Source organism: Callospermophilus lateralis, chromosome 20, assembly GCF_048772815.1.
Source record: "Callospermophilus lateralis isolate mCalLat2 chromosome 20, mCalLat2.hap1, whole genome shotgun sequence".
NCBI lineage: Eukaryota > Metazoa > Chordata > Mammalia > Rodentia > Sciuridae > Callospermophilus > Callospermophilus lateralis.
In genome coordinates this window covers 1650617-1711564 of record NC_135324.1, presented here as the reverse complement: position 1 = coordinate 1711564, position 60948 = coordinate 1650617, and the positions used below count along the sequence as shown (strand labels likewise).

The 60948-nt window shown below is 51.7% G+C and overlaps 2 protein-coding genes across 2 annotated transcripts in view; one reads left to right on the top strand and one right to left on the bottom strand.

Moving 5' to 3' along the window:
• Positions 1-1095: 1095 nt before the first annotated feature.
• Positions 1096-32489, bottom strand: Rab7a (RAB7A, member RAS oncogene family). The gene is made up of 6 exons (XM_077106234.1): positions 32259-32489; positions 9903-9963; positions 6960-7086; positions 3998-4216; positions 3338-3466; positions 1096-2519 (listed from the first exon to the last, which is right to left on the bottom strand). The coding sequence occupies exons 2-6, from the start codon at positions 9953-9955 to the stop codon at positions 2424-2426; spliced, it is 624 nt and encodes a 207-aa protein (XP_076962349.1). The 5' UTR covers positions 9956-9963; positions 32259-32489; the 3' UTR covers positions 1096-2423.
• A 22957-nt stretch (positions 32490-55446) lies between these two features.
• The window catches only part of Rpn1 (ribophorin I), an 11032-nt gene continuing 5530 nt past the window's right edge, over positions 55447-60948 (top strand). Inside the window, exons 1-4 of the mRNA XM_077106199.1 lie at positions 55447-55783; positions 58639-58703; positions 58965-59271; positions 60666-60875. Coding sequence (XP_076962314.1) covers positions 55526-55783; positions 58639-58703; positions 58965-59271; positions 60666-60875 — 840 coding nt within the window. The 5' untranslated portion in view covers positions 55447-55525. The remainder of the gene's footprint in view (positions 55784-58638; positions 58704-58964; positions 59272-60665; positions 60876-60948) is intronic.

Below are 60948 nucleotides of genomic sequence, written 5' to 3'. Positions count from 1 at the left end.
AGTTGCCCAGGCTGACCACCAGGGGGCGCTACGCTCCCTTTAATTTTCTGTCGCAGACCCAGAGCAAACCCTGGGGAGGCCCACGTGCTTCCTTTTAAAAAGTGTTTTGGGGGCACCGGGGATTGAACCCAGGGGTGCTTAATCCCTGAGCCCCATCCCCAGCCCTATTTTGGATTTTGTTTACAGACAGCGTCTCCCTGAGTTGCTCAGGGCCTCACTGATGCTGAGGCTGGTGCGATCCTCCTGCCTCAGCCTCCTGTGCAGGTGGGATGACAGTTGTGTGCCACTGCAACCTGCTCCGCATGCTTTTACCCCCAGCCCTTCCTGGCTCAAGTCAACAGAATGTCACATTTCTCAACAAACAGCGTGTCATCTGCAGAGAAATGCAGGCCTGAGTGTTGGTGAGGTCACAAGTTATCCTGAAACTTCTAGGACTCGGGAAGATTCGATGATAATTGGGAGCCAAGTTCCCCAACCACAAAACCCGTAAGAACAAGTACTGATTAGAACCCGACAGTGGGGGCCAGAGCGACCCAGAGTTCCCGGATGTTTCACTTGTCCTAACAGCAAAACCTCCCTTCCAGGTGACAAGACGGTGGGGACTTGGAAGTCTGACGCAGTCCTGCTGTCAGTCAGAAGTCTAGAAGTGGAACTGGATGGAACTCTCTGGAACCTTCCCTGGGATCCTCCTCCCCCAGTTAAGCAGGAGGGCGAGGAGGGACAAGCCACTCTCCTTAGAGGAACCACTGTGTCCCCTGAAAGTGTCCCTTTTCCTATCCACCCCACCCTGAACCTTTTTCTGGTACCAGGGATTGAACCCAGGATGCTGAACCCCTGAGCCCCGTCCCCAGCCCTTTCTGTATTTTATTTAGAGACAGGGTCTTGCTGAGTGGCTGAGGCTGGCCTCCAACCTGTGATCCTCCTGCCTCAGCCTCCCAAGCTGCTGGGACAACAGGTCTGCGCCACTGCGCCCAGGACCTGAGTGGGCACAGGAGGCCTGTCTGTCCCCAAGCACCAGCATGTGCCCAGCTGTGGACGCGGTCTCCACGGGGCCAGGATCTGGAGAGAGGAAAGAAGACAGGGCAGAGGCAGCCGTCGTTTGTTCTTGGTAAGTTTATTGGCATCAGGTTCATCTCTTTACAGAAGAACTCGGCCCACACCTAAGATGTCGACCTCTGGAGGGGAGAGGCTCTCTGGTAAAGCAGGCTACGACGACGCGGGGCAGGTCCTGGGAAGGGGCTGAACTGCCAGGTTCCAACCAAGGGACCAAGGGGCTGGGTGGGCTCATAGAGGGCGCCCGTGAAGGGAGACGGAGGGGAAAAGAAAGAAGAGAAGAAGATCTGCCAGTCTAAGGAGACCACAAGCCTGAAAGGAGTGCCTTCTAGAACAAAGGTAGAATCGCTAGGAGGGCAGATCTGGGGGGTTCTGCTTCCTTCTTACAAGCCAGATGCTGATCTACGGGGGGGGGGGGGGGGAGACACAGAGCGAGGGGTCTCAAGTGTGGAGCGGAAGAGCAAAAGAAAAATAATAATAATAAAAAAGAGAAGGAAAGCGACACTTGTCGTTTGCAATAACAGCCGTTTATCCATTGCACACTGCGGGAGGCGAATCAACCTTTCGGGGTGGGGGGGGGGATTTCGACACAGAAGGATCTAGACCAGTTTTCCCTCTGGAGAGATGAAAAGCTTATCTTTTTTTTTTTGGCTCGAGTCTTTGAGAAGAAAAGGCGTCCATCATCATTGTCGTGGTCACTGTACACAACACTGTCGCTAAGCGGGGGTTCCCGGATTCTGAGCCTCTAGCGCTCTGCCATCCAGATGGGAGAGGGGGGGTCCGACCCTCGGCCTTCGGGGACCTGGACACGTCATCCGAGCTGGGGTTCCACTGATTCCGCGCTTGTGTCTAACCGGTCGCATATATTAATGTCACTCTGGGGTCCTCCCTAGGAAGCCTTACATAATAAGTGGACACTGTAGAAAGAGCTGATTAGTTCAAGGAACAGAGGCCAATGGGGCGTATAAAAGGTGGCCTGGCCGGGGGGAGGGGCCAGGGGACGCGGTGGCACCAGCCTACCCGGGAGCCTGTGGGGGTGGGGGTGGGGGGACCACACGACCTTTAAAAAAATCAGGTGACTCATGGGACACAGACCAACTGTGAACAGTCCTCTCTCCAGTGGGCGAAACAGGAGGAGCTTCCAAGGCGGCTTGGCCAGGGCGGAGTGGCAGCTGGCCTGTCCTGCTGCCGCAAGGGCTCACGGGAGGCCGCTGGGCCCCCCCCAGGAGCCGCACAGAGGTGGGCTGGTGTGTGTGTGTGTGTGTGTGTGTGTTGGGGTGACGGGGTGGGCTCTGGTGGCAGCGGGGGGAGAGGGCCCTGCTGTTCTGGGGTGAAGGCCTGTGTGTCCTGTGCTGGCGCCCGCCGCCCCCTCAGCAGCTGCAGGTCTCGGCCGAGGGCTTGGCCCGGTCGTTCTTGTCCAGCTTGATGGGCTCGGGGAATTCGTTGTACAGCTCCACCTCCGTCTCCTGGGCAGGGGGAGAGCGCTGATGACGCAGGGGCTCGGGGAGCCGCAAGGAGGCGGGTTCTGGGGTCCCCTCAGGGCACCAGGTGGCAGCAGCACACAGCATACAGAGACCAGGCCACTTTGGCCAGAAGGCTCCCTGCCCTCTCAGTCCCCAAACCCCCCACTTCAATCCCCAACTTTCCAGATGCGGTGGCACATGCCTATCATTCTTGCTACTTGGGAGGCTGAGGCAGGAGGATCGCAAGTTGGAGGCCAGCCTCAGCCACTTAGCAAAGGTGAGACTGTGGCAGCTCAGCGAGACCCTGTCTGTAAATGTAATATAGAAAAAAGGGCTGGGACGGGGCCCAGTGGGTAAGTGCCCCTGGGTTCAATCCCTGGACCCTAAATAAATAAATAAACAAATGAATAAAAAGGGGGTGAGGGGCTCAGAGGGTCCAGTGGCCACAGACCACCCGAAGACTGGCACAGTGAACAGAGCCACAGAGGGCACTTGACCCCTGAGCCCCGTCCCCAGCCCTTTTTAGACTTTATTTAGAGACAGGGTCTCGCCGAGTTGCTTAGGGCTTTGATAAACTGCTGAGGCTGGCCTCCAACTGGGATCCTCCTGCCTCAGCCTCCACAGCTTCTGGGATGACAGGTGGGCACCACTGTTCCAGGTCTTTGGCAGGTTTTAGATGATTCACAAAACAGTGGAATCCGGTGGCTTAAGCGGAACACGTCAATTTCACCTCCCCAGGCGCACACGCGGGGTCCCTGGCTATCCCCAAGAGAGACTGCCGGGAGGCCGGCTGGGCCAGCGCCGGGGCGGGGGCGCCCTACCTGCTTCAGCGCGTTCCTTGCGATCGTCTGGAAGGCCTGCTCGACGTTGATGGCCTCCTTGGCACTGGTCTCGAAGTAGGGGATGTTGTTCTTGCTGTAGCACCAGGCCTGGGCGCGCTTCGTGGCCACCTGCGGGACAGCAGCCACCTGACACAGCGCTCGGCCCCCGCCCGGGAAGGAGGGCGGCCCCTCCACCTCAGCCACTCGCTGTGCCCGTGGGTAGCTGGTGACCTGGGTCCACTCAAGTCACTCGTGAGAGGAGCAAGAAGCCAGCCCGGGGGAGAGGAGGGGGGACGAGGGGCTTCTCCTAGGCCCTCCCGAGCCGCCTGTCCTGACGTGGTGTCCCCTGGGCCACCGAATCCTGCCGTTCCGCCCCCCGTGAACAGTGAGGGGGTCAGGACCACATCTTAGATGAAGCCAGCTACGGGATTCTGATTCAGGGTCGGTCGTCCCCAGCGGCTCTGGAGGCTGAGGCAGGAGGACCGCAAGGTGGAGGCCAGCCTCGACCACTTAGTGAGGCGCCGAGCAACTCAGAGAGACCCTGTGTCTGAACCCTCCGCCAGCACCTGCCAAAACCCTCTGGCCTCAGCCAAGGACCTCCCAGACCCTCGCGGTCCCCAGGGAGCCTCGGTGGGGACACCCGCCGTCCCCAGCACTCACTTGTCTGTTTTCGAGGTCGATCTTGTTCCCCAGCACGACGAAGGGGAAGTTCTCGGGGTCCCGGGGGCTGGCCTGGATGAGGAACTCGTCTCTCCAGCTGTCGAGGGTTTTGAAGGTGTTGGGGGCGGTCACGTCAAAGACCAGGACGCAGCAGTCGGCGCCCCTGTAGAAGGCCACGCCGAGGGACTGGAACCGCTCCTGCCCGGCCGTGTCCCAGATCTGCAGAGAGCGTGGGGGCTGAGCGCCAAGAACAAGCGCCGGGGGACAGGGACCGATGGGGGCCACCCACCACCATCCGCGAACTCGGGGTTCAGGAAGCAGAATTCCACACCGCGGTGTCCAAAATGACCCTGAAAACTGTGTCTACCAAGGAGGGGACACTGAGTCTGATGCTTGGGGACTCTGTTGGTCACACACATGGATACGACGGGTGTCAAATGCAAGGCGTAGGCTTCAGACCTGGTAGTCTGGGGGTGACAGATCAATAAACTCACTGAATTGTACATTTCTACCTGCATTTTTTTTTCCTGAGGGTACTTGGGATCGAACACACGGTCACTTAACCCCCGAGCACAGTCCCCAGCTCTTTTTATATTTTATTTAGAGACAGGGTCTCACTGAATTGCTGAGGCTGGCCTCCACCTGGAGATCCTCCTGCCTCAGCCTCCTGAGCTGCTGGGACTACTCTGCATTCAATATCAGACCCACAGGTTCACCTCCCCACACACTGTGACAAAAGCCATTTCTTTTTGCGGTGCTGGGCACGGGACCCAGGACTCTGCACGTGTGAAGCACACAGCCTACACCTGCAGCCCTGATGTGACAAATAGTAGCATTTTATTAAAAGAAAAAAAAAAATGGCATTTCTTCCTCCCAAGTAAATACCTTAGGCAAATAGAGTTACCCTACTGTCTTGGTGCTACCTGTGTCCCATCCCCATCTGTCAAGGTCAGTGGCTACACAGCACCTCCACTGCCTCTGCATGCTACCTGTTCCTCGTGCACCTGGAGGTGAGTCTCCCGGCCACATACAGAGGCCTGGAACTGCTGGACTGTGGGGTAAGGGCACCTTCCACCCTACAGCCTGGGACAGCACTGGTTCGTCCCCACCATCAATTGATGATGTCCTCCCTCCATGCTGCCCAAAATCGTTAGCTGTTTAAATGTGCCATTCTGAGCCGAGGTTGGTGGCGCACGCCTGCCATCTAGTAACTCTGGAGTCTGAGGCAGGAGGATGGAAAGTGGGAGGCCAGCCTCAGCAACCATCAGGCCAGTTAAGGTTTTCTTCTGGGAGTTGACATCTTTGCCCGCTTATTCCAAAAGCCTGCCATCTGGAGACCAGCACCCCGTCACGATGCGGTCCTGACGCGCGGGTTCTGCTGGGTGGCACTCATGGTTGAGGCTGGCCTCCAACTCCTGATCCTCCTGCCCCAGCCTCCCGAGCTGCCGGGGTGACAGGTGTGCGCTCTGCTGGTCGTCCACAACTTTTCCATTTTGCTTTTTGTTGATTTCAGCAACATGGTTTTTCTTCTTGAAGCTCCGAGTCTCCCATATCCCCATTTCTCCTCCTTCCTGTAAGAACCTGCCTGGGCTGCACCCGTTCCCAGTTCCTCATGCGGCCATGAGCCATCTCCTCTTCCAGAATGCGCTCCTCTTTGGCTGGTACCAGAGGTGACAAGGGTTCAGGTTAAACCCTAGACACGGATTTCTGTTCCCTGTAGATCCACACACCCAGGCACTGGGACAAGACTCCCCACCAAGAGGACGAAGCCTTGAACTCACGCTCCCCACCCCCCAGTGCTGTCCCCACGTCCTCCTGGGCCTGGACACACCCCCAGCGACCCCACAGCGCACTGCCACGTGTCCTGGCCCTGCGTGACCGAGGCAGCTCTGTCCTGTCTCATTGCCCAGCAGGAGCCGAGGCCCTGGACTGGCTTGGGTTTCATGTTCGCGTCAGTGATCTGGAAATTTCCTTTTTATCCCAAATTTGGCTTCTTTAGCATTTAGTTACATTTTGAAGCTCTCGTGTCTGTGTAGGCGGGTGTCGGGGGTGAGAGCCACCCAGCTCTGTCCCAGGAGTGGGACAATGAAGTGTCACCGACATCCACAGGTTGAGGCCTGCACATGTGAGGACTTCTTGTTTTTTTGTGTGTGTGTGTGACGCTGGGCACGGAACCCATGGCCTTGTGCATGCGAGGCAGACGTTCTGCCCCTGAGCTGCACCTCTAGTCCAAAATACTCATTTTTTTTTCGTACCAAGGATTGGACCCAGGGGTGCTGAGCCATTGAGCCCCGTCCCCAGCCCTTTTTAATTTTTATTTAGAGACAGGGTCTCACTAAGTTGCTTAGCGCCTCGTAAGTGGCCGAGGCTGGCCTCCACCTTGCGATCCTCCTGCCTCAGCCTCCCAAGCTGCTGGGATGACAGGTGTGCACCACTGAGCCTGGCAGAAACCCAAAGATTTCTGACCTAAGCTTATTAAGGATGTGGAGAGACCAGTTAGAGCCGGGCATGGAGGTCAGTGTTTGTACTGGCAGCAGCTACTTAAGCACCCTGGGTTCAATCCCTGGGACCAGAAAAGAGCTGAGTTGGAGACATGCTGGAACACAGGCAGGGCCCAGGAAGGCAGCCAGTGCAAAGACTCAGAACAAACAAAAATTCACCCAGTTAAATGTGAATTTCAAAACAACTACGAGGGATTTCATGGTGTCTTATTTTGCAGTGTGAAATTCACACTGAGGGCCGGAGGGCAGCTCCCTGAGACAGGGCAAGGTCCCCAGGTTCAGGCCTGGGCCTGTCCCCACACTCCCAGAAAACTGAATTTAAACTGCCACCTGGCATTTTCTCCAGGGACGCGAGCTGTGGCCCATTATCCACGGGGTGTGGCCAACAGGGGCGGTGCCCGGCCTGGCCTGAAGACACGCAGGGAGCAGGGCGGGGTTGACCAGGCTGGGGAGTGGCTCACCTGCATGGTGACTAGTCTGTCGTCCACCATCACCTCCTTGGTCAGGAAGTCGGCCCCTATCGTGGCTTTGTACTGGTTACTGAATTTCTTGTTCACATACTGGTTCATGAGTGACGTCTTCCCAACGCTGAGGGAGAAAAAGCACAAGTCTCAGTCACACAGGAGGGACAGGGACTGACGGTGGCACCTGTAGCTTCTTTTTTTTTGGTAACAGGGATTGAACCCAGGGGTGCTTAACCCCTGAGCCCCGTCCCCAGCCCTTTTTATTTATATTTTATTTAGAGACAGGGTCTGGCTGAGTGGCTCAGGGCCTCCCTAATCTGCTGAGGCTGGCCTCTAACTTGCGATCCTCCTGCCTCAGCCTCCCAAACTGAGATAACAGGCATGGGCCACCGATGTTTGCAACTTCACAAGGAGCCTGCCTGTTTTGAAGGACACTAAGGAACCAAGGCCCCTGTCCGCAAACATCCCTTCATGACACACTGGAAAATGTAGATTTCTGCTGGGCTAAAGATCCAGGGTGGGGTTGGCGGTGGGGCTCAGTGGCAGAGCTGCCTGGCATGCATGAAGCCCGGGTGCCACCCCCAGCTCAGCAACAGACATAAACAAACAAAAGCCGGACACAGATGTGCACCAGATGCTGAAAAGCTGCTGGTAAGTTTCGGTTCAGGCGACTCTGGCGACAGAACCTGGTATTATTCCTTTCCCTCCCAGAAGAACCTCAGTAAATATGCTCCTTCTAAAATAAGTTCCAGGAGTAAGATCCCTCCACGATTCTAAAAATACCACAGTAGTCTCGGGTGCTTCTCTATTTAGTGGTTGTTATTTGGCTTAATGAAGTCATACCAGGAGGCAGCCGCTGGCTTTGAACAGACACCTAATGACACACGCCAAGTTTAAAATCTGAGGCAGACATTATTGATTTGGGGGTGGTGGGGTAGAAGGGATTGATCTCCGTGGCACCCAGCCCCTGAGCCCCATCCTCACACCTTTTTCTATTTGATTTAGAGACAGGGTCTCACTGAGTTGCTTAGCACCTCGCCTTTGCTGAGGCTGGCCTCCACCTTGCGATCCTCCTGCCTCAGCCTCCCGGGCTGCTGGGATGACAGGTGTGCACCACTGTCCCTGGCCCAAGGCCGAGATTATTACCGATAATCAGACCAGACCAGAATCTACCTCAAAGCAAGGTTCTGCAAGGATTTTTTTCAGCAGGAGACCATGTGTGATTGTTTTGGTGACCAGGTTAGAGCAGGCTCAAGATAACAGAAAAGCCTTCTTCATGACCCATAGTATCACCGTGCTTTCCCACAAAGGGACAAGTTCGTGCTTGTGTGCAGGGGACCCGAAAGCATACCTGGCCCCAGGCCGTGCTCTCTGACCCAGACCACCTGCACCAGACCTTCCAGGGGAGGGGGGGGCGCTGCGAGGAAACAAGGCCCGGATCCTTTCCAGTGAAGTCTAGGAAGCACAGGCCCAGAGCAGAGTCCTGACAGCACAGGGCTTGCAGGAGCTGGGACCAAGAGCCCACCCCGCTGGTCTGGGGCTAGACAAATAGGAGCTTGTTCAAGACCCTTCCAGAAATTCCAGTAAGCCAGCCAAGAGCAAAAACCACCCACCCTGGCCTTTGTTTTTGTTTTGGTCCTAGGGATTGAACCCAGGGGCACTCGACCCCTGAGCCCCGTCCCCAGCACTATTTTTTATTTTATTTAGAGACAGGGTCCTGCTGAGTTGCTTAGGGCCTCACTAAGTTGCTGAGGCTGGCTTTGAACTCGAGATCCTCCTGCCTCAGCCTTCCAAGTCACTGGGATGACAGGCGGGTGCCACTGCATGTGGCTAATTTTCAGTGTTAGTTTTGAAAACAGGCGGGCCTCCAAGCCATCATGGGTCACTTCAGACACCAGGTGTGGAAGGCCTCCCAGAGCATTTAATGAGCCCCTAGAGTTGGCTCCTCGTTGGGTGGGAAATCTGGACGCAGACCCTGGCCTTGCAGTCCCAGGCCAGCATCAAGGCAATGTCGCCCAGGCCTGCAGAAGCCGCATCTGGTGGGCAGATGCCAGCAGCACGGAATCTCCCTGAGCAGGACTCTCTAGTCTGGCCGCTGGGAGCAGAGGGCAATCCGCGAAGCTGGCCATTATTAGTTCAGTTCAAAAAGCATCCTTGTCTCTTAAAAGTCATGTGAGCCACCAGGGAATACACGTTCCATAATAAGGGATCATTCAAATGTCTTCAGGACCCTAAGCAGCAGGGAGGGAAAGGCCCAGAGTAGAAGAGGGTGATGTCAGCCAGCCCAGGGGCGTGGTCTGGGGAAGGCGTGGTCTGGGGAAGGCGTGGTCTGGGGAAGGCGTGGTCTGGGGAAGGCGTGGTCTGGGGAAGGCGTGGTCTGGGGAAGGCGTGGTCTGGGGAAGGCGTGGTCTGGGGAAGGCGTGGTCTGGGGAAGGCGTGGTCTGGGGAAGGCGTGGTCTGGGGAAGGCGTGGTCTGGGGAAGGCGTGGTCTGGGGAGGGCGTGGTCTGGGGAGGGCGTGGTCTGGGGAGGGCGTGGTCTGGGGAGGGCGTGGTCTGGGGAGGGCGTGGTCTGGGGAGGGCGTGGTCTGGGAGGGCGTGGTCTGGGAGGGCGTGGTCTGGGGAGGGCGTGGTCTGGGGAGGGCGTGGTCTGGGGAGGGCGTGGTCTGGGGAGGGCGTGGTCTGGGGAGGGCGTGGTCTGGGGAGGGCGTGGTCTGGGGAGGGCGTGGTCTGGGGAGGGCGTGGTCTGGGGAGGGCGTGGTCTGGGGAGGGCGTGGTCTGGGGAGGGCGTGGTCTGGGGAGGGCGTGGTCTGGGGAGGGCGTGGTCTGGGGAGGGCGTGGTCTGGGGAGGGCGTGGTCTGGGGAGGGCGTGGTCTGGGGAGGGCGTGGGGTAAGCGGGGCTCCCAGCCAACAGGGCAGATGGGAATCCTGGGGAACACTCACCCCGAGTCTCCCAGGATGATCACCTTGAGCAGCACTTTCTTCCTCGAGGTCATGCTTCACACTGCGGGAGGAAAGGAGAAGGAACCATGAGCAGAAGGAGCAGGAGGAGAAGCGAGCCCGGCGCAGCCCTAGGGGCCCTGCTAGGAGCGGCGCCCGTCATGAGAATCCTGGACCCAAGAGCCGGGCTGGGGGGACAGGGTGTCCTCAACCCCCCAGGTGGCAGAGCTCAGCCCTCGGTCACTCACACCTCTGCTGAAGGGCCACTTCCTCAGACAGGCGACCCCTGCGACTCAATGGCCCAGGGCTCCCCACTTCTCCGACCTGCGGTCTGGACTCAGGGGCGCTTAACCTATGAGCCACTTTTTCTATTTTATTTAGAGTCACGGTGTCGCAGTTGCTCAGGGCCTCGCTAAGTGGCTGAGGCTGGCCTCCAACTCGCGATCCTCCTGCCTCAGCCTCTGGAGCAGCTGGGACTATAGGAAGACAGTGGGTGCTGTGCCCAACTTAGAAGTGTGGGCTTCAAAGGTACCAACTTGAACTTGAACCAGCTCCAAACACTGAGAAATGTCTCTCTCCAGTGATATTGTGTGTGTGTGTGTGTTTTAAACTGGGAATTGAAACCAAGGGCACTTTACCACAGAGCTAGATCCCCAGCCCTTTTTATTTTTTGAGACAAACTATCCAGCCTGGCCTCCAACTATTGATCCTCCTGCCTCGGCCTCCCAAGTAGCTAGGATTATAGGCACTGCCACCCCATCTGGCCTGCTATGTTATCCAAGACTGTGCTCTGTACCTGACCATGAAACAAATCCAAATCACTCTGCCTTCCAAACCAGCAGACGTCAGGTAGGTAAGCAATATTGCTCATCAGGTTTTGGGAAAGGTCTTGGAGAGGCATCTGAAGTCACATACTACCATGACTCAGGTCAAGAAGTTGAACAGCGGGTCTGGATATGGACTGACCCTATTATTTTGGGGGTGGGGACCGGGAACTGAACCCAGGAGCACTGAGCCACACTTTATTTCACTTAAGAGATAGGGTCTCGCAGAGTTGCTGAGGCTGGCCTCGAACTTGCGATCCTCCTGCCTCAGCCTCCTGCCCTAGAGGAGCTTAAATTGGAATGAGCAATCGGTCAACAAACAACAGCTTCTAGATAATTCAATTCCAGTGACTAAGTGGGCACAGCTACCGGGCTGTGAAGAAGCAGAAGGCTGGGGACCTCTTTACAGAGACGACTATAAAATGCCAAAGTGAAATCAAAAGCGACCTCAACAGGACCTACAAGCCAGGAGGGGAAGGAAGTTGGGCAGGCTGCAGAACACAGCTTTGCTTGATGAGCAAAGGGAACAGAAATACAAACAGCCGGGCGCAACGGTGCACGCCCTGTCATTCCAGAGGCTTGGGAGGCTGAGGCAGGAGGATCGCAAGGTGGAGGCTGGCCTCACCAACTTAGTGAGGCTCTAAGTGACTCAGCCAGACCCTGTCTCTAAATAAAATACTTTAAAAAGAAGGAACGGTCCTGGGGACTGTCAACAATCCTTGGCTGTGACATCTTACTTGCTGTAAATCCCTTACAAGCTTCAGAGAAAGCGTGGTGGGAATTGTCAGGGAACTGGAAGAAGAGAGGGGGGGACTGTGGGGGGTGTCCACAGAGCAGCTGTGGACCAGGGGCTGGGCGGAGGAGTTCCCTGGAGCCTGGCCAAGGAGACAGCTGGGAAGCAGCGCAGGCCCTAGGGCGTGGGGCCACCCAAGCCAGGGCCTAGGCGGGTGCAGGAGAGCAGCCACCTGGCAGGGGACAGTCTGGCTTTGCAAGTTTCCTTCAGAAGATGCTGCTATCCAGTGCCAAATGCCTGGTCCAGGTGAGCTTCCTGCTCCTCTGACTGTCCCCACAGCGCCATGACCTCAGGCAGGCCTGGCTCACCTGGGAGTCCCCATGTCCAGGCACCCGGAGGCCGGTCTTCCTGGACACCACTCCCCATGTGATGGAGACCAGATGGGCTTTTTGTGGTGTAGATACCCACTCTCAGGTGGCTGCCCTGTTGAGGGTGGTCCTCCAGGCCCACCTGAGGTGGAGGGACAGATTCTCTTATTCAAATAAAGATTCTTAAGTTGGGCGTGGGCGCATGCGCATTATCCCAGCAGCTCGGGAGGCTGAGGCAGGAGGGTCGCCCGCGGGTCTCTGGACAGTGTCTGTCTGTTTGGCAGACCTGGGCGCTGAGCCTCGGGCTTTGCACTTGTCGCGCAAACTGGGGGGGCTCTGTCCCCAGCCCGTTCTATTTTAATTTGAGACAGCAACTCACCCAGTGGCCCAGGGTAGCCCCAAATTGGCCATCCTCCTGCCTCAGCTTTCTCAGTAGCTGGGATTACAGGTGTGAGTCACTGTGCCCAGGGGACAACGTGGTTTAAATCTAGTCCTATTTCAAAATATTGTTAGGACCTTGGGCAAACTGGATGCCATCAAAATCAAGAACTTCTGCTCTTTTTGGGGGGATGGGTGGGTGGAGGTACTGGGAATTGAGCCCAGGGGTACTCCACCACTCCATCCCTGTTTCAATATTTGATTTAGAGACAGGGTCTCGCTGAGCTGCTCGGGGACTTGCAAACTTGCTGAGGCTGGCCTCCACCTTGTGATCCTCCTGCCCCAGCCTCCCAGGCTGCTGGGACCACAGGCAGGGGCCACAGCACCCAGCTTTTATGGGCCATTTCAGTTCTTGAAAGCTGGTTAAGCAAGATGCCATTGGTGTGTGTCCCGCCCATTCCTAGATGCAGCATGCACCTAAGGGAAACCAAGATGCAGGTCTGGGCAGAGACCTGTAATAGCAAGAAAAGAGAATTGATCCAAATGTCCGAAACAGGAAAATGGAGATAAAACTGAGACAGGTGTCTGGTGCAATCCCACTCGACTAGGACAAAGAGGCACCACTGGTACAAGCCAGGGTCTCCCTAAATTCTCCAAGGTGACCACAAAGTTCTGAGCCTCCTGTTTCAACCTCCCCAACAGCTGGGGTCACAGGCGGGGGCCACCACACCTTGAAAGACCCCAGCCCAGAAACCCCAGGCCCCATCGTGAAACCATCAGGGCGTGTTGCTAACCCACTAAACACCGGAGAGGTCTATCTGTTAATCAGTTAAGGGTAGTCTATTGTGAAAGGACAGGATGGTTGGAAAAAGAACAAAAAAAACAGGTCCCAGGGCATTCTTAGGCAAATAGGAACTGATAACATAAAGTGAAGAACAACTTTGCCCTTTAGGTAATCTATATGCTGGGTTCAAAATAACCAATAAGAAACCTGTTGCTTACCGCGCGCGCGAAACCTGCCCCATTATCCTATAAAAGACCTGTACCCCAAAGCCCGGGGTGCCAGTTCACCAAAGCTCCGGCTGAGGTTTTGCTGAGCACCCGCAGGCGTCTGTGTCTGAATAAACCTCTTGCGTTTGAAGCCAGTGCCTCGTGCGTCTTTCTTGGACAGGGAATCGGTGGGTCTTTCAACCTGGCCAGGAAGCTGGGCTTCTCCACCTCTGCTGCTCAGTGACGCTGTGCTTCAATGGAATAACACCCCAGCCCTTGCTCACCGCCTGTGCATCTCACATGCACTCACCCTTCCTAACCCAGGTCACCCCGAGTATATGACATCTCCTAAAAATGAAGACCCCCCTTTTTTTGGTATCAGGGATTGAACTCAGGGGCCCTTGACTCCTGAGCCCCGTCCACAGCCCTATTTTGTGTTTTATCGAGAGACAGGGTCTCGCTGAGCTGCTCAGGGCCTGGCTAAGTGGCTGAGGCTGGCCTCCAACTTGCGATCCTCCTGCCTCAGCCTCCCGAGCTGCTGGGATGACAGGTGTGCGCCACTGCGCCCGGCTCCCCTGAGGTTTTACTTGGTCCCAGTCCTAATCCTCTGGGCTGCTGTGATGACCCCTCAGGCTGGGCAGGTGTCACACAGACACTGGCTGCTCACAGTTCCGGAGGCACAGAAGTCAAAGATCAAGGTGCTAATGAGTGTGGCACATGGTGAGTGTCACCCCTCATGGATGGATGGTGCCTTCTAGGTGTCCCCATGTGGCAGAAGGGGTAGAGTGGCTTCCTTTGATTCTTCCCTGAGGGCACAAATTCCACTTCTGACCCCATTTTCCAGAAGACCCCACCATAATACTGACCACGTGTCCTAGCACACATGGCGGGAGGGACAGGGCCACATGGGCCATGTTCGACCCCTCTGGCTTCCTGATTTAAAAATCACCTCCCAAGAACATCTGGAAATCAAAAGCCAAGAGCTGCCCGTGATTTCCTAGGAGATCCAAAATGACTCCGCACCGGGAGAACAAAAATTTGGATGAACAAGACTATTTCATTAAAGATGGTACTCAGTAGGCGCACTGGTGCACGCCTGTCATCCCAGCTGCTCCGGAGGCTGAGGCAGGAGGATCACAAATTGGAGGCCAGCCTCAGCCACTCAGCGAGGCCCTGTCTTTAAATAGGCCGTGACGACCTTAATAACCATGGTTGACCCTATCACTCACTGTCATTAACTGTGGAACAGACATTGTAAGGCACCTTTGAAGTACTGTCACAAACATACACACTACCGGGCACATACCTACTGTATACATACGTACATATACACTATGATGCACCCTGTCATCCCACCTGCTTGGGAGGCTGAGGCAGGAGGATCACAAGTCGAAGGCCAGCCTCAGAAACTTAGTGAGATTCTGTCTCAAAATTTAAAAAGGGGGCTGTGGATGGGGCTGGGTGTGTGTGTGTGTCACATGCACGAAGACCTGGGCCCAATCTCTAGTACAGAAAGAAACTACTGTCCCCAGCCCTGCAGACACTCCCCCCACTACTCCCCCAAAAAACCCCACCAAATCAACTAACCACTTTTAAAACTAGGCCAGTGTTCTGCATCTCTCAGCCCCACATCCTCTTTCCTGACACGGGGTCTAAGGGCCAATGCTGGCTGCCCTTGAACTTAATGATCCTCGTGCCTCAGCCTCCAGAGTAGCTGGCATTGAAGGCTGTGCCCAGTCTTCAGGGAGAGACTGAACTCAGGGAGAATTTTTTTTTGGGGGGGTCGAACTCACGGACACTCAATCCTTGAGCCCCGTCCCCAGCTCTATTTTGTATTTTATTTAGAGACAGGGTCTCCCTGAGTTGCTCAGAACCTTACTAAGTGGCTGAGGCCGGCCTCCAACTTTCGATCCTCCTGCCTCAGCCTCCAGAGCCTCTGGGATGACAGGTGCGCACCACTGCGACAGGCCCAAAAATCCTTTTTTGGTCTCAATGCCGCCAGGAGTTTAGAATTTATTAGCATAAAGTTATAAAAAGCACCCTACACGATGATCTATGTGACGCGCTGCGGTAGACCTTATATAACTTGCAGGGGGAAGACATCCAAGCCACCCTTCTCACAATACAATTTTGCTGCACTGAATACCACAAAAGTTTATTTTTATTTTACAACAGATTTAAAAAAAGAAGCTCACTTTAAGGTAACTGGCAAGATGGGGTGAGACCTGCAGCCAGGCCCAGGGGAAAGAAAGAGCCAAGAGAAAGGCTCCCTCCGTCCTGTAGGCAGACGAGCTCAATGCTGGGGGAAGGCCGTCCCAGGTGGGTGGCAAGGCCACGTGACAACATGAGGCCCAGTGCCTCTCCGGGGTGCTGAGGACCCCCTGATCCATTCAGTACACTGAGTTCTGTGCATTAGGGTCCTGTTCCTGTAATTCAGCTACCCCCCCTTTTTTTGGCCCTGGGGATTGAACCCAGGGGCCCTCGACCCCTGAGCCCCGTCCCCAGCCCTATTTTGTATTTTATTTAGAGACAGGGTCTCCCTGAGTTGCTCAGGGCCTCACTAAGTGGCTGAGGCTGGCCTCCACCTTGCGATCCTCCTGCCTCAGCCTCCAGAGCTGCTGGGATGACAGGCGTGCGCCACTAGATGGCCTCATTTCTGGAGAAGAGTCGGCTGTGCAGAACGACGTCCTGAAGATCTCAATAAAGGACTGTTAGCTCAGACGTCAGGCCGACCAGGAGGCAAGTCTTAACATGCAAGGACTACTCAGAGATGGGTGACCTTACAATCAGCACTGGTTCATTTCCCAAGTGCCTACACGGGGCCAAGTGCCTGAGATATGAAGATGACTCAGGGGTTCTCCCTGCTTTGAGCCTGGTTTAATGAGATGCTGCGTAAGCAAACAGGGGACAATGGCGTCTCTGTGATGTTGCAGGAATACAGTCAAGGCTTCTTTTCTTTTGGTACCAGAGATTGAATCCTGGGACATTTAACCCCTGAGCCCCATCCCCAGCCCTTTTTATATTTTATTGAGAGACAGGGTCTTGCTGAGTGGCTGAGGCTGGCCTCCAACTTGTGATCCTCCTGCCTCAGCCTCCTGAGCCGCTGGGATTATAGGTGTGGGCCACTGAGTCTGCTTCAGGGGTGGGATGTGGTTGAGTTTAGCGAACCCCAACTTTAAAATGTGTGTATGTGCATGTATATGAGTTGCTATAGTTGAAGGTCTGAAACGACAAACTATTGTCATCAGGAGAAACTCTCAACACATAATCAGGTCTGGAACTCATCAGGAATCTAGCCTAAACCTCAGATGGAGGCTTACAGAAAGTTTTCCAAAAAGGAGGCTGAAACTGTAGGCTGGGCACAGAGATGGTCTTCCAGGGTAAGGACTGAACCAGAAAAGATTTCAAGGTCACCACTAGGCCCACATGTCATACCTCAGTATAATCTAGAAGCTGAGTATCTCTCTGCAGCTGTTTCCTTGAACTTGGCCACTACACTGGGCTTTTCTAAAGCTTTTAAGACAAAAAAGTATCCCTTTGCTGGGTGCGATGGCACATGCCTATAATCCCAGCAGCTCGGGAGGCTGAGGCAGGAGGATCACGAGGCTAGGGTTGTGGCTCAGTGGTAGAGCACCTGCCTCCTACATGGGAGGCCCTGGGTTCGATCCTCAGCAGCACATAAAAATCAATAAATAAAATAAAGGTATTGTGTCCATCGACAAGTAAAAAAAATTAAAAAAAAAAAAAAAAAAAGAAGGCCAGCCTCAACCAAAGCAAGGCCCTGAGCCTCAACCAAAGCAAGGCCCTGAGCCACTCAGCGAGACCCTGTGTCTAAATACCCTAACCGGGACTGCCCACTTGAGGTTTCCGGGAACCAGGTCCCTGCGACACTCCAGCACAAGCCAAGCTCTTCAGCGAAGGAGGAAATGCTAACCAGGGCGTCCCAGGTTGTATAACACTTTGCTTCTATTTTGAAAGTTCCACCACTGCAAAATAGGCTGAGAGGGATTCAAACTTAAAAAAAGTCATCCCCAATCTGTGCCTGCCGTAACTCAGCCAGAGAAAGTTTCGCCCACTTCTCGAGACCCCCAGGCCGGGCGCAGTGGCACACGCCTGTCATCCCAGGAGCTCCGGAGGCTGAGGCAGGAGGATCGCAAGGTGGAGGCCAGCCTCAGCCACTTAGCAAGGCCCTGAGCAACTCAGGGAGACCCTGTCTCTCCATAGGGCTGGGGCTGGGGCTCAGGGGTTAAGTGCCCGTGAATGCAATCCTCAGTACACTCCCCCAAAGGATCCCCTGCCTGAAGCCATCCATGACTCACAGGAGAACTGGGCCGTGTGTCACCTGAGCAATAAATACTGAAGTCATTAGGCAGGGAAGGCCGTTTTGGGGAACTCCCAGTCGGAATCCATGGGTTTGAGAAGGTCCCGAGCCAGGCAGTGCCCTGTTCTTGGCCCCTCTCAAGTTCTAGCCCAGCCCAGAGACAGCAAGGAGCTGTTGGGGGCACACAGCCTCTGGGGGCTGGGTGGGGCCTGTCAGCAAGCTGACGTCCTGGATGTACTTGGAGGGGCTGAGACACGGTTTAGCTGGCCTTCTTCTTGCTCTGGGACAGCGCTTCAATGTCACTGGGAAACCACATTTCCGGAGGAGAGGCCTGTCTGTGGATCAGCTGATGATGTAGGGTGGCTCTCTTTTTTCTGTTTTTCTTGGTCCTGGGGATTGAACCCAGGGCTGCTCAACCCCTGAGCCCCCTCCCCAGCCCTTTTCATATTTTATTTAGAGACAGAGTCTCACTGAGTTGCTGAGGGCCTCACTAAGTGGCTGAGGCTGGCCTCCACCTTGCGATCCTCCTGCCTCAGCCTCCAAAACCCCACTGGGATGACCGGTGTGTGCCACTGCACCTGGCTTTGAGTTTATTTCATTTTTTTTTTCCTTTGGTTGGTGTTATTCTGGGAACATATAGCTCTCCCCCACCCCTTCTTTTTGTCCTGGTGCATTATAGCTGGACATACTGGTGACATGTCACATAATCGCACATGCACGCAACACAACAATATCATCTGGCCAAGATCACTCCCCTTATTTCCCCTTTCTCTCTCTCACTTCCTCCCCGATGGGATTGAGTTTTGAGAAATGTACTTTGCAGTGATTTGATCCTTGTGCAAACACCCTGGGTGTGTTTACGCAAGCTTAGATGGCTCCAAGGCCACCAGGTACCGTAACTGTTTGGGCCCAGTATCATCAACGCAGCTTGTTGCTGACCAAGACGTCATGACGCATCACGTGGTGAAGGGTCCTAGGATTTAGGCATGCACTTGGGGTCCCAAAAGGTGTCCCCTGGAGATCAGGGGACAGCTACTGTACTGTATTTCTCTGCTGCGAATTGCCTTTGGGTTCTTCAGACATAATTCCTCTCTTTCTTAATGTTCTTTTTAGATATTTTTTTGGTCCCAGGGATTGAACTCAGGGGTGCTTAGCCACTGAGCCCCATCCCCAGCCCTTTTCTGTATTTTATTTAGAGACAAGATTCTAGCTCAACGTGGTGGAGGGACCAACCTTTAGAATACCTTGCATTGCCCCTTGCTGAGCGCTGGTTTCCGTGTGTTGGTGTCATTTAATTTAAGTATCAGTGCTCCCCATTCTGATCTTTAGACATTGACCAAATTCAATCGATTCTTGAAATGCTGCTAGTTGTCTCAGCAGCAAACACACACCTATACCTGCAGGACACACAGATGGGATCTGTCCTCTGGCTGAGCTAAACAGTGACAAGCCACTGATGGAGTGTCTTCCTTACCCCACCCCCCAGAGAAGAGAAAATGACCTCAGGAAAGGGTGTGAGACGCAGCAGAAGGAAATGAAGACCTGCAGAGGCCCACGCCTGTCAACCAGCAGCTCGGGAGGCTGAGGCAGGAGGATCGCAAGTTGGAGGCCAGCCTCAGCCACTTAGCAAGGCCCTCAGCAACTCAGTGAGACCCTGTCTCTAAATAAAATAGAAAATGGGCTGGGGATGGGGCTCAGGGGTCAAGTGCCCTTGAGTTCAATCCCTGGTATAAAAAAAAAAAAAAAAAAAAACTGTCATTTTTGTATGTCAAAACCCCCCCACCCCACCCCGCAAAAATAAATAAATAAATAAATAAATACAGAAATAAATAAAAACCCTAGGAATTTCTTAGGGCTCGACACTGTCACCGGCTGAGACAGGACAAAGATTTGTTTTTAAGATGTGCCTTTGTTCTATCAACACATCCTCATCTACTGTCACACACACAAAACTCAAGGGGTCCTAAAGTCTGCTACCAAAGTTCTATCTTCCTACCAACTGCCCACCCTCTCCTGTAGGTGGCTCTTCATGGGTCAAATAACCAAGAGAAAACTCTCTCCAGGGCAAAGCCTGCAAAGCCCCAGCATTTTCCAAGCAACACTCAGCACCCAGCACCCAGAACTCAGCACCCAGCACCCAGCACCCACAATGCTTGTAGCAGAGGAGGACATGTCCCTCCCCCAGCACCAGGGTTAGGACTTGGTGTTCCCTATGGCAGCAGGGGCAGCAGAAGAGCCAACTAGACTCTCAGGTTCTGAGAAGCAAGCACGGTCTTAACAGCTGAAGTCACTCACTACCGCCACACGCCAGGCCAGCCAGCGCCAGCGACCTTTCAGAGAGAACAAGAGAGCAGAGGGCAGACCTGGCTGACCTGGGGCACTCCTGCTCTCTCCATCTAGAGAGCCACTGTTACCAGGCATGGGGGTACACGCCTGTGATCCCAGTAGCCCTGGAGGCTGAGGCAGGAGGATTGCAAATTGGAGGCCAGCCTCAGTAACTTAACGAGGCCTTGAGCAAGTCACGGAGGAGGCCACTCAAAACAGTGGCCTGTAAATGCAACATAAAAAGGGCTGGGGCTGGGGGCTGGGTTGTGGCTCAGTGGCAGAGCACTTGCCTGGTGCGTGTGAGGCACTGGGTTCCATCCTCAGCACCACATATTCAAAAAACAAATAAATAAAGTCCATCAATAACTAAGAAAAATATTTTTAAAAAGAAGATATGTCTTTTCCCCGCCACCAAGTTCCCCCAGGGCTTCCTTGGGGTTAGGAATCAGGTTTTGTGCCACTTGTACAGCTATTCCGTGCACAGGCCTGGGACATAGTAGGTGTTCAATAAAACCCACCAGCCACACAATTGCATAGTAGCTATAATAGACACATGGGGAAGGGAAAATTTTTAGCTGGGGCACCTCAGGAAGGGCTTCCTGTGCCCATCCAATGAAGGACCAGGATAAAGGATAGAAAGAGCAACAATTTCATAAGGAGCAAATACATGTTCGAGTCCAACTCGGGTTAGAAGAAAGAAACTCAGGCGGCTGACCAAAAGACACCAGGCAGAGACGTAAACATGGAGCCGGCTCCAGAGAGTGTGCAGCAGAAGAGTTAAAAAAAGACACGAGTGGGTGGGAAACTGGTGTGTGATCAGATAATTTCTAGTCAACTGAGGAAAGGACTCACAATAAAATACGGGGGACAACCAAACGACTGTAAGGACCCTGACTTCATACTGAAAAACCCCAGATCTTCCTGGGGATGGGGAGGCTGAGTGTCATGTAAGATCCAGAAAACAAACCCATGTGACAGAGAAGTTTCTATACCACAAAAACACACCCTCACCAGGCCTGGTGGCTACTCGTGTCATCTCAGCAGCTGGGGAGGCTGAGGCAGGAGGATCGCAGGGTGGAGGCCAGCCTCGACCACTTAGTGAGGCCCTGAGCAACTCAGCGAGACCCTGTCTCTAAATAAAATAGAAAAAGGGCTGGGGACGGGGGCTCAGGGGTTAAGCACCCCTGGGTTCCATCCCTCAGACCAAAAAAGAAAAGAATCCATTCTTCCCTCTCGTGAAGAAATTAATGGCCCTGGCTCCATGTAGGTGGCTTTCAAAACAGCTCCTGGGTCCTTTAAATTTCTGGTCGTGCCATCTTGCCAGTTAGGATATTGCAAAAGCCACAGCAACATGACCCGGCGCCCGGGAGTGTCGACACAGGGAAGGCCGAGACTCCGTCACACGCTGAGCCACACTGTGGTCCTGCTTAGGGCCACCACAGTATTGTAGCTTCTGACATGGTGATTTCAGGCGACAGGAAGGATTGACAAACATTCCTTCTCTTCCCCTGTCACATGTCACAGCAGGTGGCCCGGCCATGTCTCCACTGAAGGCCACCTGGAGAAGGTTCTTTGAGTTTTTTGACACAATGCTCAATGTTTGGAGGAAGAACAGGTAGATCAGCCTGGGACCTAGACTTCAGACCCGTTTTCCCAGGGCTGGCAAGACACACAGACGAAATCCAGTCACGATATCACTGTGGCAAAGCCACAAGGATTCAGTAAACAGAGCAGGCACAGCAGTGCGCCTCAGTCATTCCCAGTGACTCGGGAGGCTGAGGCAGGAGGATCGCGAGTTAGAGGCCAGCCTCAGCAACTTAGCAAGGCTGTAAGCAAGTCAGGGAGACGCTACCTCAAATTTAAAACCATAAAGGGCTGGGGATGGGGCTCAGGGGTTAGGTGCCCCGGATTGAATTTGGTAACTCCCCCCTCCCCCCAAAAAAAGGTGACACCAAGTTTGACTCAGGCACAATGCCCACAGGTGGGCGCAGGACAGAGCTGAGGGAGGCCGCGGAGGACGCAGGGACCACAGAGCAGCCAGGAGAAGGCGGGGTCTGTGCAGGAGGGTGAGGCCGGGGGGCACAGGGAGGCCATGGCCAAGGGCAGTGGGAAACCTGGGCCTCTACAGGAGTCCAGAACCCAAGGCCCCCGCACCACCAGGGGTGGTACAGGGCGAGAAGGCACCATGGGGGGCAGGCAGGTGTCTGTGAGGACTCAGAGGGTTGGGGTCCCCACACTGACCCCGAGCTCCGGGAAGACAGGCCATTTTTTAAATTTTATTATTTATTTTTGTACTATTTATTTTATTATCATTTTTAAACTTATTTTTCTGGTGCCAGGGATTGAACACAGAGGCCCTCCACCCCTGAGCCCTGTCCCCAGCCCTTTTTCGATTTTATTTAGAGACAGGGTCTCGCTGAATTGCTTAGAGACTTGCTAGATGGTGGAGGCTGGCCTCCACCTTGTGATCCTCCTGCCTCAGCCTCCCAAGTCGCTGGGATGACGGGCATGCATCACCCACGGTGCCCAGCCCACTAAGCCTCTTTCTAGAACTTGAACAGCAAGGTGACCACGGTAAGAAACCACCAGGGAGCACTTCTTTCCCCACTAGTACCTACTACAAGCCAACGCTGCCCAAATATTTTCAGTTCTGAGCCTCCCGGGTGCACGGTAAGATCCCGGCTCTTGATTCCTTGTGTGGTGTGACTCACTGTGGCCAAGGATTTGCAAGCAGAAGGGACAGGGAACAATTAACTGTGGGCTCAGAGCCTCCGGTAGTTCCTGCTCCTCTGCCAACACAAACCAGCACATTCCACACTCCCGGCAGGAAGAGGGAGCCCAGCCGGGCTGGGGTGTGGCTGGGGTGTGGCTGGGGTGGCTGCTCGCTCAGTGTGCCCCAGGCACTGGGTTCCAGCCCCACACAGGGGAAAAGAAAAACAATCCACAAAACTGTCTCTGGAAACCCAGCAGCTCAGGAGGCTGAGGCAGGAGGATTGCGAGTTGGAGGCCGGCCTCAGCCCTTAGCAAGGCCCTAAGCAACTCAGCGAGACCCTGTCTCTAAATAAGATCTAAAAAGGCTGGGGATGGGGCTCAGGGGTTAAGCACCCCTGGGTTCAATGCCTGGCACCAAAGAGAGAGAGAGAGAGAGAGAGGGAGGGAGGGAGGGAGGGAGGGAGGGGAAATCCCTGCTAAACATGGAGAGAGAGGAGAGAAGCCTGCGCTGTTCCAGCCGCTCTGAGGTCACTTGGCGTGGCCTCACCTGGTGAGTATGGCACAGCTTGAGAATTCGCCAGTAGGAAGCTGAGAGCCAAGGACCTCTCTCTCTCTCTCTCTCTCTCTCTGTTTTTGTTTTCAGTGGTGCTAGGAAATGAACCCAGGGCCCTCTACCACTGCCCTGCCTTCTCGGTCCTTGGAATTTTTAAAATTTTGAGGCAGGGTCTCCAAACAGCTGAAGCTGGCCTCACCCTTGCGATCCTCCTGCCTCAGCCTCCAGAGCTGCTGGATGCCAGGACTCTTCACACTAAGTGCCACTTGGTTTGAACCCGTGGAGCTCCACCCAGGCGGTGCTGAGCTCTGGGAGAGCTGCGGGTGAACACTTTGTCGCAGCGCGGGGGCTGGGGGCTCGTGCATGAGGCCCTGGGTTGCATCCTCAGCACCGCATAAAAAATAAAGAAAGACGACTGTCATTTTGTGCACAAGCAAGAGATGGGAAAAACCGTGCTCTCTGTATGGGATGAACTGTAATGCATTCTGCTGTCTAGAACAAACTAGAATAAAAAACTTGAAAAAATAACACTTTGTTCCAGGTGTCACCTTCCCACGGGGGAGAGAAGAAACCAAGGCAGCTTTCCCCAAGAACCAAGTTCCCTGGAAGCCATTTCTGTAAATAGGACACTGTGGCCCTGGATGATGGATTTGTTTTTATTTTTATGTTTTGGTCCCAGGGATTGAACCCAGGGATGCTAACCCACAGAGCCCCGTCCCCAGCCCTTTTTAGATTCTGTTTAGAGACAGGGCCTCGCTGAGTTGTTTAGTTAGGGCTTTGCTAAGTGGCTGAGGCTGGCCTCCACCTTGGGATCCTCCTGCCTCAGCCTCCTGAATCCCTGGGTGAGCAGCATGCAGCCTTGTTAAAAGCACTTGGAGGAAGCAGCTCTCAGGGTGACTTCCAACAGGTGGACTTCAGTCCTGGTCCCATGGAGCTCTTCACGGGGATTTCTTGAGGCAAATGACGATGTCAAGGTCATCGTCAGATGGAAAAGGTGCCATCTGACAACTCAGTAGGGACGGTGCTGTCCCTAGAGTGCCTCATCATCAACCAGAGCGCGGCTCTGTGACCACGTCCTCCCATGTGGCATCAGAGCCGGGCCAGCCTGCTGCCATTCCAACTTGGAGACACCGCAATCCCAGCATCCTGTCACCTGCTGGTGACACTCGCGACTCGGACAGTTTCCCCAAGTCTCCCTCCATATTCACAACATCCCACTCCCTCTCCCTGGCCTCCCAGTCATCCAAAGACCCAAGCATTTTCTTTCTTTCTATTTTTTGGGGGGTACCAGGGATTGAACCCAGGGCCCCTCCACCCCTGAGCCCCGTCCCCAGTCCTTTTCAGATATTATTTAGAGACAGGGTCTCGCTGAGTTGCTTAGGGCCTCACTCAGTTGCTGAGGCTGGCCTCCAACTTGCAGTCCTCCTACCTCAGCCTCCCGAGCCACTGGGATTACAGGCAGGCACAACTGTGCCTGGATCGTGGAGCTACAAAAATTTTAAACAAAAGTTGGGATGATATTGCAAGATCCTTTGCAGAGTAATGGTTCATCACTGCCCTCAAGGGGCTTGGCCTTGGGAAGGGGCAAAGTCTCAGAATATTTCAATCAAACCAAAGTCCTGAAGTGGATGTTCAAAGTTCAAGATCAGTCGGCCAAGAAGCTGCTGGTCACATGCCAGCCAGGATGTGAAGGGTCAGTCAGCGCAGGCCGGGAGACCTATTTCTGGCATGTGAGCGAGGGAATCCAATATCTTAAGGACTGAAGTAGGAGACCCAAAGAGTCTCAATGAAAGCGCTACCTACTCTGGCTAGATTTATACCCCAAGTGATTCTTCTGGACCAAGAGCAACAAGAACGGGCGCAGGAGTGTCCCACGAGGGGACACAGCAAGGGCTACCTGCTCACTCACCAGACTGAAGCCACTCTGATGTTTTGGTGCCAGGGATTGAACCCAGGGGCACTCCACCCCTGAGCCCCCGTCCCCAGCCCTTTTTCCATTTTATTTAGAGACAGGGTCTCCCTGAGTTGCTCAGGGCCTCGCTAAGTGGCTGAGGCTGGCCTCCACCTTGCGATCCTCCTGCCTCAGCCTCCTGAGCTGCTGGGATGACAGGTGTGCCCGATGCTGTTCTGCTTCTCTAACCCCAACTCCTTCAAATACCGTAACTAGAAGCCGGCTCAGCCTATGACACATTCTGCTATGGGAACCAACTCTCCCAAGTCCCTCAAGGTTTCTTGACACTGGGAGACAAACAGACTGTACCATGGGGAACGGGCTTCTAACAGAGTGGCTAAAATGAAAAAATAAGTGAGAGCAAAGACGTGAAATATCTTTGCCATGCATTGCCAATAAGAGTGTAAACTGGACAAGTATGGTGATGCACACCTGTCATCATAGTGGCTCCGGAGGCTGAGGCAGGAGGATCTCAGGTTGGAGGCCAGCCTCAGCCACTTAGTGAGGCCTAAGCAACTCAGCGAGACCCTGTCTCTAAATAAAATAGAAAAAGGGCTGGGGACGGGCCTCAGGGGTTAAGCACCCCTGGGTTCAATCCCTGGGACAAAAAATAAAAAAGTGTCAATTGGGGACTGGGGTTGTGGCTCAGCCGTAGAGCGCTTGCCTAGCCAAGTGTGAGGCCCTGGGTTTGATCCTCAGCACCACATAAAAATAAATAAAGAAAATAAAGGTATGGTGTCAACTACAACTAAAAAATAAATATATATTTTTTTAAAAGTGTCAACTGCTATAACTTGAAAACTGGCCCTACTCACTACAGCAGAATAGAAAGAGATCCTCCTACCCCCAACTTCATACACTGAAATCTGACCCCAGTGCCTTGGAATGTGACTTATTTGCAGACAGGAGCTTTAAAAGAGGTAATTAGGGTTCAATGAGGTCATTAGGGTGGGCCCCGGTTCCATATGACTGGTGTCATACACAAGAGGGCTCCTCACTGACCCACAGAGAAGCAAGATCACGTGGATGTCAGGCCACCAAGGACAGAGGCTTCAGAAGATCCTAATTGGGCCTCTACCTCACAGCAGGCTCCAACCTCTGGCAGACAGGCGTCCTCTGAGCCTCCCAGCTGTGAGCGCAGTGCCAGCAACACAGGCACCAGGACTGAGCCTTTCTGCTTTATTTATTCTTTGGAGATGGGGGTCTAAGTTGCCCAGGATGGTCTTGAGCTCCTGGCCTCAAACAATCCTCCTGCCTCAGCCTCCCACACAGCTGGGACAACAGGTGAGCGCCACAGCACCTGGCACTAACGGCGTAAATACATTATGATACACCACATCCTGGAATAGTACTGAGCAACGAAAACGGAATTCAGACTGCAAATAATGTGGGCGCGGTGGCCCACGCCTGTAACCCCAGTGACTTGGGAGGCTGAGGCAGGAGGATTACAAGGTGGAGGCCAGCCCCAGCCACTTAGCAAGGTCCTAGGCAACTCAATGAGACCCTGTCTCTAAATAAGATACAAAACAGGGCTGGGGATGGGGCTCAGGGGTTGAGCGCCCCTGGGTTCAATCCCTGGGACCAAAATAAAACAACAACAATAAAATCCGTAAGAGTTTGTATTGTTAACACAAAGTCTCAGAAACAACAGTGAATTAAAGGACACAGATACAGAAGAACACACACAGTGTTATTTATTATTTACCCATAATTCAAATCAAGCAAAACGAGTCCACAGTGTGAGAAGTTAGCCCACTGGGGCTGGGGAGGTAGCTCATGGGGAGGATGCATGCCTAACACGTGGGAGATTATGGGACAGATCCCCAGCAGCCCTTAAAAAAAAAGGAAGGAAGGGGTTGGGGCTGAGGCTGGGCGGCAGAGTTCCTCAGCACCACATCAAAATAAACAAACAAAATAAAGGTATTGTGTCCAGCTACGACTAAGAAAAAATACATAAATAAATAAAAAATAAACAAGCCGGGCTCTGTGGCACACACTTGTCATTCCAGCGGCTCGGGAGGCTGAGGCAGGAGGATCGCAAGGTGGAGGCCAGCCTCAGCAACTTGACAAGGCCCTCAGCAACTCAGGGAGACCCTGTCTCTAAATAAAAAAATAAAAAGGGCTGGGGACGGGGCTCAGGGGTTGAGTGCCCAAGGTTCAATCCCCAAGACCAAAAGGTTAAAAATACAAAAAAATAAAGGTACTGTGTGTATCTACAAGAAAAATTAAAAAATAAAAGGTTGGGGGGAGCAGCATAGTGACCCCCAGGGCAGGGGGCTGGCACAGTTGAGGGAAGCACAGGGGGTGTCTGAGTTCATGAGAATTCTCCAAGTCCTTCAATCATTCATGCACTTTTCTGTGTGGGTGCTCTTTATTAAAATACAGAAGCGACAATTTACTTAAAAACCAGAAGGGCCACTCTGGTGGCAGTTGGCAGAGATCTTATCCCAGCGCTCAACAGGTCAGGTTCTTCACCTGCTGCCATGAAACATTTGAAAAAGAAATACCGCTCTGCACACAGTCCCCAGCCTCCTGTCTTGAGTGTCACCCAGGACAGGTGACACAGTTCAACGCTCGCACCACCTTGGCAGGAGGGAAGCGTTCCCTTTCACTGAAAGGAAAATATATTCCAGTGGACGTTCAGAGTAAGAAAACAGCCAGTTAATACCCAGCCACAGCAGCTTGGGAGGCTGAGGCAGGAGGATCACAAGGTGGAGGCCAGCCTCAGCCAACTCAGCAAGACCCTGTCTCTAAATAAAATAGAAAAGGGGCTGGGGACGGGGCACAGCAGTCGAGGGCCCCTGGGGTCAATCCCTGGTAGAAAAAAAAAATAGTGGGGGGTCATGACCTAGGTCAGGGGACATTCTCAATACTGGACAAAATAAACCCACGCTGGCCTCCACCCTGAGAGAGGGCAGCCCCAGAAGGCCACCAGGAGAAGCCAGCCATCTTGACTCATAAGCCTCAGGGAGCACCGAGGGCCACCTTCCATCTGTCTGGCGAAAGTCACAGAACCAAGGCCACCCGTGCAGGGGGGAGGGGGCGCATGCAGCTGCGGGTCCCCTCACAGGGCCCACCCCGGTCCTCAGGCTTCTTTGAAGTCCTTTTCCTGGGACCTGTCACGGCTGGTGGCAGCGGGCAGTCCCGGGCGACGGGAAAATGGACAACAGAATCAGGCTGACAGGTCGCCAAGGCAGGGATGACGTCACCAAAACAGAGCCGCGGGGACAGCCACAGCCCCACAGCAGGGCTGCAGCTGAGGCCCGGAGCAGGAGGCCAGGGCTGCGGGTCACCCTGGAGGCGACCCGAGGAGGCTTCCGGAGGAGACATCCTGAAACAGCTATTCTTCTTCTTCTTCTTTGTTTTTTTTAAAAATATATCTTTGGTTGGAGGAGCCAACCAGGATCCCTTGGTCCCTTTTCATATTTGTGTCCCTGGAGCTGTGGGTGGAGTCCGGGCCTCACTCCTGCTAGGCGGGCTCTGCCTCCCAGCCCCAGCCCAGCCCAAACGACTATTCTTAAAAAATTGTTTTTTGGAAAATCAGTCTAGAAAACTAAAACTGAAACTAGCCCCAGACTTCCAAAAGCCCTGTTCCCATTTCACCCAGCCTATCACTTTGACCTTTGACCTGCAAATCACTGTCCACAATCACCATTCAGATAAAAATGAGCAGGGCCAGGCGGGCCCCCCACCTGGCATTGCAGCTGCATGGCTGAGGCTGAGGCAGGAGGATCACAAGGTAGAGGCCAGCCTCCGCAACAGTGAGACTCTAAGCAACTCAGGGAGACCCTGTCTCACAATAAAATACAAAATAGGGCTGGGGATGGGGCTCAAGGGTCGAGGGACCCTGGGTTCAATGCCCAGTACCCGCCATCCCCCAAAATTTCTTTTTTTAAATGTAGTAAAGTGTAGGGGCTGGGGATGGAGCTCAGCTGGTAGAGTGCTTGCCTTGCATGCACAAGGCCCTGGCGCACACACACAAAAATGTTCTAACCATAAATGTAAACTGTTTGTCAGTCTTTAATGCTGTGTGTACAAATGGGGGAAAGTCAATACAGAGAAGATGTGGGAACCAACAACAATAGCAATCAACACACTGCAACGTGTCTATGCAGCAGCTGCACACAGGACAGTGTGGAGACCCACTAGAAGACACTAACACATAAGTGTTTGCATAACACAATGACAACCTTATACAGGAGCAGGAAGCCAGTAGCCAAAAAGTGGCGAGACAGGGGAATGGTTTATGTCTCCTGCTTGAGAACCCTTCAAAAGATGACATCAGTTGAGAGCAGGGTTGAGCGTGACTGTCATCCCTCTGGAGGCTGAGGCAGGAGGATCGCAAGTTGGAGGCCAGCCTCAGCCACTTAGCAAGGCCCTAAGCAACTCAGCGAGACCCTATCTCTAAATAAGATATAAAAAGGGCTGGGGACGGGGCTCAGGGGTGGAGTGCCCCTGGGGTCAATCCCTGGGACCAAAAATAAATAAGTAAATAAATAAAATAAAATCACAGTTGGTCCAAAAAAGGGGAGTAGAGGGGCAATTAAGAAAGAAAAAAGAAAACTATTGCCCCAAGTGGTTGCCAACAATTACCTGCAAGGACACACTAATAAAACTATTTTTAGATGCCTTCTGCATCCCAGGGTCCTGTCTGTTTGCTCATGCGCTGGATCATAAATGTCATGCAGACAGGGTGGCGAGGACGGTCATCTAATGGTGCTGATCCTACGACTGAGGCCACACTATGCTTTCTTGTCAGCTTTAGAAAAAAAAAATATCCAGCAAGCCAAATGTGCCTCTGTTCAAAGCCACTGCAGTGCGATGTAATGACAGGGACGTGGTCTCCCTCTCCGGTGAACCAAAATTGCCACCAGGGCAGAAAGACAAACACATATCCTGCTGAAGGTGATTCTTCAAAAGATGGGATCAATTAGAAAGTAGCGCAGTGCTACTTTCCACACTCTTTCAAGAGCCAACCGGGTAGATACAGGTCGCCAGAACTCCAGACTGTCTGGATGACACAATTCACTTGCAGAGATGAGAAATGATTCCTCTTTCCAAAAGCCTCAAGTTCTCTCAGTAGCTCAGGAGGCTGAGGCAGGAGGATCGCAAGGTGGAGGCCAGCCTCAGCAACTCAGTGAGGCCCTAAACGACTCAGTGAGACCCTGTCTCTAAATAAAATAGAAAAGAGGGCTAGGGAAATGGCTCAGGGGTCGAGTGCCCTACAGTTCAATCCCTAGTACCCCAGATCATGCCTCAAGTTCTCCTGCCAACTCATTCCACCGGAGTCCAGGGCTGGGATCGCTCACCATTTTACAATTCCTTGAGGACAGGCACCACCTCTGGTCCCTGAGTCAATCTCCAGCAACGCCCAATACATACGTGGCAGATACTCAAAACATTTCATGAATGAATGAAAAAGTGCTCATCGTTACTCTCCTCGGTACTCAAACGTGATACAAGCCTCCAGCATGTATTAGTCACTTAAATGTGGTCAGTCTGGGTAGCAAAGTAAATAAAACAATAAAAACGGACAGAGAACACAACAGGGTCATGGACACCAAGCTTTAGGGTGCACAGTATCTTCAACTGAAGTATTTATAACTACTTTCCAGGCTGGGTGTGGTGGCGCACACCTGTCATCCCTGTGGACCAGGAGGCTGAGGCAGGAGGATCGCAAGGTGGAGGCCAGCCTCAACCACTTAGCAAGGCTCTAAGCAACTCAGTGAGACCCTGTCTGTAAATAAAATGCAAAATAGGGTTGGAGATGTGGCTCTGTGGTTAAGCACCCTTGGGTTCAATCCCCAGTCCCCCCATCCCCTCAAAAAAAAACAAACCATAACTACTTTCCAGTTCTTAGACTCAAATCTGAACAAATCCTCCCAAGTTTGAAGACAGAAACACACTCCCAGGAGACTTTATTAAACCATAGATGAGAAGTCATGCGGCTAATCAGCTGTGGAAGTCACAAGGAGGAGACAAGCGTTTGTTCTTTCAGAATCCACAGAGGCAGTATTTCCAATGGGAAGAACCAACTAGTTGGACAGCCAGGAATTAGGGGTGAGAGCAAGGTTTCCGTATTTGCAGATCCAGCTGAAGACTAAGGTAGGGAACACTTCTGACCCATGAAGTACCCTGCCAGAATTCAAGAGCTTCAAGTTTGGGGATCACACACCCCACAAATGTGCATCACAAGTCGCAACTGCAAAAAGAGACAGGGCTTTCAACGTATGGCCAGCAGAGAGGCTCTTAGACGACATCACTAAGAAAGGGCAAGGAAGGTGGCGGAGGCCAGGTACCAGGTGGCAAAAACTAAACCTCAAGCCTTAGGGGCACTTGAAAGCCACACAACCCGCAGGCTGGGCCCAGTCTGCTACCTGGGCTTGAATCTCTGCTCTAGGACTTGGGCGCTGTGTGACCTTGGGCAAGTGACTTAACCTCTCTGTTCCGCACATCACCAACAGACTTGGCTGCCAAGCGCACCGCGAACGCCCAAATCTCTGCTGCGACGATCGGTCTCAGCGCTGCCACTGCAAGGATCGCTAGGTGGCCCGCCTGAGGTCCCCAAAACGTCGGAAGGCATCGCAGCTCCACGGCCGGGCACCAACTCCCTCCGCCCGTCCCCCAGGAACTTTGCAAAACTTCCTGCAGGATCTACCGCGACGTGCTGCTGGTGACAAAAAGCTCCCTGTCTCCCGGAGCCCGAGCCGTCTCACATGGACACCAGTGTCCGCGGCCAGCCCCGCGCCACGTGACCCGACTCACGGCTCGGACTCGGTCGGGCCCCCCGGGGAGCCTCCACCACCGACGGGGCCCCTAGACGGCGGAGGGGGACACGGCGCCCGTCCCCAGGGCGGCCCGGGCCGGCGGCGGGCGGGGTCGCCGCCGCCTCTCCCAGGCCCTCGCGCGGGTCCCGCCGCGGCGCAGCGCCGCCGCCCGTCGGGAAGGCCCTCGGCGGGGCCCCCCAGCGCGATGCCACCCGTCGACCTGCAGCCGGCGACCCGCACCCCCGGGGCCGAGGTCACGCCCGGCGACCTCTGACCCCTCCGCGGCCGGGTGCGGCCCGGGCCTGACGCCGGGGCGAAAGCGACGCCGAGGATCCCCCGCGGGGCCCGTCCGGGGCGGAGGCCGTGAGGCGCGGGCGACCCGGAGGCCGCGGCGGGGGAGGGGGCCGGGCCTCGGGCCAGGCCGGGCCGCTGCTTACCGCGGCCGCTGCGCTGGGGGCTCCGGGGGCCGGGGCGCGTCGCCGAGGAGGGCTCCCGCCGAGGAGGAGACGCGACGGAGGACAGAGGGGAGGAGAAGTCCAAAGCCCGGCTCCTGGGGACTCCTCTGCGCTGTCGCTCAGCCGCCAACGCCGCCGCTGCCGCCGCCTCTGGCTTTATGGCCAAGACTCCGGCCCCGCTCCCACTTCCGCCACCGCCGCCGCCCCGAGAGGAAGTACCTGTCACGAGACGCTTGACGCCGGGGGTGCGTGGGAAGAGCCCCGCCTCCACCTGGCGTCACGTTCCGGCCGCGTAGGGGCTGGGCCGGGGTCACGTGGTACAAACATGTCTGCCCCCTTCTCGGGCGCCGCCATCTTGGAGAGCCGTACCAGGAGCCGGGCGGCGCCATGTTGGACCCGCAGACCGATTCCTCAGCCCTCCATCCCCACGTTCCTCCACAATAAAGAATGCCAGAGCGACAATTGCGAGGGTCAACCGGCCCTTAGCAGTAGTGTCCCTATCGGAAAGGAACCCATCAGCCAATCGAGTGTCCTGAGGTTTGCAGGCATCATCAAAGCTTGCTGTACGGAGGAATTCAAAAGCTTGCTGCAGGAAAGGACTTTACCAAGGAGAAATCTCTAGAGCGCACAAATGATTTGAGAGATTTGCAGAAGCGACAAGAAGAGCCGTCATCTTTATGGTGCACCTATACTATAAGCTTGGATCGGCGCCTTTTAGCCTGACTTTAACCCCCTACAGAACATGATCATCACCATTTCACAAATAAGGAACTCACAAGAAGGACCCAGCTCCCACATTAAAGGGAAGGCGGGAATGGGAACCCCCTGCCTGTCGGGTGCCTGGGTGTGCTCTTTGTAGCCGAGTGAAAAATGTCTGCACCGTGTGTAGCTGGCAATAGAGGCCCAGAGATGGGTTAGACATAGCCCAGGAAAATCTTGGTCAAGCTCATAAAAGTATGAAGCACCTTCCCAGCACCAGCCACATCTGGATTATTTATTTTTAATTTTTTATTTTATACTTTTTTAGGTACTGGGGTTGAACTCAGGGGCACTCACCCCTGAGCCGGGGCCCCAGCCCTTTTTTCTATTTTATTTAGAGACAGGGTCTCACTGAGCTGCTCAGAGCCACGCTAAGTTGATGAGGCTGGCCTCCACCTTGCGATCCTCCTGCCTCAGCCTCCGGAGCCGCTGGGATGACAGGCGTGCGTCACCACGCCAGGCACCTTCAGCAACAGGCTCTTCTCATAATCTTTTCCTGTTTTTTGAACACTGAAACTCCATTCTTTTGGTTGTTCTGTCCCGAAATCTGTAAATCATTCTGAACTCCTATAATGACCTCCAAGATAATATATTCCAGGTCTGGGATTCTGGCTCAGCGGTAGAGCGGTTGCCTAGCAAGTGTGAGGCCCTGGGTTCGATCCTCAGCACCACATAAAAATAAATAAATAAAAGAAAGATATCGTGTCCATGTACAACAAATATATATATATATATATATATATATATATATATATATGGTCCCAGAACCTATATAAATGATCTGATTGGCAAACAGGGTCTTTGAAGATGTAAAGATCTCAAGATGACATCATCGTGGATGATTTAAGTGAAATCTACAACCAATAACAAGTATTCTCATAAGAGGCACAGTGGAGTCCCATAGAGAAATCCATGTGAGGTGGAATTTAAGATTAGTGTGAGAACAAGCTAGAGGATGCTGACATCCACCAGAAGGTGGAAGAAACAAACAAAAAAAAAAGGCAATTTAGAGAATTTTGGCTGGGGACAGTGGCGCTGTCCTGTAATCCTAGCAGCTCAGGAGGCTGAGGCAGGAGGATTGCAAGGTGGAGGCCAGCCTCAGCCATTTAGTGAGGCCCTAAGCTACTCAGTGAGACCCTGTCTCTAAATAAAATATAAAAAGGGCTGGGGATGGGGCTCCCTGGTTAAGTGCTCCTGGGTTCCATCCCAGATAACAAAAAGATTAAAAAATAAAATAAAAGTAGATGGGCACTTGCCTGGCATGCATGCGGCCCTGGCCTCCCGAGATGCTGGGATGACAGGCGTGTGCCCAACATCTGGCTCCTCATATATCTTTTGGAAGGAGTGGAGGGACATCAACATTGAGTTGGCAGCAGAAGCCAAAGTAAAAATAAAATAAAACAGCTGGAGACGGACTTGTCTTAGTGATGAGATTCTGGACACCTCTATGGAGCTATGGTGGAGGCCACCTGCTCTCTACCCTTTCCCTCTTGGTCCCCGCCCCAATGTTCAGGGCTTTACCCCATGCTTAATGGAAAATCATGGCCGCACCCAGGAACTGGCCTTAGCAGAAGCTGTGGTAGGATCAGTGCCCAGGACCTAGCCGACTGGACTCACAGAAGACCCTGGTGATACACGCTAAAAATGTGGAGGATGGGACATTTCTGCTAGAGTTTGAATTTTCATGTTCGCCCAAAGCCCATGGGTTAAAGGTTTGGTCTTCAGAGTGGCCCTATTGGGAGGCTGTGGAGCCTTTAAGGGGCGGGGCTTAGCGGGAGGTCTTTAGGTCTTTGGTGCTGTCCCCAGTCTTTCCCTCTCATTTTCTCCCTGGTCATGAGCCGTTTCCTGCTCCACCATGATGAACTCCCACCATGAGGCCAGAAGCCACCTGCTCAACTTATCATGGACTGGAGCTTCCAAAAACCTAGGAACCAAAATAAACCTTTTTTCTTTATAAGTTGGTTATCTCGGGTCATTTGTTATCCTGGAAGCTAATGCAACTCCTGTGGAAAAACTCTCACCAATGAGTCTCAGGATTTGCAGACGGGGGCTGAGAAGTAGTCTCTGTTTCTCTTCTCCCCAGAAGACTGTCCTGCGTGGCCTTGTGGGACCAGCGGTGTCCGAATTACCAAATAAAAATGCTGTGCTAAAATATTCTTTGCATTTATCTGAAATTCAAATTTAACTGGGCACCCTGAATTTGCTCTGGAAGCCTGTCCCTATTAGGGACTTACTGAGTTGCTTAGGGCCTTACTCAATTGCTGAGGCTGGCCTCCAACTTATGATCCTCCTGTCTCAGCCTCCTGAGCTGCTGGGATTACACGTGTGTGTCACCATGCTCAATTTTGTTTTTGACATTAGTGAACATCAAGGGGACCAGAGTTGCTTCCATCTAGCAATGATTTCTGCAGTGTAGGTGGAAGCCTTCCCCTGGCTCTTTCTTGATGGACCATGAGTGGGTTTGCTGTGATTTACCTAGCCAAAGCCCCTGCCTGTGACTCTGAGATTGAAGGACCACCCCCCGATTTTGGGACTATTTCCCCTGTGCCCTGTGTCACCTGCAGGCCCTACAGAGGATGTCAGGGCCAGCGAGCAAGGCCAAAAAGCAGCCGTGGTCCTGTGTCAACTATTAAAAGGGCCACCATTTCAACCGCCTTCTGGTGTCACCTTGGTCGTAAATCACATGACTGTTTCTTTCTATTTCTAGATTCGGTCCTGGTCCATTCATCTGTTTACCTGTCCCTCTGCCAATCCCACACTGTACTCAGAGTCCTGGCCGAACTGTCCTGATATCTGCGGAGGCGATCCCCTAATTTTCTCCTTCCTTCCCAGGTCCCCTTAGCTATGGGTGGCCTCCACTAGAAACTGAAACATAAAGTTGTCAGTTTCCACACACACACACACACACACACACACACAAAATCCTGCTAGCTGGGCACATTGGCACACGCCTGGCTCAGGAGGCTGAGGCAGGAGGATCGCAAGTTGGAGGCCAGCCTCAACAAAAGCGAGGCCCTGAGCAACTCAGCGAGACCCTGTCTCTAAATAAAATCTTAAAAGGGCTGGGGACGGGGCTCAGGGGTTGAGTGCCCCTGGGTTCAATCCCTGGTACCCAAGGGGGGAAAAATCCTGATAGAATATTGGCCAGAATTACATGAATATATTCTTATATATATTTAGTTGGAACTGTATCAGGTTGTACCACCCCATGAGGATGGAAATACTTTTGTCTGTGTATGATACAGTTTCTTAAAAATATTTATTTCTTAGTTGGAGATGGATACAATACTTTTATTTTATTTATTTATTTTTAAGTGGTGCTGAGGATTGAACCCAGGGCCTCACACATGCTAGACAAACTCTCTACCACTGAGCCACAGCCCCAGTCCTGCAGGTGGAATTTTTATGAAATGACAATAATGGCCTACATACAATTTTTATACTGGTTTTTCACCTATTGTCATATTAAATGCAGTTGTTATGTTACTCAATAGTATCTAAACGTCTAAAATATTAATATCACTTTCCACATTCTCCCTCATCATGTCAAAAACATTCACTATTAATAGGTCCATGGCTGGGGAACTGCAGGTTGGTGCAGCCACTCTGGAGAGCAGGGTGGAGATGCCTCAGAAAACTGGGAATGGAACCACCCTGGGATCCAGGTGTCCCACTCCTCGGTTTATACCCAAAGGACTTAAAATCAGCACACGACAGGGACACAGCCACATCAGTGTTTATAGAAGCTCAATTCACAATAGCTAAGCTATGGAACCAGCCTAGGTGCCCCTCAGCAGGTGGACGGATAAAGAAACTGTGGTTCATATACACAGTGGAATATTACCCAGCCATCAAAAAGGATGAAATGATGGCATTTGCTGGTAAATGCACGGAGCTGGAGACGATCATGCTGAGTGGAATAAGCCAGTCCCCCAAAACTCAAAGGCTGTATGTCCTCTTTGATATGGGGACGCTGACAATAAGGGGTGGAGGGTGGGAACAGCAGTTCATTGGATGAGACGCAGGGGAGTGAAGGGAAGGGAGGGGAGGGGACTGGGAGAGACAGGGGAGTGAATGGACGTCACTTTCCCATGTTCTCTTAGGATCCCACGACCAGGGACACCCCACAGCAGGTCCAGCCACAGGAATGCAGGTGGGATATGGCAGGATGCACTCTACCATCAAAAAAGAATTTGGGGAAAAATATGTTCATTATTGAACATTTTGGAAAAATCAGGAATTTATATATGATAACCAATAATCACACAATTTACAGATAATCAGTAATCGGTGGCATATATTATTTATGGGTTTTCCTTATGTATGCTTTTTAAATTTTTTTTTTTTTTTGTACCAGGGACTGAACCCAGGGTCACTCGACCCCTGAGCCCCGTCCCCAGCCCTTTTTTCTATTTTATTTAGAGACAGGGTCTCACTGAGTTGCTTAGGGCCTCACTAAGTGGCTGAGGCTGGCCTCCACCTTGCGATCCTCCTGCCTCAGCCTCTCTACTCACTGGGATTCCATGCATGCACCCCTCTGCCCAGTGAAACTATTTTTTAATACATGTTTTTTAGTTGTCAATGGACCTTTATTTTATTTATTTCTATGTGGTGCTGAGATTGGAACCCAGGGCCTCACACATGCTAGGCAAATGCTCTACCACTGAGCCCCAGCCCCAGCCTGAAACTGTCTATTTTTATGCTTAAATCCCATAAAGGATGGACAGCCATGTGCAGATATTATTGGACACAAAGAATATGATCCAAGGGTCACAGACAGACAGAGAGCGGGATCTCAGTAAGTGCTATTGGATTTTCCTGGCCTCCCTGGATCCACCTTATGATCCTCCTCCCTCAGCCTCCGGGCTATGGGGCAGGACCCTTCTGGAAGGAGGGTCTTCTGACCTGCTGTCAGATAAGGTAGGTCAGAGACTCTCTCCAGGGCCGGCTCTTACCCAGAAAGCCAAACAATGGTGCAGCAATAAATTCAGATTTTATGGCTGACTTTGAGGAAGACAGCTTCTAGTTTCTATGATCCACATCCAGAAGAGGAATTCGAATCTTTATGACCTGCGTTGGAGCAGGAGAGGCGGCGGGAGGGAGCACAAAAGGCCCAGAAGAGATTTGGCCTCTGAGGATCTTTGAAATCGTCCTTCAGTTCAAAGTACCCCGTTGCCAAGGCGCTGTGTGTTGGGGTGCAGTTTTAAACACCTGGAGCTCATCACCCCCTCACTCCCGACCACGGGGCCGAGTGTGTGTTGGGACACGTCTCAGTTGGCAGGAGGACAGTCCGCAGCGCCACCTTCGCCCGACTTCCTACTTATGCTCTGCTTTAAACTCAGCAGAGGTCAACTGAGGACCTCTGGATCTTTTTCTGAGCATGCGCAGGCCCCGTGACCCACGATGCCCTCGGCCTCCTGGGTTCCTGAGACTCTGTCAGGGCTTCCAATGTCCCTCAGGGATCATTCTAGAACCTTTTCCTTTTTATTTATTTATTGTCTATTGTTTGATGAATGGGTCATTAAGGGGTCAAAAATTTAAAAACACTTGTTTGAATTTTTTTTTTTTGTAATGTTCTCTAGGGCTGAGCACAGTGGCACACACCTGTCATCCCAGCAGCTCAGGAGGCTGAGGCAGGAGGATCGCAAGTTAGAGGCCAGCCTCAGTGACTTAGCAAGACCCTAAGCAACTCAGTGAGACCCTGTCTCTAAATAAAAAATAAATAAATAAAACACTGGGGATGGGGCTCAGTCCCTGGTATCAAAAAAAAAAAAAAACTCCCCAAACGAAAACAAATTTGGAGAGGCGTGTTCACATAGGATGAGGGCCAGGATGGGCCACGGAGGCGGAGAGGCAGCCTCGCAACCAAGGTCTTCCTGTGGGCCTCTACACAGGTCAGAAAATGACTGTTCTGTGACTTGGGAACAAGTCTGAAATCTCTCCAGCTCCGTATAGACGGGGTCTCGCTGAGTTGCTTAGGGCCCGGCTAAGTGGCTGAGGCTGGCCTCCACTTTCGATCCTCCTGCCTCAGCCTCCCAAGCTGCTGCAGGGTTACAGGTGCGTGCCACTGTGCCCAGCTCTAGCTATCATTTTTAAAGGCTGTTACAGACCTCAAGAACAGGGGCAGGGGCGTAAGGTATGTTAAGATATCACAAATCTCGTTCTTGTCTTCCAGGTTCCAAGCCTTGGACTGATTTCCACAGCTCTCCAAATGTGGATGCTGATCATTTTTGCCAAGTGTTTGTTGATGTTACAGAGAAGGTAATTTCTGGAATCTTTATTCTGCCCTTTTCAATGACCTTCCTTACCACATGGCTTTTTAAACTTGAAAGGAAGCTCTGAACTCTTTCAAATAGTTGTTCTTATGTAGAACCCTAAGCCAAGCCTGGTGGGCAACGCCTGCAATTTCAGCTCTGAGACTGACACAGGAGGGTCACAAGTCCTAGGCCAGCCTGGGCGACTCAGGGAGATCCTAAAGTGGGGAGGAGGAGAAAAAAAATTAAGTTACTGTATGATCTTCCCATGACTGATTAGCATCCCGTCCTATGAACCAATCATTGTTTATTTAACAAGCGCCTCTGGAATGTCAAGACAGTAGGTGGTGGAAGGTTCTAGAAATGTGTTCTGACCAGCTCACATGAAATCTGAGAGCTACTTGTCCATCTCCTCCCAACTCTGAGTTCAATGAGATTTAATTAGCAGCTTGAAATCAGCCTCGTGGACATGTTTACACCCTAGATACTGGAATATTCCTCCCACCTGCTACCAACAGACCCAACTTCCACAGCTACTGGGGGGGCTTCCCGGAGAAATCCGAGGGACAGAGAACACATCTAGATTACGTATTAAGAGCCAGGGACGGTGGGGCACGCCTGTCATCCCAGCAGCTCGGGAGGCTGAGGCAGGAGGATCGCAAATTGGAGGCCAGCCTCAGCCACTTAGCAAGGCCTTAAGCAAATCGGGGAGACTCTGTCTCAAAAGAAAAAAAAAAATTAAAAGGGCTGGGGATGTGGCTCTGTGGTTATGTGCCCCTGGGTTCAATCCTCCATAACAAAATTTAAAAAATATATTTTTAAATGATATTTTATTTAATGATGCATTTATATGACTCAACAGAAGGCCCGGCACCTAGCAGGTGACCAGAACTTTTCATTCTTTTTACGTACGTGTCTCTTGACCTGGCTGCATTCCTAACCTGCATGCCACATGACAGTTTTTCTAATTTAGTATCACTTCAAAGCTTATTGTACATCGACACGTAATTATATTATTTTAATGACTGCTCTTTTCCTTTGAATGAATGAATCATGACTTTGACCTCCACCATGTGGAATTACTGTTAAATTATTTCCAGTGTCTCACCCGGATGAACCTAGATGTGTAAGGACCTTTCTTTCTTTTTGCTACCAGGAATTGAACCCAGGGGCACTTCACCCCTGAGCCCCGTCCCCAGCCTTTTTGTATTTTATTTAGAGACAGGGTCTCGCTGAGTGGCTTAGAGACTTGCTAAATGGTGGAGGCTGGCCTCCACCTTGCGATCCTCCTGCCTCAGCCTCCACAGCCACTGGGATGATAGGCATGCGCCACTGTGCCCCGCTGGATAATGAACTTTCTAGGTCTTGCTGGGGCTCCTTTAGAGCTGGGAGCAGGCCACATGCCCAGAGGACAGTTGAGACGGAATATAAAATATGCATGACTTCCCAGATCATTAATCCCTTTATATAGTAAGTGCCTGCTCTCGGGCTGAGGTTAGCACCTCTTACAGGGATCCTAAAAGAACATCGGCCTCTGACTCACATTCACAAAAGAGGCTCCGCGTGGATGATTTTCATGCTCTTTTCAAACAAGATTAAACTTGTAAGATAATAGTCCTTCCCGTATCATTTCATAATTTCATGAAGGTGTTCAAAATACTTGTGCATCAGGTTTTTAAAAATCTATTAATAGTTCAGGTTTGCAGGATAACTGAGTTGGCTCCTACTGCATGTATATATAAATATAAATCTATATATATATATATATATGTTTGAATACATATATATGCTCCATATATATATTGAACCCCGGGTTCAATCTCCTGTACCAGTCTTGCCAAAAAACAACAACAAAAAAAAAGATGTCCGAATCTTGGTATCAGTCACTTTCAGCCTCTGGCTTCCGAAGTTCCTGACTATGGGAGAGGATGCAGCTCCCCTAGTGGCCCATTCTATTTTGTTCTGGGGACATTTTTTGCAGGAGTACCAGGGATGGAACCACAGGGTCGCTTACCCACTGAGCCTCGTCCCCAGCCCTTTTTCTATTTTATTTAGAGACAGGGTCTCGCTGAGTGGCTCAGGGCCTCGCTAAGTGGCTGAGGCTGGCCTCCACCTTGCGATCCTCCTGCCTCAGCCTCCCGAGCCGCTGGGATGGTAGGCATGCACCACCGGGCCTGGCTCTAGGAAGTCTTTTCTTGAGCTCCCAAGGTGGATAGGATCAGGGGCTGAAATAGGAATAGCCTAGGACTTCCTGTTTCGAAAGACAGCAACATGCTTATTCTAACTCAACCAAAATGGCAAAGAAGCAACTTAGATTCTTTCCACATCTGGAAACCTGTCCGCCTTCCTCAATGCGATTAGTTGTCTCCAAGTGTCTGGTGCCGGCTGACCCCTGAGGATACCCAAATCTACAGATGTTCAATTCCCTTAAAAAAAATGGCATACAATCCCCAAACACCAAAGGCCAAATGTTCTCTCTGACATGCAGATGCTGACCCACAATGTGCAGAGGAGGGAGGACAGCAGTTCACTGGATGAGACGCAGGGGAGTGGAGGGAAGGGAGGGGTAGGACTGGGAGAGACAGGGGAGTGAATGGACGTCACTTTCCCACGTTCACATAGGAACCCACGACCAGGGACACCCCACAGCAGGTCCAGCCACAGGAGTGGGACGTCACACCCGGTGTAGGTGAGACATGGCAGGATGCTTGCTGCTGTCACGGAGAGCTATAAGGAACAAATAAAAAATATTAAAATAAAAAAGGCCTAGTCTTTGCCTCTAACCTACACACATTCTCCTCATGTTCCTTAAAACACCTCTACATGACTTCAGATACCTAACACAGCCAGGCACGGTGGTGCACCCCAGTAATCCCAGTGGCTCTGGAGGCTGAGGCAGGAGGATCGCAAGGTGGAGGCCAGCCTCACCACTTAGCAAGGTCCTCAGCAACTCAGCGAGACCCTGTCTCTAAATAAAATAGAAAAAGGGCTGGGGACGGGGCTCAGGGGTCGAGGGCCCCTGGGTTCAAACCCTGGTATCAAAAAAAAAAAAAAAAAGAATAAAAAAAAAAACAGGATATCTTTGAAGAAGTGACAAACCCTCTCAGTCCACTTCCTCTTGGTGGTTAGGGTTGTCCACCGGGTCCTGGTTCCCCTTTGATGGGGCTGGTCTTGTGCAGAGAGATCTCAGATCTTCCGGGGTCTTCCGGGCTGGCCTCCACCTTGCGATCCTCCTGCCTCAGCCTCCGGAGCTGCTGGGATGACAGGCGTGAGCCATCTGGACGCCATCTCTGGGCTGTGGGCTGGATGGAGCCTCCACCGTCGGGTTCCAGGGCAAGAGGAGAGAGAGGCCTGTCTGCTCTGTGGCATTTCCTTGCCTAGTGTCTGAGTGAACCCCAGGAGGACAAGAGATCGGTTCCTTCTCAGGCGTCAGTGGCTGGGGCTCAGTGGTTGAGCCTTGCGTAGCATGTGGGAGGCCCCGGGTTCAATTCTCAGCACCGCATATGAAGAAAGAAAAGTCCATTAACGACTAAAAATATATTTTATAAAATAAAATAAAGGTCCATCAACAACTTAAAAAAAATACACACATATGTAAAAAAGTCAGCGGCTCTTGTGGGCCCGCACCCAAGGGCCAGAGGTGGGTAAATCAGCAAAGGGAACTTAGCCCTCAACGTCCAAATGTCCCTTCCTGAGCATCTAGTGACCACCGCTGTCCTGTTGGGACAGAGATGCGCACACTGTCCTGGCCCATGGCTTGGGGGTGGTCTGAGGCCAAGTAGCAGGCAAGAGGGGGTCTTCTGGGGTGGCCACCGCCCACCACCCTGACGCCCACTAAGCAACTCCTGTTTTCTGGTTGGATGGATGTCTTGGGACCAGGGATGGAACCCAGGGGTGCCTGGCCAATGAGCCCCAGCCCCTTTTATTCTTTTATATTTTGAGAAAGGGTCTCCCTAAGGGTCCCAGGCCGTCCTTGAACTTGGGGTCCTTCTGTCTCTGCTTTCCTAGTCACTGGGAATTTGTCATTTGGGGACTGAATCTAGGAGTGCTCTACCACTGAGCTATGCCTCTAACCTCCTCTTCACAGTCGGGGGACGGTGGCCTACGCCTGTCATCCCAGCGGCTCGGGAGGCTGAGGCAGGAGGATTGCAAGTTGGAGGCCAGCCTTGGCAACTTAGTGAGACCCTGTCTCCAAATAAAACTTAAAAGAGGATAGAGAGGTAGCTGAGTGGTAAAGTAGGGTCAATCCCCAGTACCAGAGATACAGAGATAGAGAGACAGAGAGAGAGAGAGAGAGAGAGAGAGAGAGAGAGAGAGAACTGAATTGAGAATTGAGTTAGAGGACACCTGCTAGAGAATGTGCCAAATTGATTGGTGTCCAGAGAAATGACCCGCTTACCTCTGGGGTTCAAAGTGGCTGCTGAGTGACTGTTTTCTCATTCCGTCCCACACAGGCATTGAGTCTACTTACATTGCTGTGCAATTCTTGCCCATTTTAATTAGATTTTCTTGTTGTTGAGTCTTAGGAGCTCCTTACATGTTCCAGATATGAATCTCCTGATTAGACATGTGATTTGCAACATTTCCTCCCATTTTGTGTGCTGGATTAAAGGGGAATTGGGTGCAATGGCGCACACTCGTAATCCCAGCCACTGGGAGGCTGAGACAGGAGGATTGCAAGGTGGAGGCCAGCCTCCGCCACATAGTGAGACCCTTTCTCAAAATGAAAAACAAAAGTAAACAACAGGGCTGGAGATGTAGCTTACAGACAGAGCACCCCCGGGGTTGAATCCCAAGTGCCACAAAAAAAGGAGATTGGTTGACTTTGGTTACTTCTGGTTACTGTCCTTGGAGGGTCAAAACAGAGAGAATTTCCTTATTTTGTCAGCTGAGGTTGGTCGCATCCTATCAGGTGGGTGTCAAGTTAGTTTTTCAGAAAACTGGACTGTTTGGGGGTTCGGCGGTCACTCTTTCTGGACTTCTTGGACTGTTGTGGTTCATAAGTGAACAGTTTGGGTTTTCGTTTAGTGACAGACACTTAGCATGAGTAACTCCATTTAGGGCTGGTCCACGGGGCTCTCTGTAAGAGCTCGATCCAAATTAACAACCTCCTATGAATTTTAATCAAACAGTTGCCTTTTTAGTCTCTTGAGAGTTTACTTTGATGCCCAAAAGTCTTTAAATTTTTTATTTTCCCTACTGGGGATTGAACTCAGGGCGCTTAACCCCTGAGCCCTGTCCCCAGCCCTGTTTTGTATTTTATTTAGAGACAGGTCTCGCTGAGTTGCTCAGGGCCTCACTTTGGTTGAGGCTGGTCTCCAATTCACCATCCTCCTGCCTCAGCCTCCCCAGCCACTGGGAATGACAGGTATGCTCCACCACATCCTGCATCCTGTTTATTTTGAGAGAGGGTCTGTGCTGTCCTTGAACTTGGACTTTTGTCCCTGATGTTGTTGCAGAACTGGGGACTGAACAGAGGGGCTGACACAGCTAGATAAGTGCTGTATCACAGAGCTCAGTCCCCAGCCCTTGACCTTGAACTTGGGATCCTCTGGCCTCAGGCTGGGAGGTCAGGTGTATTATATGGCACTGGTCACACATCTTTCATTTTGATGAACTCCTATTTGTCTGTTTTTCTTCTGTGGAATCATATTCATAAAATCATGGGTGCAAGGTGCACACCCCAGCAACTGGGGTGGGTGCTGAGGCAGGGGGATCACAAGTTCAAGGTGACTCTCAGCAACTCAGCGAGGCCCTAATACAAGTTGGTGAGACCTTGTCTCAAAATAAAAAACAAAACCGGTACGTGGAGGTGCCCACCTGTAATCCTAAACAGCTCTGGAGGCTCAGGCAGGAGGATGGCAAGTTGGAGGCCAGCCTCAGCAACTCAGAGAGACCGTGTCTCCAAATAAAATACCAGAAAGGGCTGAGGATGGGGCTCAGTGGTGAAGTGCTTCTGGATTTAACCCCTGATACCAAAAGTCAATCAATCAATAAATCTCTCTCTCTCCCTCTGCCTCTCTCTCTCAACACCTGCCCCCAGCCTCCTCTTGCCTCCTGGGCTCTGCGTGATCTCGTTTACACTCACTCTCTGATTTCACCCAGTTCCAGGAACCTGATCCTGACACACTGTTCCTCAAACGGGCCAGGCACATTCACCTAAGGGAACTCATCTCCCCACTCCCTGCCTGGGGCACTCTGTAGCTTCCTGACCTCTCACCACCTCAGCCGCATCTCTGCTCACCATCTAATCTCTACAGGATCATCTTCACCTCTATTCTCTTTTTCCCCGCTTTGGTTTTCTTCTGAGCACTTTCTTGTGTCACAATAAACAAAAAATTTCCCAGGCCTGGTGGTGCACACCCATTATCCCAGAGGCTCGGGAGGCTGAGGCAGGAGGATCGCAAGGTGGAGGCCAGCCTCAGCCACTTAGCGAGGCCCCAAGCAACCCAGGGAGACCCTGTCTCTAAATAAAATACAAAATAGGGCTGGAGATGGGGCTCAGGGGTCGAGTGACCCTGAGTTCAATCCCTGGTATCCCCACCCCAAAAGATACTAGACAAAAAAAGCAAAGAAGCCAAATTCTTCACCTCTTTCATTGTAATTCTTTAATTTTCTTCCTATGGTGGTAGAAAACCCTGGGTCTCCAAAATGCTAAGCATATACTCATATCCCAGGCCAGAGACCACCCAAAAATTTTTTAAAAATGTTTTTTTTAGTTGCAGATGGACACAGCACTTTTTATTTATTTTTTTATGTGGTGCTGAGGATCAAACCCAGGATCTTCCACATGAGGTGAGCTATGACCCCAACCCACTGTTTTTGCTTCTGATACTAGGGATTGAATTCAGGAGTGTTCACCTCTGAGCCACACCCCCAGGTCTTATTATTTTTTAATCGCTAAGTTGCTGAGGCTGGCCTCCAACTTGCAATCCTCCTGCCTCAGACTCCTGAGTTGCTGGAATTACAGGTGTGTGCCCCTGCACCCAGCAAGACCTTTCAATTTTTTAAAAAGAATTTCTTTTTTAGTTGTAGATGCACACGATACTTAATTTTGTTCATTCATTTAAAAAAAATTTTAGATGTTGATGGACCTTTACTTTATTCATTTATTTCTACGTGGTGCTGAGAATCAAACCCAGTGCCTCACACATGCTAGGCGAGTGCTCTGCCACTGAGCCACCACCCCAGCCCCAAGATCCTCAATTTCTATGTGAACATGTGGATGTTCAGTGGAAAATCAACTTCTAGGTCAAACTCTTAAAATTGAGGGTTGTGAGACTGCAGATGTTGCTCGGTGGTAGAACCTTTGTTAAGCATGCATGAGCCCCAGGATGGAGCTCCTGAACAGCAAAAATAGGGCTGCTCCCCGCCTCAATGGCTGGTATTGGGTGTGGTGGTCATCCATTTTAAAACTATTTAAATGACGACCACTTCTAAGAGGTGAAGTGACAAAACAGATGATACTTGAGTGTGTGAGGATTTCTCAAAACAGCCATTAAGCCAGGTGTGGTGGAGCACGCCTCTAATCCCAGTGGCTTGGGAGGCTGAGGCAGGAGGATTGCAAGGTGGAGGCCGGCCTCAGCAACTTAGTGCGATCTGTACCAAAAAAAAAAAAAAAAACGGTGAGTGATTGGGAAAGCTTGGACTTTCATGTTTGAGAGAGAGACACTGTCGTGGCACTGTGTCTATTTCCTAACTCTGAGCTTTGCAACCAACATGCTTGAGCCAAGAAGGACTACATTATGACTTGTAAGGAATGTCGACCGCTGGCCCTCAAAAAAAAGACTTCCTTTTTGTATTAACCTCAATATAGGTCTGGTCCCAGAAAGAGGAATGGAAAAACATGGTGCTTGTTGTTGCAAACACACAAAAGAATTAGACGATTAAGACACAAAGCAGAGAAGCAAAATTCTTCCCTCTTTCATTTTAATAAGAACTTCAATTTTCACACACACACACACACCTAGGCCCAGAAGAGCTATGAGAGGGAAATACTTTAAAATGTTAAATGCAGCCGCCTGTGATGACACACACCTGTGAGCCCAGGAACTTGGGAGGCTGAGGCAGGAGGATCGCAAATTGGAGGCCAGCCTCAAGCAACTCAGGGAGGCCCTGAGCTACTTAGTGAGACTCTATCTCAAAATAAAATATTTTAAAAAAGGGCTATGGATATGGCTCAGTGGATAAGCACCCTTGGTTAAATCCCTGCTACAAAATAATAATAATAATAATAATAATAATAATAATAATAATAAAAGTTAAATGCACAGTCTCTGTTGCTAGAGTCCAGGAAGAACCTAGACTGTGAGAAAGAAAGAAAGGCTGACAATAACTATTAAATTTAAAAAAATATATTGTTTAAGTTGTTGATGGGCCTTTATTTTACTCATATATTTTTAAGTGGTGCTAAGCATTGAACCCAGGGCCTCACACATGCCAGGCAAGTGCCCTACCACTGAGCCCCAGCCCCAGACCATCAATAATCTTTTTTAAAAAATTAATTTATTTTAGGTCCCAGGGATTGAACCCAGGGGTGCTTAACCCCTGAGCCCCAGCCCCAGCCCTTTTTATATTTTATTTAGAGACAGGGTCTCGCTGAGTTGCTCAGGGCCTTGCTAAGTGGCTGAGGCTGGCCTCCACCTTGCGATCCTCCTGCCTCAGCCTCCCTTGCTGCTGGGATTATGGGCGTGGGCCACCGCACCCAGCTAAATGCTAGAATTTTTGGAAACCCAGCAGTTAAAGGACTTGGTGACTGTTACTTAATGACGCTTTACTGCGATGCTGTTGCTCATTATCTGTTCTCAGACTTGTTCTCCTAACAGGACCCTGATTTGCTCAGGACAGCAATGTCCCCAGAGTTCCCTGCAGAGAGAAGTGGCCAGGTGACGTGGTTCTAAGGCCATGAGGTCTAAGTGGAAGTTGCTCAGGGTGGCTTCCTGGCAGGGTCATAAATAGAAGATCTGACTGAGCCAGAAACTAGTTTGTCATTTTGACTCCGCCTTGGTCCTGTCTGAAACATGGATGTGATAGAGGAAGTGCCACAGGGTCCTCTCGAGGTAACCAGTACCTGGATGAGGATGCCTGAGCGAATCAGAACAGTGGCCCGGGGGCTGGGGTGGTGGCTCAGTGGTAGGGGGAGCTACAGGCCCCAATAGTGGGACCCTGTGCATTTATTTATACTAGTGGTTCTGGGGAGTAAACCCAGGAGTATTCGGATTGAGTCTGGTCTTTTTAAAATTTCTAAAATTTTGAGCCAGGGTTTCATGAAGTTGCTGAGGCTGGCCTCCAACTTGTGATCCTCCTGCCTCAGCCTCCCGACATGCTGGGATGACAGGCGTTTGCCACCGGGCTTGGCTTTTATTCTTATTGATCATACATGACGGTAGAATGTATTTTGACATATTATACAGATGTTCCTGCTCACCAGGAACAGAATATAAACCCCAAAGTTATTCCCATATATGGGGTATCACTTCTCATTCTTCTGGTTGTACATGATGTAGAATTTCATTTTTTTTTTTCAATCTTATTTGAGACATGATGTAGGTAAGTGCCCCAGGCTGGCCTTGAACTTAGTGATCGGGCTACCTCAGTCTCCTGAGCAGCCAGAATCACAGGTGTACCCCACAAAGTCAGCTGTATGTCATATTTATGGCCTCTACAAACTTAAAGTGGTACATGAAATTAATTCCTCCAGTGTCAAAATTAATTTTACTAGTGTGAAAACTCAGCAGGGCCAGTGGCTGACCATACTCACTGTGGAGGACTATTGTGACCTTTTTCATTACTGTGACCCAAAGATCTGAACAAAAAACAACTAGGAGAGGAAAAGTCTATTTGGCTCAGGATTTCAGAAGTCTCAATCCCTAGATGGCTGACTCCATAGCTCTGGGCCCCGAGGTCAGGCAGAATATCATGGCAGAAGGGCCCACCGTTTTTGTTTGGAGGGGACACTTCATTATCTAAACCATAACAAGGTTGAACACTTCTTTCCTATTTAAATCCACAACTCAAAACCAATGTTGAGCTGGGTTTGGTGGTACTCACTTGCTATCCCAGCAACTTGGGAGGCTGAGGCAGGAGGATCGCAAGTTGGAGGCCAGCTTTAGCAACTTAGTGAAGCCCTGGCCACTCAGCAAGACCCTGTCTCTAAATAAAATAGAAAAGGGACTGGGAACGGGGCTCAGGGGTTAAGTGTCCCTGAGTTCAATCCCCAGTACCAAAAAATAAAATAAAATAAATGCTGAAACTGGTTTGGTTTTTAAAAAATATTTATTTTTTAGTTATAGGTAGACACAATATTTTATTTGGTGCTGAGGATGGAACAGGTGCCCCACACTTTCTGGGTGAGCACCCTAGCCCTGAACCCCAACCCCAGCTCTGCTTTGATTTTTTTTTAAGCATTGGAAACACCTTTCTGGATGAGTCCAAGGCCAAGATTTGGCTCAAACTCTAATTCAATTGTTTAATTCAATGCTACCACTGTTCCCATGATACTAACCGTAAAAGCCTAACATACAACTGAAAAAGTCACTGAGAATATGTGCACTTCTAGCAGAAAAGCATTCCTCTGATCAACAAATGTCTTGAATATTTTCAAGGCCCGATCTCTTGCCCACCCTCTATCTTCCCACAAACAACTCCATCTAGCTTCCAAGAGGGCCCAGGCTAGGAATTTGCAGTTCTTTGCGGCAAGTACTATAGGAGTGGCCTTGAAACTTTTATCCTTGCAAACTGAATTTCATCTTTTCAAATATTTTGGAAGAAAGCCGGGTCCAGTGGCACAGGTCTGTAATCCAAACAGCTGGGGAGGCTGAGGCAGGAGGATCTGTGAGTTCAAAGCCAGCCTCAGCATTGGCGAGGCCCTCAGCAACTCAGGGAGCCGCTGTCTCTAAGTAAAATACAAATTAGGGATGGGGATGGGGCTCAGGGGTTGAGTGCCCCCGAGTTCAATCCCTGGTACCATTTCCTCCCATTCCCCTTTCCTCTTCTTAGTATGCGACACACACAGCTCACAGATGCCTTTATGTGGCGCTGAGGATGGAGCCCAGTGCCTCACACGTGCTAGGTAAGTGCTCCACCACTGAGCCCCAGCCCTATGTGGGTCTTACTGTTTAATAACATGAACAATCAGGGCGCAATGGCGCATGCCCGAATCCCAGCGACTTGGGAGGCTGAGGCAGGAGGATCCCAAGCTGGAGGCCAGCCTCAGCAATTTATCAAAAATCAAAAAAAAAAAAAAAAAAAAAAAAAAAAAAAAAAACAGAGGCCTGGGGAGGTGGCCCAGTGGTCAACCCCCGTGGGTTCCAGCTCCAGGAACAAATAAATGACAGCATTTTCTGTGCCCAGCTCCCTGCGCTACACTGTCCTCCACTTCGTAAGCCTTGGAGCTGTTCCCGTGGGCACCAAGGGACCCGCCGAGGGACAACCCTCACAGGTCAGCACAGCTTTTATTCGGGAACCGAGGGACGCCTCGGATGGACCCCGTTTTCCTGGTGGAAAAACGAGCCACCGGCCCGAGGGGGGAGTTTAGGTGGCACTGAGAGGTGACAGCAATGAGCACGGCGCTTGGCGCTCCCGACTGCGCCAGGCCGAGGGGCTGGGGTCCGTGGTCAGCTCCTGATGGCGATGGCCTCCCCGGGCCGCCCTGTCCCTAGGAGGGGACCCGCGCACTGCCCTCCCCTCGTTCCTCCCCCTGGGGCCACATCTTCCACGTCCCACGTCCCCATCGGTACGTCCCCGCAGGGAGACGCAGATGTCGCCGGGGAAAGCCCCCCGCGTCCTGGTGTCGTGGAGGGAGAACGGGGAGCCAGGCCGCGGCCACAGAGGGCCCCTGTCCGCGGCTCTGGGCAGCTGGGAGGGGACGCCGCCAGACGCCCCACGACGGGGCGCGACGAGCCACCAAGGCCAACCCACCGCGGCGCGGCCCGGCCCGGCCCCAGCAGCGCGGGCGGAGCCCCCGAGCGCCGCCTCCCCGGCCGCAGGCGGCCGCCATCTTGCCGCGTGGGCGGCGCGCCCGCCGGGAAGTGCCCGGAGACGCCGCGGCGCCGCGCTGCGACCCGACTCCCGCGCCGCGCCCGGGTCACCGCGCTTCCCGGAAACGAAGAAACGAAGACTCCCCCCCTCACTCGGGGTCTCGCGCAGCCCGACCTGAGGCAGCCATGATGGACGGCGAACGCCGCCACTTCCGGAGCCCCCTGCTGACGTCCCCAGGGAGGGACGAGCCAACGCAGCAACTCCAGCGCTCTCTGGCGGCCGTGCTGCCGCAATGGCTCTGTCTTTGACCCCGTGGGGCTTCTGCTTCCGGGTTGGCGGTGAACGCCGTCCAAGGGGCGGGGTTGGGTTAGTTGCCTGGGGCGGGGTCTGAGCTTGCGCAGTGGGCAGGGGAGGGTCTGAGCATGCGCATCGGGCACGGGCGGGGCCTGGGGCGGGGCTAGCGGGCCTAGAGATGCAGGGCTGGGCTTCCAAACTTGTTTTTTTGCAGTTCTTGGGGTCTGAACTTGCGCATTGGGCAGGGGCGCAGCCTGGCCGAGGGCGAGGCCTGGCTGAGGGCGGGGCCTGGCCGAGGGCGGGGCCTGGCCGAGGGCGGCTGGGCTTCCAAACTTTTTTTGCAGGGCTTGGGGTCTGAACTTGCGCATTGGGCAGGGGCGCAGCCTGGCCGAGGGCGGGGCCTGGCCGGGGCGGGGCCTGGCCGAGGGCGGGGCCTGATCGGGGGTGGGGCCGGGGCGGGGCCTGTCCGGGGGCGGGGCCAGTGGGCCTATAGATGAGCTTCCAAATTTTTTTTTTTTTTAAATAATATTTAATTTGAATAAACTTTATTTTTAAGATTCGTAATTTAGGGGCTGGGGCTCGGTGGTACAGCGTTTTGTGAGACATGGTTCCATCCTCAGCACTACATAAATATAAATAAAATAAAGGTCCATTGACAACTAAAACAGACTTTCAAAAAATAATAAAATAAAATACATGATTTTATTTTATTTTTTTCCTTTTTTCTTCTTTTTTCTTTTTTCATGATTTTATTTTAAAAATACATAAAAATGCAGTGCATTGTAATTCTTATTAAACATATAGAACACAGTTTTTCATATCTCTGTATATAAAGTATGCTCACACCAATTCATGTCTTCCTATCTGGACTTTGGATAATAATGATCATCACATTCCACCATCATTAATAACCCCCTGCCCCCTCCCTTCCCCTCCCACCTCTCTGCCTTTATCTAGAGTTCCTCTATTCCTCCCATGCTCCCCCTCCCTACCCCATTATGGATCAGTCACCTTATATCAGAGAAAACATTCCACATTTTATTTTTTTAGATTGGCTAACTCCACTTAGCATTACCGTCTCCAACGTCATCCATTTACCTGCAAATGCCATGATTTTATTCTCTTTTAGTGCTGAGTAATATTCCATTGTGTAGATATGCCACATTTTTTTTATCCATGCATCCACTGAAGGGCATCTGGGTTGGCTCCACAGTTTAGCTATTGTAAATTGTGCTGCTATAAACACTGAAGTGGCTGTGTCCCTGTAGTGTGCTGTTTTTAAGTCCTTTGGGTTTAGACCAAAGAGAAGGATAGCTGGGTCAAATGGTGGTTCCATCCCCAGATTTCCAAGGAATCTCCATACTGCTTTCCATATTGGCTGCACCAATTTGCAGTCCCACCAGCAGTGTATGAGTGTGCCTTTTCCCCCACGTCCTCGCCAACACTTATTGTAGTTTCTCTCTGTAACAGCTGCCATTCTGACTGGAGTGAGATGGTATCTTAGAGTAGTTTTGATTTGCATTTCTCTAATTGCTGGAGATGATGAACATTTTTTCAATATTTGTTGATTGATTGAATATTCTCTTCTGAGAAGTGTCTGTTCAGGTCTTTGGCCCATTTGTTGATTAGCTTATTTATTTATTTATTTATTTAGGTGTTTAACTTTTTGAGCTCTTTATATACCCTAGAGATTAGTGCTCTATCTGATGTGTGAGGGGTAAAGATTTACTCCCAAGATGTAGGCTCTCTATTCACCTCACAGATTGTTTCTTTTGCTGAGAAGAAACTTTTTAGTTTGCCTCGAGATGCAGAGCTGGGGTTCCAAACTTGTTAAGAAGTCTTTCACCGGGTTGATTGGTGGCAAAGCGCTGGATTAGCATGTGTGAGGCACTGGGTGCGATCCTCAGCACCACATTAAAAATAGATAAATAAAAATAAAGAAATAAATACAAGAAAGGACTTTCTACTTGCCCCTCTTTATCCACAAGAGAGCAATATCTAGTCTGCCAGAATTGAATAGGTTTTCAGGTTACGGTGCAATGTGGGTTTTGGAGGAGGACAATTTTGGGCTGAAGTGCTACACATTGTCTCTCTGATTTGGATTCTGGAGGTTGAAAAGAATTGGACTGATCATTATTCTGGCAGCCTCCTTGGGATCCGTGGTGAACCAAGCCTCTGGGAGAGGCAAGAGAAGGGGGTGGAAAGAAGGAAACTGGGCCTTAGAAAGTACCAGGGGGGGAGCCGACAGAAAGTTTGCAAGTTCAAATCCAGCCTCAGCAACTTAGTGACGCCCTCAACAACTCAGCGAGACCCTGTCTCTAAATAAAACATCAAAAGGGCTGGGGATGGGGCTCAGTGGTTCAGAACCCTGGGTTCAATTCTTGATACCAAAAACACAAAAACACATCCAGCTGAGTGTGGTGACATGCATACATATACCTCCAGCAGTTTGGGAGGCTGAGGCAGGAGGATCTCAAGTTTGAGGCCATCCTCCGCAATTTAGCGAGACTCTAAAAAAAAGGTTGAAGGTTCCTTCGATTTTGCATGATAAAGAAACATTCCTCTTTGTTTAATCCATTTTTTTTCCAATTTTTATAATACCAGTTGATACTACATACTTCTATGCCTAATTTAAGTTGGGTTTCTGTTACTTGCTACCCAAAGAGCTTTGATTACAGTAGATTAGAATATGCATTTGGGGTACGAAGTATTGTTGTGGGCATTTTTCTATAGGCCATGGGTGGGCTTAGTATTTGATTTTGTTTTAGTGCCAGTGAGCACTAACTTTCCATCACAGGCGGGGGTATGTGGGGTTTTAATGATACACTAATGTGCAGAGTAGGAGTTATACAGACTTGAAACAACCGTTGCTGTATACCTCTTTCTCATAAAAAAAAAGGGTGTTCAGACAATGTACAAGGAATAACAATGAAAAGAGATCAATTCTTTTATTTTGTGGACTCTCTCTCAGTTATGGCTTATCAGAAGTGATGTCCCTTTCTCTCTCTCTTTGGTACGGGTCATTTTATCACTAAGCTACATCCCCCCCACCCCCACATTTTTTTTTTTTTTTAAGTTTCAAACAGGGCCTCCCTCAGTTGCTGAGGCTGGCCTCCAACTTGGCGATCCTCCTGCCACAGCCTCCCTAGTTGGTGAGATTACAGGTGTGCACCACCACGCCCGGCTTGATGTCCTTCTCTGAATGAATCATATCATCAGGAACAAAGCGTCACCATATCTGATGCCTGCAGTGATGTCAACCTTGAATCACGGTGGTGCCAGCCAGGATCCTTCTGGTGAGTGTACACTTACTATTCCCACCTGACCCCTTAGTAATTTCCAAACATTGTGGGGAGATACTTTGAGACAATTTTAAGACAATCTTTATTTCTGCATAAGTTTTTTTTTTCTTTCTTTTCTTTAAATCTGTGCTGAGGATGGAACCCAGGGCTTCCTATGCCAGGTAAGTGCTCTACCTCTGTCTGAGCCACATCCCCAGGTTGGGTTCACCTATGTTAGCTTCCCCTGGGAGCAAGCAAAGTTTGATTTAGTCTGAGCTAAATTTTATTATATCATGGAGCAAAAATGCCAGAGGGCAGGGAGTTAAGCAAGGGCTGTTGTTGCAGGAATAAAGTGAAGGGATGATCAGGAACAAAGCAAGTGCCAGAAGCAGCACAGACAGAATTCTGAGGTTTCCAGTCAGGCGCCTAGGGGGGCAGCCCGGTTACCCTGGAGACGGGGAGGTTTGCAGTCAGGCGCCCTTAGGACAGCCCGGTTGCCGTGGAGATGGGGGGGCCTTTCTAGCTGGGCTCCGCCCAGTTGCCGGGGAGACGGGGTCCTTCCCAGCTGGGCGCCGCCATCTTGTGGCGCCAGCCGGGAGCCAATCAGCAGCTGCGTAGTGGCGGGAGGCTCCTGGAGGCGGGGCGCGGTGGCGGCGGCCTGGCGCTCAGCTCCGTCCGGGTCATGGAGGCGCCCGCCACCTGCCTGCTTCTGCTCCTGTGGCTCGGGGCCTGGGCCCCAGCTCCGGGCGGCGCCTCCCCGGAGGCCCAGCCGCTGGTGAACGAGGAAGTGCTGCGCACGGTGGACCTGAGCAGCCACCTGGCCAAGGTGACGGCCGAGCTGGTCCTGGCGCACGCGGGCGGCTCCTCGTCGCGGGTCACCTCTTTCGTCCTGGCCCTGGAGCCGGAACTGGAGGCCCGGCTGGCGCACCTGGGCGTGCAGGTGAGAGCGCACGCGCTGCTCCCGCCGGGCGGGGTCCCCTCCCCCCCCCCCCCCCCGGGGTCCCAGGGTCCCCGCCGCCGGGGCCACGTCATCACGCGCCTCCTAGGTGGCTCCTCGGGGCCTGGCGCTCGGCCTCCCCTGGGAGTCCCCAAGGTCCCACCCCTTTAACGAGCCCCGCGCCCCGGGGTCCTGTGCAATTGCCCAGGATTTTCTGTGAGTTGTCGAGGCTGGCCTCTACCTTGCGATCCTCCCGTCTCGGCCTCCCACCTGGCTGGGACTCCAGGTGTGGCCCCGCAGCGCAGTGTCCCTCAGCGGTTTCTTCTGCAAAGATGGCTCCAAACTCCAGCTTGCGCTCCCACTCAAGTTAAAGGACTCGAGTGCCCAACCTCATTCTTTTATTCATGTTTTTTTTTAATTCAAAAAAGAAAATATTCTTTTTTAATGAAAGCCAGCCATGGTTTCCTGATGTCACAGTATCAATAGATCACAGCGGGAGACCCGCCCTCCTGTCATCCAGTTGGAGAGTGATGACAGGCTGGGTGGCTCTACTTAATTCATGGCTTGCTTTTAAAATGTATTCTCCCAAGCTCTTTTTTTTTTTTTTTTTAGTTAATGGTTGCCTTCTTTTTTTTTTTTTAATATTTATTTTTTTTAGCTGTAGTTGGACACAACATCTTTATTTTATTTATTTATTTTTTATGTGGTGCTGAGGGTTGAACCCAGGGCCTCGCACATACTGAGCCCCAACCCCAGCCCCCCCCCCAATCTTTGTTTAAAATATAATTTGTGTATAAAAAGCTGCAGGTTGAGGCTGGAGTTGTAGCTCAGTGGTAGCGCACGTGTCCTCATAAGTCGGGGTTCGATTCCTTGCACCACATATAAATAAGCAAATAAAAAAAAATAAAGGTCCATCAACAACTAAAAAAAAACAAAATTTAAATGCTGCATAGAGTTCATGCAGTTTGGTGGCTCTGCACTGATTTCACATTGGGTTACAATTATCACCATTCAGAGCCTCCAATAGCTTTTTTTTCTTTTGTCCCTTTTGAATTTGCATTAGGTGTCTAAAGTACATTTTCACTTTTGAGGTGCAGGTGTTCTGTGGCAGGTGAGGAGTCCAAAGTCTGGGACCCTGTTTAACAACGCACATGAGGTCTCTTCAGGTTGGTTTTCACACTGGACCTCTGTGGTTACCTTTGACTGCCTTGGTGGCTGTGAGGTAGGCCCGTTTGGGGATATGAGACCTGCAGTTGCTAGACACAGTGGTGTCCACCTGTCATCCCCACAGCTCAGGAGGCTGAGGCAGGAGGATCGCAAGGTGGAGGCCAGCCTCAGCCACTTAGCAAGGCCCTGAGCAACTCAGCGAGACCCTGTCTCTAAATAAAGTATAAAAAGGGCTGGGGACGGGGCTCAGGGGTTAAGCAGCTCTGGGTTCAATCCCTGGTACCAAAAATAACAACAAAAGACAAACCTGTAGTCCCCAACAATTTGGCAAACAGTATTTTCCATCAGTTGCCTTAGAAACTTTTGAGGTTGCTGAAAAAAATAATTTCTTTTCAGTACTTGGGATTGAACTTGGGGTGCTCTACTCCAGCACCCCTGCCCCTCTGTGTTTTGGACTTTTTTTTTTTTTTTTTTTTGGAGACAAGGTCTCACTGAGTGGCTGAGGCTGGCCTCCAACTTGCGATCCTCCTGCCTCAGCCTCCTGAGCTGCTGGGATGACAGGTGTGCGCCACCACATCTGGCTTGAAAGATTTACCCTGGTGGACCTACTTTAGGAACCAATAGAAGGGACCAATGTTCATTGGTTCCTCTTTTAACCACAAGGAACATCTTTATTTTTCTCTCATTTGGATCCTATTTGAAATATATTTTTTTCCTGATCTTTTATTAAATAATGAGTATTTTTCATTGAGACCAATCAACTTACATATGAACAATCAACTTACATATTCAGGCTCGCATGTAGCATGAATATTCTAGAATATTCTAGAATGTTACCATTGTGAAAAGATGCTAGTTAGAGTAACGGAACTTAGTGAACCTGTCCACCTGCATGGGTGATGAGCATATGATTATTTTTAGGCTTTCTGAAATGCTAAAAATGATATTTTAAAAATTCCTCTTAGACTGGAGGTAACGCCCAGTGGTGAGGCGCATGCACTGGGCACGGGCCCTGGGCTCCCTCAGCGACACACAGACACACACAGTTTCTCCAACCTCTTCCTGCCGCAGGGTGTCAAAGGGCCCATTGGTTGCTGCTGCCCAAGAGCTTCTACTATTGTTCCTTCTTGTGTGGGAGTCAAAATTTTGGGTCAACAATGGGACTTCTAGCTGGTCACAGTGGCCCACACCTGTCATCCCAGCAGCTTGGGAGGCTGAGGCAGGAGGATCGCAAGGTGGAGGCCAGCCTCAGCCACTTAGTGAGGCCCTAAGCAACTCAACGAGACCCTGAGTCTAAATAAAATAGAAAAAGTACTGGGGATGGGGCTCAGGGGTTAAGCACCCCTGGGTCGTATCTATTACCTCATTAAAATGCTATTTATTTTCTGTGCTTCTGCATATTTGAATGCAGGAAGGAAACGTTGGAGCTTTTGGAAACTGCTATGTTTCAGGTTGAAAAAAGAAACTCTTGGGGCTGGGGGTGCAGCTCAGTGGGAGGACACTTGCTCGTGTGGGAGGCGCCGGCCTCCATCCTCAGCTCAGCCCAAAAAACCCTCTCCTGACGCGAAACTTGAACCTTTCAAAAGTTTGAATACGTCATGGTGGACGTTCTGGGGTCTTTGGTCAGTTGTCGACTGCAATTTGAAAAACCAAGAGACAGGAAAGAATGACCTTTTTTTTTCCTGTTCTAGGTAAAGGGAGAAGAGGAAGAAGAGAACAATCTAGAAGTCCGGGAAACCAAAATTAAGGGCAAAAGGTAAGCTGACCATGTTTAAGACCCATTTCTTTTTGGGGAGGTTCCTGGGGATGGAACCCAGGGGTGCTTAACCCCTGAGCCCCGTCCCCAGCCCCTTTTTCTATTTTCTTTAGAGACAGGGTCTCCCTGAGTTGCTGAGGGCTTTTGCACTTTTGCGGAGGCCGGCCTCCACCTTGAGATCCTCCTGCCTCAGCCTCCTGAGCTGCTGGGCGTGGCCACTTGCCAGGTGACCTTCATCTTTTGGCTTCTTTTTTCTCCCAGCGGGAGATTCTTCGTGGTCAAGCTCCCCGTCGCCCTTGACCCCGGGGCCAAGATCTCCCTGGTGGTGGAGACCGTGTACACCCACGTGCTCCAGCCCTACCCGACGCAGATCACCCAGTCGGAGAAGCAGCTGGTGGTGTTCGAGGGCAACCACTATTTCTACTCCCCCTACCCCACCAAGACCCAGACCATGCGCGTCAAGCTGGCCTCGCGCAACGTGGAGAGCTACACCAAGCTGGGCAACCCCACGCGCTCGGAGGACGTGCTGGACTATGGGCCTTTCCAGAACATTCCTGCCTACAGTCAGGTGGGTCGCACAGCCCTGCCCTCCAGGAGGAGGCCCTGGTGTGGACGTGGGAAGGTTCGATTTGGGAGCCGGGGCCTCCTCAGGCCTCCTTTAGAGACAGGGTCTCGCTGAGTTGCTCAGGGCTTTGCTAAGTTTACGAGGCTGACCTCCACCTTGCGATCCTCCTGCCTCAGCCTCCTGAGCTGTTCAGATTCCAGGCACGCACCACCATTCCCAGCTCTTAATTTGTGCTTCTTTAAAATTTTTTTTTACTTGTTGATGGAACTTTATTAATCATTTATTTATATGCGGTGCTGAGACTCGAACCCAGTGCCTCTACACTGAGCCCAGCCCCAGGAACCCAAGGCTCACTGAAGCAGACCCCTCCCACAGGGACTGTTCGTGGGGGGTGGGTGGAAATCTGAAAATACTGGTTAGACCTTCCCCAGAGTTTTAACTTCCTGTGACGTGACCTGTCGGAGTCTGCGTCTCCTTTTGACAGCACCATGGAGGCTGGGGATGGCATTGGGAAGTGGAAATGGGGGCTGGCCAGGGAGCGAGGCATTCTGGGTAGGAGGACTGGAGGAGCAGAGGCCACAGGGAATTTCATGGGGTGGCTGAGGCCTTGGGGCTGGGACTCCGACAGGAGGAAGCAGGTCAGGCTGAGGAAGCTCTTGTTATTTTGAAAAATTTTAAATGTGCAAAAAGACTTCTTTGCTGGTATATCTTACAGCACACATCGGGGATCATCTGTGATATCCTTTGGAGTGATTGCAGGTCATTTTACCTCCACATCATTTCTAAAAAAGCGAGGATGTTTTAAATATTAACAATTCCTTTGGTTGCATGTGGGGCCCCGGAGGCTGAGGCAGGAGGATCGCAAGTTGGAGGCCAGCCTCAGCCACTTAGTGAGGCCCTGAGCAACTCAGGGAGACCCTGTGTCTAAATAAAATATAACAAGGGCTGGGGACGGGGCTCAGGGGTTGAAGACCCCTGGATTCAATCCCTGGTACCAAAATTTAAAAAAAAAAAAAGTCAAATGATATTTACATTGGAACTTAAGTGACTTAGGGTATCATTTTTCCAATTAATAACAATATTGCGAACATTTATTTCTAACAAGAAGTCCCAGTAAACATTTTAAAATGTCGCATCCGTTACCTACGTCATAATTCACTAAATGCTGTGGCGCGCGCCTGTCATCCCAGCAATTTGGGAGGCTGAGGCAGGAGGATCTCAAGTTGGAGGCCAGCCTCGGGAATTTAGTGAGACCCTCAGCAACTTAGCGAGACCCTGTCTTCAAGGGGCAGGGCCACAGTGCTCAGTGGTAGAGTGTTCCAGAAGGTCCCAGTCATCTGTGCTGTCTGGGTGTTGGCGTTGCCAGAGCTTTGACCGCTGGTTCCCTTCCCGCCCAGGATCCTTTCAAAGTCCACTACGAGAACAACAACCCGTTCCTGACCATCACCAGCATGACCCGGGTCATCGAGGTCTCCCACTGGGGGAACATCGCCGTGGAGGAGAACGTGGACCTCAAGCACACGGGCGCCGTGCTGAAGGGGCCCTTCTCCCGCTACGACTACCAGAGGCAGCCCGACAGCGGCATATCCTCCATCCGCTCCTTTAAGGTATGAAGGGCCCCCTGGGACGCCGGGAGAGGCTGACGTCATTGTCTCCGCCTTCGTGTGGCTTTTGGAAATT

Excerpts from the sequence above, each read along its gene's own strand:
- Rab7a (XM_077106234.1), bottom strand. The coding sequence starts at position 9,955 with ATGACCTCGAGGAAGAAAGTGCTGCTCAAGGTGATCATCCTGGGAGAC. Across the intron at positions 7,087-9,902 it reads ATCATCCTGGGAGACTCGGG|CGTTGGGAAGACGTCACTCA; the intron begins GTGAGTGTTCCC and ends TTTCTCCCTCAG. Across the intron at positions 3,467-3,997 it reads TCGACCTCGAAAACAGACAA|GTGGCCACGAAGCGCGCCCA; the intron begins GTGAGTGCTGGG and ends GCTGTCCCGCAG.